The 60,948-nt window shown below is 42.1% G+C and overlaps 1 protein-coding gene across 3 annotated transcripts; it reads left to right on the top strand.

Moving 5' to 3' along the window:
* Positions 1-1,011: 1,011 nt before the first annotated feature.
* Tmem87b (transmembrane protein 87B) lies at positions 1,012-40,610 on the top strand. Of its 3 annotated transcripts, none has more exons than XM_027421844.2 (19): positions 1,012-1,207; positions 5,718-5,778; positions 7,381-7,475; positions 9,482-9,613; positions 10,504-10,554; positions 11,997-12,087; positions 12,526-12,587; positions 12,777-12,960; positions 15,737-15,836; positions 18,345-18,438; positions 21,840-21,911; positions 23,838-23,946; positions 24,028-24,086; positions 26,641-26,744; positions 30,144-30,217; positions 32,074-32,144; positions 35,440-35,492; positions 36,760-36,790; positions 37,469-40,610. In XM_027421844.2, exons 1-19 carry the CDS (start codon positions 1,043-1,045, stop codon positions 37,526-37,528), a joined length of 1,668 nt encoding a protein of 555 aa, XP_027277645.1. In that variant the 5' UTR covers positions 1,012-1,042; the 3' UTR covers positions 37,529-40,610. The 3 variants fall into 3 exon arrangements, 2 of the variants coding, with proteins under 2 accessions (XP_027277645.1, XP_027277643.1); XM_027421842.2 differs by lacking the exon at positions 21,840-21,911 and adding an exon at positions 20,175-20,246; XR_004770421.1 differs by lacking the exons at positions 21,840-21,911; positions 30,144-30,217; positions 36,760-36,790; positions 37,469-40,610 and adding an exon at positions 20,175-20,246 and having other exon boundaries at positions 35,440-35,498.
* The last annotated feature ends 20,338 nt before the right edge of the window (positions 40,611-60,948 follow it).

Here is a 60,948-nt window from a genome sequence, read left to right as displayed (position 1 = left end):
GAGGGGAGATTGCTGGGGGGACCAGGGTGATCTTAGAACTCTCTAGAGAGACATTTCTCTTTACTTCACTGTAAACTCAAATGTGCTTGAAAAATAATTACTTAACTAAAAGTAAGTAAATTAGAAATATGGACAACAAGTCCTACTGAAGATAACAACTGTTATCTAATGGGGACTAGAAAGACCACCAGGGAAGAGTAAGTTTATATAAAACATTATTAGTTTACCAGTGCCACCTACTGGTGAGATCTGACTATTGCTCCAGAAACGATTTTTTTTTTCCTTTAGAGCTCATCTGGATGGTTATTTAACAAACGATCTGTTGTTTTGTTTTGCTCTTAGACAAGGTCTCATGTAGCTCACGCTGGCCTCAAGCCTGCTATATAGCTTAGGCAGTCTTTGAACTCCCAAGATGCTCCAATGGGACCTTCATTTGTGCCAACTCCTCATTAGAGAGCCCCATTATCGTCCAGACCAGGTCTTTCCTTTCTAACCTCCTTGCAGGCCCTGCCTCTTTTTCCTCCTTTTCCTCTCCTCGCCCCTTGCCCCGCCTCCCCCTTCCCACACTCAAGCTTCCCTTCCAAACAGTTTATGGTTCCGCCCACCCGGCTCTTTAATCTGGTTGCAGTCCTGCCTTTCCCCAACTCCCCCGGAAGGCCCCGCCTCCTTACCACGCCCCGCGTCCATAAACCCTCCCTAATTAAACTCTTGGCCCCGCCTCATTCCTGGCCTCACCGCCTGAGCCCCGCCTCCTCCTCGGCCCCGCCCCCTTCCCGGGCCAGCCGGTCCTTCTTCCCACTCTGGTCCCTCCCCTCCACGCTTCCTCTGTTTCTCCCAGGCCTGAAGCCACCTCCAGGTCCCGCCCTGCTTCCCAGACTAACGGCGCCGCCTTGCCTCAGCCCAAGGCGCCCTCTGCACTCCCGCTCAAGCTTCCTTTCCCCGCCCGCCCGCAGCGGGCCCGCCCTTTAGGGGCGGAACTGCGCCAGGTGCGGCCCCGGGGCGTGGCCGGTTCCGGGAGCGCAGGTGCGGCTTCCGCGTCAAGATGGCTGCCGCCTGTCGCTCTTCAGCTTGGCTCCCTCCCGGCCTCCTGGGCCGCCTGCCTGCCCCGGCCCAGCTGCTGCGCGTTGCCCTGTGCCTCCTGTGCTGGGCCCCGGCGGCTGTCGACGCCGTCCCTGAGCTCGGGCTTTGGACGAGGACCGTCAATGACGTGAGTACTCTGGGGACTGAGGCGTGGCGCTTCTCAGGCTCCCAGGGCCCTGGCAGGGTAGCTCCGCCCGCGCACCGGTCTGGCCTTGGGCTTGTTCACCCACAGTGGTGGGTCCAGTGACAGGCTTCCTGAACCCATTGTCTGACTGAGCTCTAGGAAAGGAGCGTCCCCACCCCTCTGCCGGACGTGGGCTTCAGGGAAGAGCGATCCCAGTTGTCCTTAGGCCGGCTTCCCCTTCCAAATGCTCTTGCTGTTCGCGAGACTCTCCACCCGCTTGTCCTGAACTCTCACTGTGCCCTGACACGGTGTGTCTAGATCATGCCTTTATTTGTTCTGATCAGAGCCCCCAGTCTCTGCATTCCCAGCGGCATCGTTGAGACTGATCCTTCGGCTAGATTACTGCTTAAGACCCCAGAGAGGTTTGTCTACCCCTTCTGTTAGAGTGCACATTTAATGTGCTCTATAGTCATGCACACAGTCACCACCTCGCCTCTATTTTATTTACTTGGGCTTGTATGTGTTCTTTAGCGCTCCTATCACAGTTCAGGGACTTCTACGTGTGTAGGCGGGGCAAGGTGTGTGCTTAGGAGTATTTAAAAGGCAAGTCTGGAGGCTTGAGTGGATGAAAATTTCCTTAACTGGGCAGGCCGTTAGAGAGCTTGACGTTCTGTGTGGCTAAAAGATGTGGGGAAATGCAGGGGCCGAATTATGGAAAGTCTTGCAAAAGAGATAGGGATCTCAGGAAGTGGCATTGTCTCTAGAATTTCTCTGGAGTCAGATGACTCACCCAGATTTGCTTGGGGTGCATTGAGACGACGTCCAGCTTTTAAAGATGAAATTTCTATTTCTGCAACCTAAAGTAATATCAGAAGCTGCACACGCTTCCAAACACAAAGCTACAGAGGATCAAAGATAGGCTTGTTTCTGTATCCTGGCTCAGTAGCATTTCTTTGAAGATTGTTCTGAGTCGGTGCCCTGTGTTGCAGACATACCAATGACAGGGGCTGCCCATCTCAATTGCTGAACTTCTCATCAATAGAAAGCAACTTTTGTGGAAGCACACTTCACAGTTTCCCACTGCCTCTGTAGTGAATGTGATTAAGGCAGTGTTTGTAAACTCCAAGTAAAAACAATGCAAGTGAATTAACTACGTGAAAACTGTTACTCTACTTGAGCATGTCTGCAAAGATCTTTGCTGAGCATACTTTATAGTGAGAGTCCCACAGGGAAGAATGACAGGATCTTTTGACAAGCAGAGTTTCTTTCTTGACTGTCATGTGTGGTGGTCAGGCTGAGTTTATTTCCTATGTAGCTCAGGAGCATCAGCAAGCTTTTCTTTGCAAAAAGCAGGTTGATTGCTTTCTTCTTAAATTGTCAGAATTTGTCTTTTAGAACAGAGAGAATGAGGCTTTCATTTGTTTTGTGAATTCCTCAAAAGAAAAAATAAGTTCTTTTAGATATAAAAATCATTAAATAGCCGGGCATTGGTGGCATGCTTTTAATACCAGCACTCATGAGGCAGAGGCAGAGGCAGGCTGATCTCTTTGAGTTCAAGGCCAGCCTGGTTTACAGATCAAGTGCCAGGATGGGCTCCAAAGCTACACAGAGAAACCCTGTCTGGAAAAACCAAAAAAAAAAAAAAAAAATCATTGCATAACAAGCACCACCTTATACCATGTACTAGATTGGTTATTACTCTTGCAAAGATGACTTTCGATATGATGTTTTCTCATCTCAAGGAGCTAACACAATATTGGGAACAGCACATTTATGAGCAGATACTTAGTATACCATAGCATTCTTGGGATATTAGTATTCAAGTACTGATGGAGCCAGCTTACCCTGATTTGTGGAGATGTATAGCTAGTCTGAAAAGATGAAGAGGTATCTCCTTTTAAGAAAAGGAGTGGAGCATTAGCAGTGTGGGTAATTCTTGGTGTTTTTATTGAATGAAGTTCTGGAAGGTGGGGGACTAAGGTCACCATAGGCTTTCCTCACTAGACTTCAGTTTTAAAACTACAGGACCTGCAGGGCTGAGATAGATCGTGTCTGAAGTAAGCTGAGTTTGGATAGCATGTCTCTTGAAATTGGTAACTGTTATGTGACTTTCCCTCAGAGACTGTTTCTAATAGGACAGTGACAGGTGAAAGCAACAACTCTATGGAAGTCCATCTTAGTGAACGAACCAATGAGTACCTTGGGGTTACTCATAAGAACAAGGGTGCCCCTAGCATGGCTAAGATCTCAGAGCTATGTGACTAAAGATCCACCATACAACTTGTAGGCAGCTACAACATCCCAGCAACTGTTCCCTGCTGCTGTAATTTCAGGGAAGGCCCTTGTCTGCCTTGTAAGCTTCTTGAGCTTAGACTACCCTCTTCCCTCAGGAAGGAAAGCCAGCTATATAGAGTAACTGTCATTTGACTCCAGATGAGGAGATGCTATGGTTCAGAATTGCCAGAACTCCTTTAAGTGAAGCTTGAAACAGTATGTGTATTATGTCACCTAACTTGGAAGTTTTTTTGTTTGTTTTTGGTTTTTTTTTAATTGCTCATCATGGGCCAGATATACCCCCTCACCCCATTTGGGGGTTATGGGTGTGAAAATAAGGATGCTTGACCCAGTAAGATGAAGTGGAGTTTATCAGGAGAAAAGAACTTACACAGGAAGCAAATAGCTGTCGTGGTCTCCTGCTCCAAGGGTGCAGACCTTGCTACCCAGATGCTCTCCGAGACCAAAGGGGCCTCTGAGCCCCAATTCTATTCCTTTTAACTGGTCAAGTCCGCACCTGTGACCACCCAAAAGGGTGTGGTCAGTACTGCAGGTGTGTGGGGGGGGTGAATATATCACTACGGGGGTTGATTAAGCCCTGGGATCATCAGTCGCTAGTTTTGGATATGAATAACAGAGAGCCATTACAGGGATTTTGGCAAACTGCTAATTATTCTGGCTGCCACCTAATGATAAATGGTAGGCTCAGGTCTGGAGACAGAAGAGCCAGTTATACTGTTGAGGTCAAAGCAGAAATGTTGAGGGGCAGCATGGCACCATGTTGGTAGATGTGGAAGAACTAAACACGGGAAGCGAGTGCTGTAAATAGGCCTGTGCTGGGGGTTGGGGTGGAAGCGAGGGAGTGATGGCTTAGGTCACGGGAGGGCTTGATCTTCACAGCAGACAGTGTAAGACTTGGTGAGAACAGAGAGGAGTGTGCCTGGTCAATGCAGGTTAGTGTAATGTGCCTGATGTACATATCCATGACTGTATGTATCTTCGAGATCAGAGGAGGGATCTGGGCTGCTGATTTTATTATTGTGGGAACTGTTGGGGAGGGGAAATGGTTACCAAAAAGAGTGACCTGTCCTACCAGTGCTCTATAATTCCTTACTGTTCTTTCATTTAGCATGGTCCCTTCTTGCGGGATTTTTATTCTTGGGAAGAAGTGTTTGACTTTAATTGTGGTTATCGTTGTGAAGCAAGGTGGCTACTAGAGACCGCATAAAGGAGGTATGGGGTCACTGGGGAGCACACCCAGGGTTGGAAGCATGCTAAACAGACTCGCTAGCTACATACTCCCAGCCAGGAAAGAGATTTTGAGTTGGTTCTTGAGGTAAGAAGGAGCTAAGTAGCACGAGAGGGGTTTGCAGTTTTCAGGTTGACTGCTGAGGTCCCAGCAGCAGTTTTCCAGAAACGAAACATTGCTGGAGAGGCAAGCAGGCTTTGATTGTGTGGGGTCTGCAGGATTTTTGGCCTGCTGTAAGTACAGTGGTAAACAAAATCAATTTGCAGAGGAATGTAATTTATTGAAAATACTTTTAACTTTGATGCCAAGAGAACATCATGCAATGTGCAGTTTTGTATTATGCCCAAGCAACACTGACCATAATGGCCAGAGCCCTCTGTCTTGTGTATCACCAAGCTCCAGTTTCGACTTTTTGAGGTCTTTCGTTTTTTTTTGTTTTGTTTTGTTTTGTTTTTTTCCAGAGTTCACTGTGTGACCCAGGATGGCGTTGAACTCATGATCTTCGAAGGCAGGACCACTACTTCTGATCCTTACAACAACTAGGGAATAAACACAGCAATGAGATTTTAAGCCAGCAAGAGATACAGTCAATTTTACATTTTAAAGATTTATATATAATTTTTAATTATGTATATGGGATGGGGGAATGTGTACATGAATGCAGGTACCTGCAGAGGTCTGAAGAGGCACAGATCCCCTGGAGCTGGAGTTATAGGCAGTTGTGAGCCTTGTGATATGGGTGCTGGGAGCTTAACTCTAGTCCTCTACAAGAACAGTAGGCATTTTAAACTACCCAGCCGTCTCTCTAGACCCAGTTTTGCATTTTTAAAATGTCTTGACTTGAAGGCTAGGTGTGGAACCTTTAAAATATAATCACTCTGATTAGACGGTGTCACAAGGACTAGTGTTCTGTATTTAGAAGATAAAGCTACGTTTAAACAATAAAGAAAGCTTTAACTAAGATTTTTCTGTATTTGTTTTTCACTTTAGAAATCAGGACCTTTGATATTTAGGAAAACTATGTTTAACTCTACTGAGATCAAGTTTTCTGGTAAGTATATTAATATACAATTTTGATATATTATAAATATGTACATTAATATAAACTAATGTAAGATACATTAAGCTGAATTATACCTGGCCTTTTCTTTTAAGCCACCAGTCAGCTCCCAAATCATGACACAGAGACTTATCGCTTTGAATGCTTGGCCTAGCTTTAGCACATTTCTGGCTAGCTCTTTTAATTTAAATTAGACTGTTTCTCTTTATCTACCTTTTGCCTCAGGGTTTACTACCTTTCTTCTGTATGCCTTACTTTCACTACTTCTCTAAGTCTTGTCTGACTTCTTGCCCCAGGCATGACCCTTATTTTCTCTTCCTTCCTTGTTCTTTTTTCTCTCTCAAGCCTAGAGTTCTCCTACTTATTCTCTCTGCCTGCCAGCCCTGTCTATCCTTTCTCCTGCCTAGCTGTTGGTCATTCAGCTCTTTATTAGACCAATCAAGTGCCTTAGGCAGGCAAGGTGAAACAAATACAGCACATCTTTGTGTAATTAAACAAATGCAGCATAAACAAAAGTAACACACCTTTACACAGTTAAAGTAATATTCTGCAGCATACACAAATGTAACAGTCTTTGCCTAATTAAAATCATAGTCTACAATACTGAATGTTTTGTTTTGAACTAATCCTAATATTGTAGAATTTTGTTTATTCTAAGCTTAGTTATTTGCAAGAAATGATTTTTTTTTCCCTAAAATTCTATCGGCCTTATCTATGGGCTCTGTTTGGGCTACCATCTTTTAAGGTGATCCTCACCTTCTGGTACTCATCATCCACCACGTTCTACAAAGTTGCTCTTAAAATCCAAGGCTATGTTTTGAAAAGATATTCTGGCTTCTCTGCCCTTTCCTGATAGCTTGCTCTGGGGAAGCCAGCTGTAGTAGCATAGATACTCCCAACAAGAGCTTTCTCTGGCTTTAGACCTAGCCCTTTTCAGTCTTAATCACACCACCTAGGACTTTAAGCATTGGAGGTGCTTTATGGTATTCAAACTAAAGGTCATACTGCTTGGTCTGTTTGAACCGTATCTAGGCAGTCATGTTTGGTCTGGGCTCACACTTAGACTAGGCTTGAGTGCATCTCTTTACCCCCCTCTTCACTTGACTAATTCCTGCTTTTCTTCCTCCAGGTAACATGCCTTAGCCCTAGACCAGGTCAGGTGGCCAGTGCCCTTGACACCCTGTTCTCAGCCTCTTGGGCTTCTCACAGCACCCACTTGTTAATTCTCACAGCACTTTAGTTCATCAATTTCATTCTTGTTAGCTGCTGGCCTTTCCTGGTGTACAGCAAGGAATTCAATGTGGTTTGGATGAGTGAGTGAGAGAATACGTTAGACCTAGAAAAGCCATAGCTGGGCAAGCCTGGATGCTTAGTTGATTACAACATCGAACTTACATTTGAATAGTTGTAGCAAGTTCTGGCCAGCTGTTAAAATTTAATGAATTTATCCTTCTCATTTTGCAGTGATTTAGAGAGATTAGGTAATGTTTTGCTCATGTTACCATTAAAACAGCCAGTTTCAGACAGCATTCTTGAAGTCTGAAGTTCATACTAGACTGTTATTATGTGCAATAAAACTGTTTGTCTCAACAGTGAAATCATTCAGTTGTTCTGGACCTGTGAAGTTTACCATAGAGTGGCATTTGAAGTATCACACCTGTCACAATGAATACTCTGACCTGGAGGAGGTAAGTGAAAACAAGTCTTTAATTCGTACAAAACTGTGGAGGAAAAATTATAAATAAAAAGGTTTAATAGCACACCAGGTGAATAGACTAGAAGTGGAGCTCACAATTTTAGAAGTGCTCCAAATTGGTTTGGGGATTTAAGTATGTGCTTCTTAACAAAACTAAGTTTTATAATGTCCTTTTGAGGTATCTTATAAAAAATGTTTGAATCAGGCTTGTAGCAGCCATTGATAAAGGGCTATGATTAGTCAACTTAATTTGAGAAGGAAATTGAACTTTCACATCATTCAATTAATGAGTTGCTGGGAATCCAGAGCCTTAGGAGGGCAAGTAGATTTCGTGAATTCAAATCAGTGTCTGAGGAAGAACAGAGAGGAAGAAAGAGGCTGTGCTAAGGCTAGGCGTCTCCTCTCCTGGATAAGAGGGACTCCTTGTAACCCCTTGCAGGGTGCTCTTTGACGAGTCTCATGACCATTGTTTAGAAAGCCTCTCCATTATATGTTTGATTTCTGTCCTGAGTAATGTTGGGTTTCCATTTTATTAGTGCTGTCTTTTCATTTAGAGCAAAATAACCCTCAGTTTGACTAGCTCTGCTTCTTCACAATCCGATTCCAGGCATCCCACACAATATCGAGTTGTGTTTGGTGATGTTAATTCAGTTGCTAGAGGATGTATTTGTTGATCCCTCCACTGTACAGTTACTACTTTTTGTTGGTGTGTGAGACAGAATTTTTATAGCTATATAAATGTCCGTTTTTTTTTAAATCAAATATCTATCCATTCATTTAGCAGCCTAACAATGATTTTATTATTTCCATTTTTCTTTTATGTGTCTTAGCATTTTCCTTTGTGAATGAGCTACCTTGTTTCTTCTGTTTTTTTTTTTAATTGGTCCCAGGCAACAGTATGGACACATTCATTTTTTACTTTGATTATAGGACATGATCAGTTAATTTTTATTGTTTTTTTTTAATGTTTTTGTTTTTTTCAAGATAAGGTCTTTCTATGTAGCCCTGGGCTATCCTAGAACTGTCTTTGTAGACTAGGCTGGCCTCAAACTCCTACTCTACCTCCCAAGTGCTGGAATTAAATTTATGTCCCATTATTCCTAGCTATTGTTTTTTGTTGTTGTTGATGTTTGTTTTGTTTTGTTTTGTTTTTGAGATAGAGTCTCCCTGTGTGTCCCAAAGACAATGAATCTTTTTATTTGCTCTGCTCCAGTTGTCTTGTATTTGGTCTGTGAGAGGCAATTCTTCCAAGACTGGGTGCTTCTGTTAGTGGCTTAACTTATTCTTCTGTTGTTTGTCCAAAAGTGGTGGGTTAGGTTAGCTGCTTTTGCTTTATTTACCATTTGCTTTCTACTTTTTTATAATTAACTGCTCTTCTCTTTCTCTGTAACATTTCTTACATATAGGATTAAACTTAAGTAATCCTAGGGCATTCTTTATTTTTCTGGAAGCTATTTCTTTGTGGTAGCATATTGATTTTTGTTTTGTCTTGAAGCAGGATTACATTATGTACCCTTGTTTGGCTTGGAACTTAACTAAGCTGGTCTTGAACTTAGAGATCTACCTGCCTCTGTCTCCACAGTACTGATATTAAAGATGTGCACCACTACTCCTGGCTATTGTTTTGTTTTTTTGAAACAGTTTCTCTGTGTGTCCCAGGCTAGTATTGAATAGCCTTTTATCCTGCTTCAGTCTTCATGGTCTGGGGTTAACAGTCATGCACCCATGGCCCCCTATAATAGTATCTTAATCTCTTAAGTCCATGATTGTACTTGATAATGGGTACAAACACACTGGAATGGCTAAAATGGTATGATCACCTCAGTTATACTTCCAATCATAGTTAATTTTTTTTCTCTTTGGTATTTTGTTTTATTACATGGTTTTCAAATATTCCAAACTGAATTAATTCTTAGTATTCTTTAAATATGAAGTTTTATTTCTTCTAAGAAAAAAATTATACAAGTAAATTATAACCTAGAATTTTTCCTTGAATAGGAGCTGTCACAAAAACATGCACTTAATGCTGATACGGACTTCTGTGCTTATTTCAAGAACATTGACTGTTGGACAACAAAAAGTGAAAACTTAGATTGCAACAGTGATTTACAGGCATTTCCCTCATTAAATGTGAGTATCTGCCTTGCCATGTTAAAATCAACTTATTTTATTTGAAGTGAATACTACATCAGGCTTGAATAATGTTTTGTCAGTGTTTTCAGAAAGGAAGGTGCTTGTCTTTAAGTCTTGGTTTTAGTTTTTGCATGTGTAAGAAAGAAATTGGTATTCTCTTCCTTTTTATTCTTTTTTGGAGACAGTCTCAGTATGTAGTACTGACTGATCTGGAACTCTCTATGTAGACGAGGCTGTTTTTTTTTTTTTGTTGTTTTTTTCGAGACACAGTTTCTCTGTGTAGCTTTGGAGCCTATCCTGGCACTTGCTCTGGAGACCAGGCTGGCCTCAAACTCACAGAGATCCGCCTGCCTCTGCCTCCCGGATGCTGGGACTAAAAGCATGTGCCACTACTGCCCCGCCAAGGAAGCATTTTTTAAGCAGAAGAATTTTGTTATTTTAAATGTAGCATGTTTTAAAACTTTATTTTTATTTTATGTGCATTGATGTGTTGCCTGCATGTATGTGAGAGGATGCCAGATCCCCTAGAACTGGAGATACAAACAGTTGTGAGCTGCCATGTGGGTGCTAGGAATTGAACCCTGGTCCCCTGGAGGAGCATTCAGGCTCTTAACTGTCGAGCCATCTCTCAGCCCTGTAAAAGAACTTTGTTAATTCATGTTCAGAGTACAATGAGACTTGCTCTCTGGTATTTAACTTTTAAAGCTGTTTTCTTCTAACACTTTTGTCTTAATTATTGAAAACTACTTTTCTCCATAGAAATATAGTAATTTAGAATGGATTGTTTTTAGATAATTGTTATAATTAGATAATTTAAACATTAAATCCATTGTTTAGAATGAATTAATATCTGCAGTAATATAGAATGGTACTTTACTCTTTTCTAGAATAAAGAACTAACAGGCAGCAGAAATGTTTCAAGCCAAGAAGGATCAATGGTAAACTCTTTTGTCTTTAAATTCAGTATGTACAAATTATAGTAAGATTGAAAAATCAACCTGGTGACTACTTGCAGAATGATAATTATTAAAGTTGGAAAAGAAAAAAAACTTTAATATATTTTGGTTTTTTTCTATTTTGCATATACTATTTCTGCTTTTTAAAAAAAAAAAAACTCTTTGAAGACTAGCTCTGCAGCCAGTTTTTTTTTTTTTTTCTTTAAAAAAAAATTCCAGTTTTCAGTAGGCTGCTGTGTCATAGTACAATGAGCAACAGGAGTGTAGCACAGCAGGGGGGAAATTGTGGCATTTGGGGGAATTACTAAGAGGCAGAGGCTGAGTAAGAAATACAGAGGATCAGGAGGAATTATGTGTAGGTACTGAATTGGGCATAGGAGAGCTTAAATTTAGCTTTTATATACTGACTTCACGTTTCCTCAGCCATTCCAAAGAGAAATCTAATAGGAAGACATTCACTGTAGTAGTGGCTGGGACAGACTCTTGGCACAAACTATGTTATGTGGAGGAGTAGGAAATAAAAGGAAGAAAGTACTCACAGGTGTGGACTGTGCTGTGTTTGTTTTACAGGCATTTCAATCCACTATAAAAACTGTTTGCATAGCATTTACATTCTGTTAGGTATTAGAAATAACCTAGAGATGATTCTAAGTATACAGGAGGATGTGTGTGTAGACTATGCAAATCCCATGGCATTTTATATGAAGGACTTGAGCATTCAAGGACTTTGATACCTATTGGGGATGGTGATGGGACATTTCCTTTGTGGAGACAGGAATAATTAATTCTATGGTTTCATTTTGTTTTGTGGCATGGTCTTACTGCTGCCCGTACTGGCCTCAGACTCAAGCTCTCTGGCTAGTCTGACTTATTTTTGACATTATCTCACTTCAACTCAATTTTTCAAAATCAACATTTCCCTAAAATTGAATGCTTGGTGATATTAGAATGGAATGTGACAATTCTAATATTAGGTTTTGTTTTTTGTTTTTTCTTTTAAAACAGGGTTTCATTCTGTAGTCCTGGATAGTCTGAAACTTTATATAGACCAACCAGGCCTTAAACCCACAGAGATCCACTTGCCTCTGCCTCCTAAGTATTAAAGTCATGTGCCACCAAGACCAACCCAGAATAAATATTTGAGTGATAATATTAAAGAAAATATGGAATGAGGATTTAGGGGGACCTGTGGCAGTATAAGTAGTGGAAGATAGTGAGGATGAGAACCATTTGTTCCCCTCTCTTGGGTATGGGGGTGTAGGGTAAGAAAAAATTTTACAGTGGGGTTTTTCCTTCCACTGCCTGCCATTCCTTCCCTCTGTTTTATCTGTTGAGTTATTAAAATTGTTTAAGTGTTAACTGTTTAACTGTATCTCATATAATAATCTGTCTTAAAGAACAAAGACTTATTCTCTCTATTGCAGGATGTTGTAGCCAAGACCCAGAAAGATGGCTTCCACATCTTCATCATTTCTATTAAAACAGAAAAAACAGATGCAGTCTGGAATTTGAATGGTATGGTTAACCCCTATCCTATAGTTTTTGTCATTAATGTGAATCTGCATTGTCTGTTTAAAACATGTCTTTCAAACACAGATCTGTTAGTCATACATCTATTTTAAAGACTTAAAACTTGATGCTTAATACTAATATAGTTTTTTTAGTAAATAGGGAGAAATGAGCTTATGTTTAAAATGTTTTTAAAACCTTGATTATTTCCAGGCATGGTAGCACTCGCCTTTAATCCCAGTACTCAGGAGGCAGAGGCAGGTGGATTTCTGTGAGTTCAAGGTCAGCCTGGTCTACAGAGTGAGTTCCAGGATGGCCGGGCTACAGAGAGAAACCCTGTCTCAAGAAACCTAAAGAACAAAACAAAACAACAAAACCAAAACCCTGATTATTAGTTAACTCTTACATTTCTTCTTCTCCCTCCCTCCCTCCTGCTGTCGCTAGTTTCTCTTTCTATGGTTGGACCTCATGGATACATCTCTGCGTCAGACTGGCCTCTAATGATTGTGAGTATGTCTCATCCTTTTCTCCAAAGGAATTTGAGTTCAGTAGTATAACTTCTCTGTAGATATGCTCTGACAAGCCCTCTGTTTCTGCTTCCAGAGTGATGAGGAGATGAAGTGGGGGCTGAGTTTCCTGAGATGTCAGCTCTCAAGTTAGAGGGTCAGAGGCTAACACTGTTTCTCTCCCTGCAGTTTTACATGGTGATGTGTATTGTTTACATACTTTATGGTGTCCTCTGGCTGATGTGGTCTGCCTGTTACTGGAAAGATATATTAAGAATCCAGTTCTGGATTGCAGCTGTGATTTTCCTAGGAATGCTTGAAAAAGCAGTTTTTTATAGTGAATACCAAAACATCAACAGCACTGGACTGTCAAGTAAGTTTCGACTATTTCCATGAGTTATGTGTAGTGTATTTTAGCTAGTGTGAACAGAGCTGTAGAAGGGCCCCTTTTATACATAGATGTGAGGGTGGAACCCAACAAGAGAATGTCAGGAGGCTGGGGAGATGGCTCAGTTCATAAAGCTCTTACTAAGAAAGCATGAGGCGGCATTCCAGTGTTCACTGAAGAGCCAGACATGGCTGCACGTGCATGTCCAACTCCAGCACTGTTGCGGGAGCCATGAGCTTGCTTGCTAGCAGCCTAGCTGAGGTACAGTGGGGAATAGAGTGTTGAGTGGTAAATCAGGACACTGTGTTTTCACTTTTGTTTCTGGAAAAAGAAAATTCCCATTCTTTAATGGTATTAAAACAAGACAAGACATGGGTAAGGGTACCTTAGGTGTGGCCAATGCTTTTGAAATTTTTCCTTCTATGATTTTTTTTTCTCTTCCCTTGAAAAAGAAGAGAGTAAAATAGTAGCACCGAGTTGTGTGTATTGTAGTCTGTGCTCTCCTCTTCACCCTGCAAGAGCTTCCTCTATATGGCTAAAGGAGGCACTGCCATGGTTTGCACAGTGGGCTGTCTGACACTGGGAAGGATACCGGTACACATTTCAGATGTGTGCTTCAGGCTTGTAGAAGATAGATGCAAATAGGCCAGAAAAGTGAGGATTCATTCTTACACTGACACTTTGGAAAGGGAGAGGATTTCAAAGGGGTAAAATGACATTTTGAGTATAATCACAAATAGATCATTAACAGACAGTGATGCTGACCAACTCCAGGAAAAAAGAACTGAGTTGAAATACTCCTGAAACCACTTTGGACTCAAGTTGCTGTTTATTGAAGCTGAGTGACGGGTTCATATGAAGTTATTACACTAATTTCTGTTGAGGAGTGTTAGAAATTCATCAAAATAGAAAGGCTAAAAGTTTATCTGCAAAGAACTATCAACAAAGGTCCAACATGGAGTCTGCATAGTAGAGCTGTTCCTGCTGTATATTTGCTTGTGTATACATGCACACAGATGTTTGCATGTGTGTTCTAAGTCAGAAAGTGCTGGGGTATATCCCAGTGGTAGATAACTTGCCTAGCATACATGGGCCCTAGATTCCTTCCCAACCACTGTCAGGGGTAGGTTGGGGTAGTATTAGATGATAATGGTTGAAACCTGACTGAGTGTCAGAGAAGGCAGTTCATCCTCTTTCTCTTCTGGTAAGGATCTCTTACTTAGAGAGAGAGAACAAGGGTGGTATGAACTGAAGAAAACAGCAAAAACCAGAGATCCATGAAGAGATGAAGTACCATTTGCAACCATCAGGGAATCCAAGTCCTTTATCTAAGATGTCACCAGAGGGGTTGTCAAAGAAACTGAGTCACTGTCAGTATGTTTGAACAGTCTGTAAAAGCCAATATACTAGATATTTTTGATTTTTGCAAGCTCCATGGTCTCTGTTGTAATCACTCAGCTCTGCCATTGTGAAAAGCAGCCACAGACAGCAATAAACAAATAATCATGTCTGTGTTATGATAAAACTTGATTTACATAAATATGCAAGGCTAGATTTAGCTCCTGGGCTATAGTTTACCAATTCCTCTTCTGTATTTATTGTTGTTGACTTCCCACTGCTTTCAGCATTAAGTCTAGACTACATAACAGTCCCCAGAGCCATGAGTGGTCCTGGTCCTGGTCCTGGTCCTGGCCTCGGCCTCTGTCCCACCCACCTCTTCTCTTTTTGCTGTTGACTTCCCACTGCCTTCAGCATTAAGTCTAGACTCTATAACAGAGTTCCCAGAGCCATGAGTGGTCCTGGTCTCTATCCTGTGCTCTTTTCTTGGCATCTGATGTTGCACTCTGCTGCATACATACTATGCTTTTCCCTTCTTCATGCTTCCCTCCCCAATATAGGTCCACTTACTCTTCTAGTCCTAATTTATTCACCTTTTGTGAGTTTTCCAGACCAATTATGCCTCCCCCAAGTATGTATTATGTATTAGGTTGCTCCGTCTCCTAGTCCCAGGGTTACTGTGTCACATGTAGCACTCCCCATGCTGAGTTGTGTCTGCTTACATGGCCTAACCAGAGTTCAAAATCTATGCAGATAGGGATCAAGATGACTCTTTTATTATTACAGTCATAGAGTTGGGAATACAGTGAATACTTCCATTTCTTTTTGTGATGTTGAGATTTGAACCCAGGGCCTTGCACATTCTAGGCTAGCACTTTACTGCTATAAATATGTATTTTAAGTGAATAAATGATGAAGGCACATGGAGAAAAGAGAACTCCAGAGAGCATGATAACTTTCAGATGTTTGCTGGACTTGAAGAGGGATGTAGGTGGAGGGGAGCTCTGGTAGGCTTCAGGTTGACATAAGAAAACTGCCTACTCTGGGCAGTGGTAGCACATACCTTTAATCCCAACAGTCAGGGAGGCAGAGGCAGGTGGATTTCTGTGGGTTCAAGGCCAGTCTAGTCTACAGAGTGAGTACCTGGATAGCCGAGGCTACCCAGAGAAATTCTGTCTCGAAAAACCAAAAAAGAAGAGGAAGAAAACTGCCTAATAGAGCTAATCAGACTTGAGGTGAGTCTTCTGGAGGTAGTACTGCCTTCACTGAGGCCTGAAATATCAGTTGGATTAAATGGCTTGTAAGTCACATGTGGCTAATTACTCTAGGGTCAGAGTCATTGCATTGCACATAATAATTTTTAGAGTCTTATTTGGCCTCCAAGAGTGTAAATAATGAATTGTTTTCTTTCCTTGCCCCTCAGCCCAAGGTTTACTGATATTTGCAGAGTTGATATCTGCAGTGAAGAGGACATTGGCTCGCCTGCTTGTGATCATTGTGAGCTTGGGTTATGGCATTGTGAAGTAAGTATTGCTTCATTGAACAACTCCTGACTCTCTAGTCTAGTGTTTTAGTCCATGCACATGACCTCTGTGGAACTCAGGACTTCTCAATGTCCCAATCTGAATCCCCAAGAGGAAACTCTGTAAGAGCATGGGTTTAAAAAACTCTCTGTGAGTTCGAGGCCAACCTGGTCTACAAAGCTACACAGAGAAACCCTGTCTCAAAAAAAAAAACTTGCATGGACTAGCCATTTTATATTATCTCCAAATGAAGATCCTGAATTGAATCCCAGTAGCCCAAGGTGGCCTGAGCCTCCCAGAGTGTTGGGGTTGTAGGCATGTGCCACCATACCTTATCTCTTAAGCAGTCTGACATCAGCTAATAAAAAAACACTAGGAGGAATCTAGGAGCTCTGAAGTTTCCATAGCGAAGGCAGAAGTGGGAAAATGGTACTAAGAATGTGGCTTCAGGGATCTGCATTCTTTATGCTTTCTTGTCGATTCTCATTGTATTTGGGAGCACAGTTAGTGCCAAGATATTAGGCTCCCAGGCCCTTCCTGAAGAGTTGATGGGAGTGAAATTAAAACAAATGATGGAGTTGGGTTTGGTTGACTCTGGGATCCAGGCAGAGGTAACATTGCTGTGTCTGGTGTTTCATTCACAATATCAATAGAGACTCTGTTTAGAAACTGCTGTCTAGGGGCTGGAGAGGTAGTTAAGTAGTTAACTACTGAGTAGCTCAGTAGTTAAGAGCACTGGCTGCTCTTCCAGAGGACCCAATTCAGTTCCCAGCACCAATTATGGCAGCTCATAATTGCCTGTAACTCCAGTTTCAGGGGTTGTAACACCTTTACACAGACATACATTCAGGTAAAAACACAAATGCACATGAAATAAATAAGCCAACAAAACCAGGTTTAAATTATTTTTTAAAAAGAAGGAAAGAAACTGCCATCTAAGCCCAGATGCAAACATAGAAACCCAGCTATGTCTCGGAATTACAGACCTTCCTTCTTAACTGTCTTACTTCTGATCTTCCATTCCCTCTGGTGTAAGGGGTTCTGACCACCATAAGGACTAAGATAGTTTACTTCCATTTAAGCCCCAATTTCTCATGTATCATTGGCTAATTTAGCTCATAGATATCTTGGAGTTCTGGTCACTTTAGTAAATTTTTTTATCCCATATAACTTCCAACATGGCTAGTGTAGATAGACAACACTAGAGTAGGGATTAGCCAAATTGCTCAGCTTTTTATGGTGTCGAGAGCCAACCTGGTTTTGTTGGCTTTCTAGTAGGGGATCATTATCCACACACAGTTCTGCCCAGTTCTTTCCCTCCTAAAGGCAGGAAGGTAAGTAGGAATGGTGCTTCTCAGCAGCTTATGTTTTTATCTTAAAGGGGTACACGGTTTTTTTTTTCCATCAAGTGTGTTTCCTGAAGGGTTCTGTTATATATAACTTTCCCAGGATAATGAGGATGCTTTTCTCCCTATAGGTGTTGGGCTATTACTAGCTGGTAAAAATTTTCCTCCTAACTCTTGGCAATAATGGTAAAGCTGTCATGATCACTGGCACGAGCTTTTAGGTGTTCTTATTTTTTCTTGAATAAGTATCTTGGAGTAGATTTGTTAGTTCACAGCTAGGTCTGTGAACACCTGTAGTCCCAGCACTCAGGGCATGGAGTCCAAATGGTCTCCAGCTCAAGGTAAGGCTGGGCTGCATTCCAAGCCCTTGCTTGCCTATCACCTGAGGGGAGGCCACCACCCTGGTCCCCTTCTCTACACCTGACACTTAGCCCTTTCCCTTAAGTTTTGTTTTAACATGACTGTCTTAAATGTTTTCAAAGCCATTTTTCCCTTCTAATTACTTTGAGAAGAGGGTTTCAAAGTATCGAAAAATGTATGTGCAATCAATTCTGATTTGTAGATCCCATCAAGTTTATTCATATTATTAATTAGAAAATACATTTTACCCTGTTCATTTATGTTTTAAGAATAAAAAATATTTTAACTTTTAAGTTGAAAGATTAAAAACCAAATTATGTTATCACTCCTGCTCTGGGGTGAGAGGCGGAAAGAGAGGGAGGGCACTGGGGTTCCTTGTGCTCATATTCTGCTCTGTGTCCAGTCCCAAGATCAGCAGGCTCCGCCAAGATAGTGTTCCACATGGTTTGCAGTTAATGTTAATAGAAGTTACAATCGCTGTCAGCAGCCCCTAGAAACTGGCATAGCATCCCTGCCTAGGCGTACCAACCTGCTCCTCCATTCTAAGTAGTACTTGGTTATGTTCAGCCTGTTGCTTGAACTTGAATCCTTCTGCCACCTGCATAGCTTCAGGTCCTAAAGAGAAGACCTGGTGTTTCTGGACTCGTGACTGTGTCCTTGAAAGAGAATGCAGAGTTCCAAGCACATCCACATAACTAAGTAGTTCCCTTTATGTATTAACTCTGTGAATTCTGTGTTCAGATTTACTCTACTTAACAATGCTCTCTCTCTCTCTCTCCCCCAACCCTCTTGCTTACTCCAGGCCTCGGTTAGGAACAGTTATGCATCGGGTGATTGGACTGGGACTGCTTTACTTGATCTTTGCAGCCATTGAAGGCGTCATGAGAGTCATTGGGGTAAAAGCCACATTAACCCCTTTTTGTTGCCATGGAATGCAATCATATTTAGTCTCTTCATTTTTCTTTGTTTTTAAGATAAAAATGTATGAGAAAGTCCCAATTTGAGCCTTTTCCAGATGGAATAGTCTGCTTTTCTTAATACTTGGTGAAGAAAGAGCCCGCCCAGCAGAGTGGTTCCTAAAGTGGCAGACGGTGAAAGCACCACTGATGTCATCACCCTTGGAAGTAGCTCCATTCAGAAATGCCTGTGGTCATTATTAGGGGTGTCTATTTTTGCCCTTACATAGTTTAAACACAGACATATCATTCTTAATCCTGGGCTTAGAAATGGATCAAATGAGCAGAAAGAGAGTTATTCCCTTCACTTATGTAAGCACCCCTCTCTCGTTTGACTCTAACTTTGCTCTAACTGGACTTCTCTGGGGAGTCAGCAAGTCCCACAATTGGAAGAACCAGGAGGAGATCATCTTCAGGGATGACCTGGTCACGTGGGCAGCAGCACATTGTCCTCTGAGGAAGTGTTAGATTTTAATCTGTGAAAACCCCTAGCAAAAAAGCAAAACCAACCAAACAACTCCTGTGAAAGGAGCTTGGGTCCTTAGGAAGCCAAGTAATTGAGAAGTTTACTGTAGTTTACCTGATTCAATGACTTGCATTTTACTCAAAACATATTTGAATTCAATGTGTAGATCAGATCACTATGCACAGAGCAGTTAATCTGTTATGCTGTCACATATGTTTACCTCACATATTTTTGTTTGGCTCTTAAAGGAGGATATTTTTCAGTAGTATTATAAAGCTTCATTCCATTATGTTGATGCATCTACATTCCACGTTACAAACCCGTTCATTTATTTTTCGAGTATATTTGTTCCTTTGCGTAATCATGAAGAATCCCATACACACACACACACACACACACACACACACACACACACACAGAGAGAGAGAGAGAGAGAGAGAGAGAGAGAGAGAGAGAGAGAGAGAGAGAGAGAGAGAGAGAGATATGTGGTTTTTTGAGACAGGGTTTCTCTGTGTAACAGTCCTGGCTGTCCTGGAACTCTCTTTGTAGACCAGCCTGGCTTTGAACTCACAGAGCTCTGACTGCCTCTGCTTCCTGATGCTGGGATTAAAGGCCTGTACTACCACACCCAGCTAGCCTCATATATATTGAAATATATATGCATACATATAATTCATAGAAAATTAGTCTTTTCTAAAAAGACTAGAAAAAATAATACCGCATATATAAATACAATATTATACATTTTAAAATTTACATAGTCAGCAGTTTAGATTGTGGCTGTTTTAAATGTGACTGTTGAAGCAGGTGTCTAATTTATAGTTTGTTTCTTCCCTTCCACATACTTGCATGAGTGTGTCCCTTTGCCATCAGGGGAGGGTAGGAGTCTGTTCCTTTGATAGAATCAAGTCTGGGTTTCGTGTGATGAGAAAGAAGATGGAAATGGCAGGTCTGGGTGAGATTGGGGCATGGCAAGCATTTTGTTTATTTGTCAGTCTATTTATTTCTAGCATGAAATAAATTGGTAAATTACAATTGTTGTTCCCAAAACAGATGGTTTCTATATGCTAACACAATTCCATCAAGATATAAAATATTACATGGCACTGTAGGTGATAAAAAGAGAAATTGTTTTTCTTCAGATGATACTTATACACTACAATGAAATTTACTTGTGTAAATTTAGGCTTTCCCTACTTTTATTTTTCAGGGTTCTAAACATTTAGCTGTTGTTTTGAGTGACATTACTTTAGCAGTTATTGACTCCATTTTTGTGTGGTTCATATCCTTTATCATGTCCTTCCAAAATAGTTTGTGGTATTAAAATCAGATGTTTTTAATTCATAATAATGGTGGAATGAAATATAATTGTGCATTATTGTTTTCTCAATATAGGAGTTTAGCTAATGGCAAGAAAGTAATAACTTCCCAGATAGGAATTTCTTTATTTTCCTGTTAGCTCACTAAACATGTAAGTACTCAATGTACACTTTACACAGTGAGGAATAAATAGAGAATATTGTCTCTGTGTTTACAGAATTTACACCCAATAAAAGAGACAAATATATAACTTCACTGAAACAACATAGCAGGAGAAATGCCATTTTAGAGTGCTGGTGTGAGAATAGAGGCAAAAGGAAAACTCTGGCAGAAAAAATAAAGACTTCACAGAAATGGTTGAGTAAATAGGAAGAGAATTGAGGGGAAAGAATAGTTGCAAGTGTGAAGTTAAGGGGGGCAGTGGCAGAATATCCCAACTTAGCTTTCCTGCGTGTAAATATGCTGGGGAATCATGGCAGATGAGGCTGTGGGGAAAACTGTAATGACATGAGTGGGTCCTGTGCAACCTCTGCAGTGGCTTCTTAGAGATGCTTGCCTTTCTGTGGAGAATGGACAGGAAATAGACACGTCTGGCATTGGGATGACAGAGCTGCAGTAGAGATGGAGGCAACCATCTTCAGTAGTACAACTCTGTCCTGATGGCTTGTCCTCCAACATTGTGTATTCAGAAAGGAGCCTGAGCTGCCCCTTTGAAATTGCCTCTTTTCTAAAGTAGTTTGTGCTTGGAGCTTTGGACAAATCAGGGAATATGCCCTTGCATTAAGCAATCGAGCTTCAGACTTTCCACACAGAAGAAGCTTGTAGTTGGGTGTGGTGGTGTACACCTTTAATCCTGGTACTTGAGAGGCAGAGGTGATTTCTGATTTAGAGGCCAGCCTGACCTTCAAAGAGAGTTCAAAAACAGCCATGGCTCCATAAAGAGACCATGTCTCAAAACAAACAAAATGTGCTGTTTTGTCTTAGGATTTACAAATATATATTCATTGGGAAAACACTCAGGAAAGAGTTCTATATTTTCTGATCCCATCTCTGTGGAAATGTAGGCAGGCTATCTCCTTTGGACAGCACTGACTTTGTTGCCTTCCAGTACAGTCAGCCAGATTGGGACGGGCAGGTAGGGAACTCAAAATGAGAGGTTTAATTTACTCAGTGGTCATAAGAAATCCAGAAAATAAGATTATCCTGGACAGTATTGGGTGGTGACTGGAAGTAAGTTACTGTAATACCACTTTGCTTTGAACCTGAATTTGCCAAGTTTGCTGTCTCCTGCCATTTGGCCATTTTTACCACTATGAGGTGAGAAGTAGATTTCCTAGGTGGTTACAATGACAAGTAGATAGAAGCAGGGCTGCATATAAAACTGATGGTTTTGGGTGATGACTTTGCTCTCTTTGATTTCAATGAATCTAACACAAATTAATTCTTTAAGAATCTTAACTGACAGAAATTCAAAGTTGATAGCCTTTCTTGTGTTTCCCCATGCCCGCCTTTGCTGCTTGGTTATTTGTTTTGCTATTTTGCTGTTTTGCTGCAGGCGAATGACTCTGATCTTGTTCTTCTGGCCAGCCTGCCTCTCTCTCTTCTTGACTCAGGCTTGTGCTGGTGGATATCCTTTTCCTACTGCAGCAGCATGCTCGCCTGGCTCTCTCCACCTTATGGGGCCTGTACGCTTTCATTATTGCTTCCTCTTCTGCAGGGGGCGGTGGTGGGGTGAGTTAAACTTGAACCTAATTAAACAATGCCTTGGTAAGTAAAGGCTCATGCAGTTTCAAATTTGCTTTTGATATTTTTAACTCCTTGGTTTTTAAAGAACATCTTTGAATGATCAAACAAGAACAGATTTGTTTGTTTCATATGTTTGTCTGATATATTTAAGAAGTATAGTATGTTTGCATTTTTGTAGGTTCTCACAATAGTATCTAATTTGTTGGAGTGTGTTACCTCAGAAGCTGATCTTGCCAGGCAGGCATGGTGGCTCACATCTTAATCCCAGCACTTGAAGGCAGGCAGGAGGATCTCCGAGTTCCAGACCAGCTATGTCTATACAGTGAGACCCTTTCTCAAAGAACTTTTTTTTTTCAATTAAGTAACTAAAAGGAAGAGAGAGAGAAAGAGAGAGAGAGAGAGAGAGAGAGAGAGAGAGAGAGAGAGAGAGAGAGAAGCCTTCACTGTAAAATATATGGACATTTAAAATGGATGAAAAATCAGTTTTTACAAAGTAATTTTTTAATGAAGTATTTAGTCTTTTGTTTTTCAGTTTTTGTTGTTGTTTGAGTTAAGGTTTCTCTGTGTAACAGCCCTGGCTGTCCCTTTGTAGACCAGGCTTACCTTGAACTCACAGAGCTTCTTACACCTGCTTCTGCCTCCCAAGTACTGGGATTAAAGGTGTGTGCCACCACTGCCCAGATTTTTGAAGTGTTTAGTTTTTTAAATAGGTGTAAATTCAGAGCTTGTCCTGCTCTCTGTTGCTGTTGGTGTCTGGTTCATAAATAAAGGCTGCTGGTCTGCCCCTAAGGAGGGACCCACCTGCATGAGCAGAGACCTGCAGGCCTCTGCTGACCTGAGTGATCAGCAAGGAAGTCTCTGTGTCCACATTTAGAACAGTATTAACCTTAGTTGAGCCTGGTGCTCCTGGAAAGCAGCCAATGCTATAACTTCTCCACCATTTGTGTTCTGGGAAAGGGCTTCCCATAGTACCTGGTTCAGAGTCCAGGATGCCCTTGCTTTACCTGACTAAGCCAGACCAGACCCTCCAAATTCCCACTTTTTGCCTCATGAATAATTAGCTGAACCTTCTGTATCTGCTGTCCAATTAAGATCAAACTGCAAGACTTTTCCACGTCCTTGGACCCACTGTTAGCCTGAGCCAATACACAGCCTCTTTAAAGGTCCTCATGGGAACAGACTTCCAGGAAAGAGCTGAATGTTGTCACCGTGCTTGGCCAACTCCCCATGCTTGTGTCCTTCTGTCCACAGGCCTTTTCACCCTGGCCTTCTAAGTCGCTTAAGAGCTTACATTCCTAGTACGCCCCTGTCCTTCCAAAAGATACTTAAACTCAGGCTTGTTTTCTTGTCAGTCAGTTGTTTTTTTTTTTTAAATAAAGAGGAACTGATGGATGTCCTAACTACTCAGTTATGGCTATTTAGAGAATAACATGAGAGTCAGCTAGAAAAAGAAAACAAGAAAGCAACAGAAATGGTATCATAGGTAGCAAGAGGTATCTTAGCTGAGGGTTTCTGTTTTGACTTTGTACATGGCACTGTCCTATGTCACAGGAACACATTACAAGTCTTCTTGCCTTTTTTCCCTTAAAGCCTGTTCATTTGTTTAAGACAATGGAAATTTTATATAGAAAACTGTGTAATTAAGTGCAATTTTAGAATGATATAGATTAAAATACATTTTCTGTGTTTTGTTTTAAGAACTGTATTTAGCACTGCTGTGTTTGAGACTATACTACAAGATTCTTACTGTGTTTTCTTTTAACTATATGTTGCCATTTTTCATGTTTTTCCTTAACTAGTTTTTCACATTTTTATAAGTTTGGCACAGACTATGAAGACTCTAAGGCTAAGAAAGAACACTGTGAAATTTTCATTGTATAGGCATTTTACAAATACACTCATCTTTGCTGTGCTGGGTAAGCCATCTATGCCTCTTTCAAAAACTACCCATTTCAGTATTGTATGTTCTTTCAAAGGTGACTTTCTCTGTCTTTCAGCTTCTATAGTGTTTATGGTGTGGACAACAAAGACCTTCAGGATTGCAAAATGCCAATCAGTAAGTAAAATCTTAAGTATTTTAAAATTTAATTAAATTATTGGCTAGATAATAAAAATGGTTTGTTGTGGTATTTGTACACTGTGTAAAGGGGTATTGCTGTGATTAGTGTAATAAGAAGCTGAATGGCCAAAAGCTAGGCAGGAAGTATAGGCAGGATTTCTGGGGAGAGAAAGGAAGAGAAGGAGGAATCTCAGTGTGCAGGAGGTGCCAGGAGACTTGGAGAAGAAACAGGAGGTGCAAGATGGAAGAGAGGTAATACCATGTGATAGAATATAGATTAATATAAATGGGTTATGTAACAATAAATCTTTCCGCCAGGCCGCCCAAACCCTGCCGCCACGTGGGTGCCCAAAATAACACACAGAGTCTTATATTAATTACAATGTGGATGGCCAATGACCAGGATTTCTTATCTGCTATCTCTGTCTTAAGTATCAACTATAATTATTAATCTATATATTTTATAAAGACTTATCTGATCAAGGATGCTGGCGGCATGCGTCCTCTCTTATAGGGCTCACATGGCGGCTCCCTAGAAGAGAGGAGGAGGAAGAGAACGATTTCCTGCTTGTCCCTACTTATATTCTGAGTCTGCCTGCTATGTCACTTCCTGCCTAAATCACAAGACTTCTTTTTACTACATTTCCCAGAATCCTCCTCGATTACTAGTTATTCAATTTATTCAACAACCAATAAGATAAACATACATAGAAGAATATTCCCCATCAGGGTTAATCTAAGTTGTAAGAGCTAGTTAGGTTTAAATTAGGTGTCTATTGTTCTGTTTAGCAATAAGACTTAGGAGTCAAAGGCTTGGGTAAAAATGTGCTAATTTAAGAAAATGTGAAAGCCGGGCGTTCGTGGCGCATGCCTTTAATCCTAGCACTCGGGAGGCAGAGGCAGAGGCAGAGGCAGGTGGATCTCTTTGAGTTCGAGACCAGCCTGGTCTACAAGAGCTAGTTCCAGGACAGCCTCCAAAGCCACAGAGAAACCCTGTCTCGAAAAACCAAAAAAAGAAAGAAAGAAAGAAAGAAAGAAAGAAAGAAAGAAAGAAAGAAAGAAAGAAAGAAAGAAAGAAAATGTGATAACTTAGAGAGGCTGAGTAGCAACTAGCTGACCTTGTTTTTTGGCCAGAGCTACCACAAGAGACGTGTCTTTTTATTAGACAAAAAGGGAAAAATATTGTGGTATAGTTTGATGACACTCTGACATTCCTGAGACTGCCCGATAAAGTTATACCTTGAATTGGGGCAGAGCCAGCGACTGACTTATGAAATTGGCCATTGAGAGAAGCCAACAATTTGGACAGAAAAGACACACAGGAAGGAAAAGGTGGGGACTGGAATTTGAGCTTCCTCTTGTTTTTGGGATGAGGGAAGAGACATCTGTTATGGTGTCTCCTGCCAAAAAAACAAGGTCAGCTAGTTGCTACTCTGTCTCTCTGAGCTATCAGGTTTCTACCCCAGCCTTTGACTCCCGAGTCTTACGGATAGAGGATGATAGAGAGCTGTGGCTGCAGGACAGGAAGCCCCACCAGGGGCTGCAGATGATAATTAAAATATCAGTAGATTTATGTGCAGCCACTAAGCCCACAAAAAAAAATGTGACTGGTTAATTATTAAGGAATTAAAATGTTCAAATTAATTATTTAGACAGTTACTGTTTTTAATTATAGTGTTTTATTTTGTGGAATTTCAAAGAGTTTAGTTTGTAAAGATATAGTTTCATTGGGTATTTTACTTATTTTTTGTAGAGTTATGAAAACTTTTTTCTCTTCTAAATAATTCTGAAGCTGGGGGTGGATCTCAGTTGGTAGAATGCTTGTCTCATGTGCACAACCCTGGGTTTAATCCCAGTGCCATATAAACTGTCAGTAGTTGCACAATCCAGTAACCCAGCACTCAGGAGCCAGAGGAGGCCGGAGGACCAGCCTGGGCTGTATTTGACCCTGTATCATAACACCAAAAATAAATAAATATTTGAGCAAGTTCCTCTTACATTTATTACCCCTTTTTCTGAACTTCTTTTTACCTTTTGTGCTAGAGATGGCACCCAGGGCATTGCACATGCTCTGCTTCTCTGAGCTACACCCCAGCCTGGCATGGTACCTAAATTGAACGAAACACCTGAGGTGCAGTGCTGCCTTGATGTCACACGCAGCGTTGCTTGGGGAAATGTCCCATACTTCATCTCAGTTCTCACTTAGTGCCTGATTCTTGAGATCACAGGTACACCTACAAAGGGTCCAGCTGCCCTAATCTGCTGCAGTGGAAGAGACAGTTCAAGGAAAGAAGCCAACCCTTTTGCCATTTTCCCCCCTCTATAATATTTTCTGCTTGAAGTTCTGTCTATGTTTTGATTATTTTTCCTAACTCTTTATGTTCATGAAGGGAAATATATATGCTGTTTAGAAACAACACTGTTACTTGTTTATTTACTAGGAGGGCTTGCCAGCTGGAGAGGTCTCGGTACTGCTGTGTACTGTTTGAATGGAACATTTGCACATTTATCAGAAAATTGACAATTTGCGTTTGGATCATCCTTGTTCTAGGACTGGATGGAGCTCTGGGTTGATGATGCATTTTGGAGCTTTCTCTTTTCACTCATCCTTATTGTGATAATGTTCTTATGGAGGCCATCAGCGAATAATCAGAGGTAACAACTCGGGGAAATTATGACTTGCAGGCATTTGCTGGCTGGCTCCTGTGGTGTTGAGAACCTTAGGAGCACAGCTCACAGAAAGTATTTGACAATCCAGAGACTTTTGTTCTTCAAGAGAAGGAAATGATGCCTGTTCACCTGGAAGGCTGGAGAAGACTAGGGTGAATGTCATCTAACAACATGGTGATCTTTTGCTATTCTGTGGAGCCAGCCTTTACTTGAGTCCCCCAAACTCTGAGCAATGTTTAGGCCCTAATTCTGAGCTTTGTCTCTCAGTGAATAGAACCCTTCCTTATGAAAAGGTCCCATGTACTTTGCATCCTCCTTCAGTAGAATCTTTCCTTATGCGTATTACAAATCCTTACCCTGAGCACTTTTATCAGGCAGCAGAACTCATTCTTATTGCAAGGGTCACAGGTGCTTTGCTATAGAGGTGTGTTTTGCAAGGGAATTTTGATGTAGCCATCCCTGAAGGTGTGTTGTGATAATTGTCACATGAAGACTTTTTTTCCAAAGTTTTACTATGCTTAAATATGTAAGAAAAAAACAAAAAACCCTGAAGTCAGATTCTAGAAGTCTTGACCTAGCACCTGCTCAAGTGGTGCTGACCCAAATTTATCCTTCGCCTCACACAGATCATTTCTATGCTAGCTTTGATGCTTGCAGGGACCATGACAGAAAACACACAGAGACTGCTGGGAAGTACTTTGTTTTTAAGCAGTTGTATATTCAAGTGAGAAGACAGGCATAACAAATGGAAGACAGTAAAATAGATACATTAAGCAGTCTAGGAGGAAAATAAAGACTCCATGAAGAGCTGGAATTGTGGTATAGCTTTAAGATAGCAATAGCATAGTGAAAGATTGGGCTGGGAAAGATGTACATTTGGGGAGAATTGTGGAAGTCATGGTACATAGAAGTCAGCGTGGTGTGCAGTATAGTTAGGATAGCAGGTGCAGCATTTTTCCCCTGCTTTCTTTTTATTCACTGTGTCTTTCACATCATACATCTTTGTCCCATTCATTTTCCCGTCCCTTCACATCCACCCTCTGTCCCTGCAACTTCCCCAAAATAAAACAAGAGAAAAAAAGAAAAAAATGTAAAATCTTGTCTTGGAAGCTGCCATGTGACACAGTGAGTCACGCAGTAAACCCCTTTGTCCATATGTCTTTACTTGCAAGTGTTCATTGCAGAGAGTCATTGGTCTGGTTCAAGGCCTTTAGTTTCTGCTGCACCATTGATGCTGGGCCCTCATTAGGACTCTTCTTGAATATTCTGTTGCCCTGTGTTGTGGAGGGTGGTGATATATTATTTATGATTCATTAAAGCTTGTGTGAAGATTCAGAAAGCAAAGTCAGCCACAAGCCATAGAAACCAGGCACACATCTTTAATCCCAGCAGCCAGAAGCTAGTCGGTGGTGGTACACATGTTTAATCCTAGAATTCAGGATTAAGAGATAGATGGATCTTTGTGAGTTCAAGGCCACCCCAGATCTATACAAGATTAAATCAGTCTAAAAGAGAATTATAGCTCACACCTTTAATCCCAGGACTCATGAGAGGTATATAAGACAGGAGCAAAATCTCAGTAGGAAGATTCATTCTCCAGCCATGCTGAGGAGAGGTTACAGTCTGAGGCTTGGTGAGAGCTCATAAAGACAGGATCAGCCCATTCAGCCTGAGATAGAGGTAAAAAGCTAGTGGCCAGCTACTTTGCTCTTCTGATGTTCAGCTTGATGTTTGAACCCCAATATCAGTCTCTGGATTTTTTTAAATTCATATTACAGTGGAGATCCTGTAGCTTTGGGTATGTGGACCAGACCCCTTCACTTGTTCCAGCAGATCATAGATGGGGTGAATGTTGTGGTGGGCCAAGTCATAACCCTGGTTATAGGCCTAGGCAGCTGTAAGGTTGGTCAGTCCACCACTTCTCCCCTGTCCTCACCACTAGCATAGCTTTCCAGCATTGCCCAGGCTAATTCACCCTTGCAGCAGTGAGTGAGGGGTGGGGCCAGTTGTGCTTTCACATTCTCAGGGTCAGCTCTCCCCCACCTATACTATCAGGACCACCTCTACTGTGTTCAGGTGCAGCATTCTTATACCACATGCTTAGAAGTGCTTTGAGTTTAGACTATTTGCATGGAGTGTAAGCATCCTATTCTGAAATCCAGGATCCTCAGAGCCAGAAGCTTCTAGAGCAACTGACCTGATGCTCAGACAGGTATACAATTTGGGATTCAGGACAGCGAGAGAGGGAACAAATGGCACAAGGTTGAGTGCCAATTTAGAACTCTGTACTTTGAACTGTGGTGGCCAGTCCCACCTTCTTCTGCCTGCCACCTTCTCCAAGGAAAAAACTGTTGCATTTCTTACTAGGAAGTCTGTTTCCTTCCCTCTTCAACGATTAATAATCATACTGGGCCAGTGAGGTGGCTCAGCAGGTAAAAGCTCTTCTCATCAAACCTGCAGACATGAGTTCATTGCCTGGGACCCACATGTTGGAAGGAGGGAACCAGCTCCTGAAAGTTGTCCTATGACCTCCAGTTGTGTGAGCACATGCATGTACATGCACACACACAAATTAATAAAAATGCAAATAACTGGGCATGTTGGGTCACACCTTTAAACTCAGTACTCAGGAGGCAGAAGCAGATAAATACTGTTCTATACCTTTTAGAAATATTCTAAATATTTCTGTATCACCATGAATAGATACATCACAGTAACCAAAGGCTGTGCAGTATTTTGTAATGTGAGTGGCACTGTGTGTGTGTGTGTGTGTGTGTGTGTGTGTGTGTGTGTGTGTATATATATATATATATGCATTCCAAAAATACTGGGCATTTGACATTGTGGTTATCAGCAATGTTTCCTGAAAGCTTTTGGAGACACTTTTCTGGTGTGCTATAAGGCAAAGGAACCTTTACAGATATGGCCCAAAAGACCTTAAGAAAGATTATTTCCATCAACAGTATTTAATAATTAAAGTAAAAAAACTTAGAGAATTATAAATGTAAACATTGTTTAAGAGGACCTAGGTTTAGCTTTCACTACCCACATAGCAGCTCATAACCACCTATAACTCCAGCTTCAGGGCATCTGAAGGCATGCAGGCAACACACGTAAAATAATTCTTAAATTTTTTTTTCCTCCTTGCTATACTTGGCAATTTATAGAAGCAAATTTTTTATAAAGAGTATTTTTGAGAAGTTATTTGATCTTATCTTTAATGTCCCTAATCAGATTAGCACCTTCCTTTCATTAGAAAAATGCTAAAATGGGGTGGGCAGGGGTTAGTTATTATCTTAATGCCTAAGAAACTTGGATAGTACAGCTTTTTATATGCAATGACTGACAATGATCAGGGTTAAAGTCTCCTTTGTTTTTATCTAGGTATGCCTTCATGCCCTTGATAGATGATTCTGATGATGAAGTTGAGGAATTCATGGTAACATCTGAAAATTTAAGTGCGTCATTTGTTTTCTTTTCAAGTGACTATTGTACATATTTTAAGAGAATGAAGTCTTTACTTGAGATGCAAGGTCACATGTATTGTTTAAAATTTTTCCTATTAGGACTGGGGAGATGTCTTAGCCTGTAAAGTGTTTGCCTTGGAAGCATGAGGACATGAATTCAGTCCCCAGAACCAATGTTAAAAACAAGAAGGCAAGCCTGGTAGCTGGGTAGCATGAATGTATAACTCCAGTGCTGGGGAGGCAGGTTATTGCTCACTGGCCAGCCAACTTGGCCTTTTTGGCTGATTCCAGGCTAGTGTACACCCAAGGAACAACACCAGAGGTTGCCCTCTGGCCTCCACCACCCACACACACAGGTGCGAATGCACCTACACACACTGGGGAGGTGGCTCAGGAGTGTTTGCTAAGTACATAACGAGAACTTGAGTTTGGATCCTAGCACCTATGTAAGAGCCAGGTGTAACACCAGTGCTGGAGGTGGGAGGGAGAGGAGAGGCAGTATAAACTTGCTGGCCAGCCAGTCTTCCTGAAACAGTGAACTCTAGACTAAATGAGACACCACCCACCCCTCTAACCCCCCCCCCAAAGAAAGAAGGTAGAGAATGATAGGAAGACATCCATTGAAAAGTTACCCACATGGTAACAGTGAATAGAAGACTTGGACTTACAGTGCACATTGGAAGTGCTCAGTGTTCTCAATAATCAGGGAAACATAAAACAGCAGTGAGCTACTACAAACCCCACAGTGGTTACAGTCAGCGTGACTGATAGCCAGTTAAAGAGGATGCCTCACACACTACTTACTACAAGTCACAGACAGTGTAAAGTCTCTTTAAGAGGAGTGGGACTTACCCATACATACAAACATGCATAATTTAAAAAAAATCTAAAAAACAGTTTTCATCAAATATGAAGAAAATAATTTTCGTATCATATTTTATATCATAAGCATACTCTGCTTTTTATATGGCAAGCAAGTAAAAATTTCTAAGATGTGTGTGTGTGTGTGTGTGTGTGTGTTGGGATGCTAGTGATAAAACCTCGGGCTTCACACAGTCTGGGCAAATGTTCTATTACTGAGATATGTCCCAAGCTCCCAAAGATGTCTTATTTTGAAATATTGTAACTCTTACACATTTATCCTTACACTTTAAATTGAATTGGGGGAAGTATATATGCTTGAACTTCTCCACAGGTGCATTGCAGACCAGCAAGTTGGAAACCTGCTTGCTGTGAAGTAGTTGCTAGAACTTGAACCTTGAGGATACTGCTCAGTGAAGTAGGCCAGGGACAGAAAGGTAGACACTGCATGTTCTTACTGATGTAAAAGCCGAACAGTTGATTTCAGGAGCAGGGGGTGACAGAGGTTGAAGTGAGGAGAAAAAGCAGGAACAGTAATAGACAACAGTTGCTTAAAAGGGACAGAATTCGAGTTAGACTGAAGGACAAGTCCTAGTGGATAGTACAATAGGGTGGTTACAGTTAGTAATTTAAATAGCTAGAGAGGACTCCGTTCTCAGTGCAGAGAAAAGATTATTTGGAAGTGACATTTGGCCAATTGCCTTGATGTATCCCTGACACACTGTGTGTGTGGGGAGGAAGTGAAATAGCACTATAAAGTGTTCAATTATTGCATATCAATTCAAAAGCCTGTTGGCGTTCCCTGTGCCTCTTTCCTAATCCCGAAGTGGCATATTAAAGCTACTGCCTTGGCCAAAGTGGCCATTCCTAACTCTTCAAAAACTAATCTTTTTTCTTTTGGGGTGGGGGGGCGTATTAAGTGTGAAGTTATTAAGGAAAGTATAATTTTATAATCATCTATATGTCTCTGATGTTTCTCATTGTAGCTGAAGGAATAAAACTAAGAGCTTCAAAAACAGTTTCAAACGGAACAGCTAAACCTACTTGTGATAATTTTGTGAGTATCTATCTGTGTGTTTAGTGGAATCTCTGTCTAATATTTTAGAGTCTGTCCATGTCAGAGTTGCTGATCATCAAAGGGGCTTTTGCTAAGGTTTGTTGTTGTTAAATTAGCTGTTTCCAGGCACCGGTGCAAGTTCAGGCCCACAGCTTCGATGTTGCTGCTGTCTATTCTCATTTGTCAGGTGCTGTGCTTGGGCCAGCAGCCTGAGGCCAGGCACTTGCTGGAGGTGCAGCACCTCAGGCTTCCCTAGCCCTGTTGTGTCTGAGTCCATGTCTGGCCAGGGCTCTGCCAGGCTCATCCCAGATGGATAGGCTTTGTCTTGGTAAAAGTCAGTGGTGGCTTTTCAGCACATCCAAGCAGTTTCTTTTGAAACTGTATTAGGTACAGGTTGTCACCTGTTGTGAAAAGGGTTTCTTATGTCCCATTCCCTTTCCAAAACAACAGACTTTTAAAACTATGAATGCATGAATAAAATGTAGAATATTAGTCTATCTGGGGGGTGGGGGCCAGCCTCTAGTCAGCACCCAAGGTGTGCAAAAAAAAAAAAAAAAAATCCTGGAATGGGGCTAAGAGCTTAGGAAAAAATTCTTATCTATTTGAGGGTTAGACTTTTTCTCTGTGAGGGGAAAAGTAAGAATACACACATTCTTTCTGATAACAACTTTCTCTTTACTTCATCTTGAAAAACTCCTCTCCACAGCTTCCTAATTAGCTCATTCATCTAATCAGGAGCTTCTCTCTAATTTTTCTCCATAGCCTCTCCCCCCCCCCAACCCTTCCTCTGCTCTCTTCACTGCCCCTGTTCCCACAGCCAAACTCTGAATAATTATATATTACATTTCCAGAACCTGACCCATTCTCATAACACAAGATAAGTCACATAGTTTCTCTTAGGCAGAGATATCACGTTGACCCGCCAGTGAGTAACACTTGGCCATGCATGTAGCTTAAATGGTTAATGTTCCCAGACAGAAAATGACATTGTAATTCAAGACTTAACAATTAATTACCTGAACCTTGAGTGGTAAGAGAGTAGTGCAGAAAGTTCATTGCTGCAGGGAGCTATGTCTACTAAAGTTGCTTCAACCTCTGACCTTGAATCAGCAAAACACCTGGGGAAATGACCTCATGTATTTGTCTCTAGGGGCAACCAGATAGTTGTCTCCAGGAGCAGTCAGCCTGCTTTGAATTTGTTCTGGAGTCTAAAATTAGCTGTCTGTGTAAAAAGCTATCTTTGTGACTGAGAATCCTATGTCAGTCTGAGTATATAAAATATCCTAGTGTTATTTTTAATCATCAAAATTATATAGCTTAAGCAGAAATCATCTTCCTGACCATCCACAGTTATATGTGTGCTCAATAAGTATAAAGCACACCACCAAAGGGCTATGCAAAGAATCCCACAGCTGTTCTTATTAGGGAGGCATAGTAGTGGCACCCAAGAAAGGTGTGGACAGAAACAACCAGTCATTTACAGTCAGTAACCCCATGGCTTTGTAATATAAGGCAGGGATGAGTTTATAGACTATTTTATAGTTTTATGTATATGAGTATTGCTCACATGTATGTGTGTGCATGTGTGTACCTGGTGCCCTCGGTTCAGAGGAGAGAGTCAAAACCTCTGGGACTGCAGTTATGGCTGGTTGTGAGCCATCAAGGGGGTGCAATGAACCAAATCCAGAGATCACTGTGTAGACCAGGCTGGCCTCAAACTCACAGATCTGCCTATCTCTGCCTTCCGAGTGCTGGGATAAAAGGCCTGCACTACCACACTTGGCTCAAAGATGAGTCTTAAAATACCTTACACGTTGCGGTAAATGAAAGTGATGATGATGGCAGTGAAGCAGAATGAAGCCTTACATACACTACTTACAAACTACTGTGGAACTTTGTTTCATATACTAAATTCTTACAAATACTATTTAAAATTGCCTTCAGCTTCTGCATGTAAAGTGCACTCTGCTGCCATGGAATGATACTATATATAAAATTATATATGTGGGAGTTTCACAGGACAAGTGCTGTATGACAACACTGTTCTCTGGTAGATTTGATGAATTCTCTTATTTTTACTTTTGGCAGCCTGTAAAATGTATTCTTGGAGTAGTTTCATGGGAATTTTTGCTTTTAAAAGCCTCTAGTTTTACTTAGCCGTATTAGAGCTGCAGCTAGAGCACTCTAATCTGAAAATTCAAAGCCTCCAAGTTTCTGAGCATCAACATGACACAAGTAGAAAAACTACTGAGGAACTTTGTTTCATATACTAAATTCTTACAAATACTACTTAAAATTGCCTTCAGCTTGTGCATGTAAAGTGTATGAATCATAAATGAATTTCATGTTTCAGTGTGGGTGCTTTTTGCATATGTGTATATGCAAATACTTGGAAATATAAAATGTGTAATCTAAAACACTTCTGGCCCCAATAATTTTTAGATGAGGAATACTTAAGCTGTGTTAACGTTTCCAACTTGTTATTTTCCTTCTGGTGAAAATATCACTCTATTTAAAACTCAGTGGTCACATGTCAAAGGATTTTTATTCATTCTTCTAAGCTAAGTGTTGTTGGCTTTTGATTAGAAATTAGAGGTCTTATTTTTCATTACTAATTTCTACCTGGAACCCACACACAGAAATGGGGCTCTGTTGCCTTGTTTCAGTCAGCAAGGCGCTTACTGCTGCAAGTAGAGTGACCCAGGTTGCCAGGTACATAGGAAAGAAAAACTTGATTTATTTTATACTGTCATTTCTCTTTTCTAAGTGTAATTACTAGAAGCAAATTTCTATTAGAAGGGAAAACACCTACCCCAGCTGATTGGCCTTCCTTGCCTCGTGTAGGACTATGAACACAGGTATATGCACACCATTTCAGTGCTTTACTGAGGTTGGAGCATTGTCCATTATTGTTTTCAATTGAAAAAATATAAACTCGAGAATTTGTACAAATTGGGCATAATGAGGAATAGAAGCAAAAATCAAAGTGAACCTTGCTATTTGCTGTCTTACAAACCAATTCTGCATTTTCATTTCGATTTCTTGAGACAAAAAGAAAAAGAACAGTAATATTCTTAACTAAAACCAAGAAACAGAAAGATCAGCAATTTTCTGTCTGTTATGAAACACTGTCACTTGGTGTGTGACATCCTGAGCCAGCTTCTTAGAGCACATGTGACAACTAACAGATTCCATGCATCTGATTCAGGTTTGTAAACTTACAAACATGCCCCCCCCCATGTATGTTTTCAGGTGATATTTAGCAAATACTAAATATAAGTATTTATTTCTACAGGATGAAGATTTGAAGTGGGTGGAAGAAAATATTCCCTCTTCATTCACAGACGTGTAAATATCCTATGTTTAAGTTTGAACCTGAGGCTATAGTTTAAGGGATTTCATTGGATGTTTGTCAGTGTGTGTGTGTGTGTGTGTGTGTGTGTGTGTCCTGTCACTACTTCTTACAGAGCTAAACACAGCCTCAACCCCTTTCCCTGCCCTTCTACTGTACATCCATTTCAATATTAATAGCCTGCAACTAACTCCCTCTCTTCCTGGTTACAGTTTTCAGAATCATTTAATTTTGTTTTACAGAAAAGTTCAGACATATGTAAAACAATTTTTATATCCACCTGTGTGTGTGCACACACATGCTCATAAACATTATGACAAAGGTCAGGAAACAACTTGTAGAAGTTGGTTCCCTCCTTCCTTATGGGCCCAGGGATCTAATTCGAGTCACCATGTTGGTGGCATACTTATTCACTGAGCCATCTCACCAGCCCAAGCTCTCAAGGCTTCAGAAGGAGGCTGTTTTAGTTTTCATCCCTGTGTGTTGTGTGAACTTAATTTTCTGTGGTGGTTTTATTTTTTCTGTATTTGCTCCCCCACCCCCACCCCACCAGTTTCAAGGTCCTTTACATTTCATCCTTAAATACTGGGAATTTTAGGTCTGTTTGTGTCTGGCACAGCAGGCAAAGGCCAAGAGTTTAGTTCCCAGGCCAAGAGTTTAGTTCCCAGGCCTCAGCAGTAGAAGGCAAGAGCAAGCTCCTGAGTAGCCCCTGACGTCCACACTTGTGCTCCAAGCACACACACCTGCTAACACAATAATTAAATACATCTCCAAACAAACGTTTTCCATAAAAGAGAAATATTACCTTTGGTAATGTGCTTATCTTTCCTAGTTTTTTACAAAAGCACAAGTTTTCTAGTTAAGTGGTGAATACCAAGACAATTGTTACAAGTAAAAAAAAAAAAAAAAAAAAGAAATAGCCAAGGATTGAAAAGTAAATAGGGGGTGGGGTGTTTCAATTCTCATGTGAGTTTTCAACCAACTGCTCCACATGTAGTAGGATTCCCTTGTACTAGCTTGTTTCTATTTGAAGTTCAATTTTTTTAAATATTTCTGTTAACTTTAGGCTGAACATTTTCAAAGGAACACACATTCTGGAAATTGTCCACATCCTAGGTAGATGCCAATGCAGTTTTTAAATGAGTTCCTTTCTATAATCTGAAGGCAGAACATTGCCAGTACCTTAAGCCCTGGTTCCTCCTGGATGCCCTACTGCCCCTACAGCTTTTGTGGAGTTCATTGTTTTTGTCTCTTTTGTTTCAGAGCTCTCCCCGTCTTAGTGGACTCAGATGAGGTAAAGCTGCTTTTGCTTATTTCCTTTAGCTGTTTCCATATTCTGAAAATAACCTTTTGAAGCAATTACCACCTGAACAGGCAGAAGGATGCGGTGCTGGCTTGAAGTGTGAAGGATTGTGGGCTAAGTCTCACTGCAGGGAGAAGCAGGATAAAGGATTCTTGGTGTAAATGAAGGGAAGAAGCCTTGTGTGTCTTTTGTTTAACTTCTGACATATGTAAATAATTTATTGGAATAGTTTCTTTCCAGCTTTCCTTACTAAGCATGCAATTTAAATAAAGGCTTTTTGGGGGTTAGTTATTGGTCAACTAGACAATGCAGGGTAGCCCAAGGCAGGGTACATCTTCAGTATATGGATTAAAGGATAAATGACAAAGCCCTGGCTCATACAGAGGAGGGGTGGCTATTAGCAGTTGGTACACACTGTGTTGGTGGTAGAGCATGAGAAGAGCTGGAAGGGAGATGGCTCTGAAGTAGTGCTGTGGCAGGATGGCAGGGTGGAGAAGGCCTTGCCACATGACAGACTGCTAAATTAGAAAATGTGGGGGCTGTGGTTCTTACCTGATATTTTCCCAAAGTTAGGGCTATTAAAAAGATTAAATATAGTGACTTGTAAGATAAAGTTTTAGTAGGTTCTGGGTGTAACCCCAACATTTGACACCTATTTTTCCCCCCTAGGAAATTATGACCAGATCTGAAATAGCTGAAAAGATGTTCTCTTCAGAAAAGATAATGTGACTGGGACCTGTAGTCGACGGCTTCACTCTGTTTCATTGTGTTGTCTTGGAGATTTGTGTACGAAAATGAAGGATTCAGGAGTGGGAGGGTCTGCCGCCCTCATAAAGCCATCTTTAAAACTGACTCATAAAGTCAGTTTAATTGCCATTAAGTTGCCTGAATTTGGAAATAATCTGATAGTCTTAGCAATGTCTACACAGATGTGAGTTAGGTGACAGCTACTGGCATTCAAATTTGTGGTCTCAGTTTTCTCCAGAACAAAGAATCTGTAGCTGGGTGTGGTTATACATGCCTGGCAGTTGAAATCTCTGAATTCAAGGCCAGCCTGGTCTACGAAGTTCCAGGACAACCAGAGAGAGCTACGTAGTGAGACCCTGTCTCAAAAAAATCACACAAACAACAAAAGTAAAAAAAGAAAAGGGAAAGAATCTATGAACACACCTTCCTTCTCCTCTTAAGATAACATGATGCTCCTGAATGCTCCACAGCAGTGTTCATCTTTGTAGTGGTAATTTTATTGGAGTTTTTATACTGAAGTGACTTAATATTGGAACATGAGCATGTTCATATGTTTAGTCCTGTCCCCTCTGTTGGTGTACACAAAGCTCTTATTTGTAAATACCACCATGCACTGCACATCATGGAATCTGAGCTCAGGGGAATACAAGTGCACAACGAGAAACGTATGTCCAAAGACATGCAGGCCACATGTACACATGCTGCTGCTAATTCTGCTGTGACACTGGCCCTGTGGCTCCCCTAAAGCACTTTCTTCCCAGCCCCTCCGTGCACCATTCCTTTTGTGGGGACTGTGCACAGTATCAGGTTGGTTACACATTCTTGGTGTTTGCCATTCCATGATGGCAACTAACTATTACCATGCATCAACATGTAATTTACCAACCCTCAACCATATTTCTCACCTTGCTTTGTTAAATTATGTTTATAATGTATGATTGAGAGTTTGTATTCTAATATTTTAAATATAGAATGTTGTAGACTTGAAAGGCACTTGAATATAGTGTGATGAAAATGTGAATGCTTTACTACTTTTGTGACCAAAGATACCAGGCTGACAACATTTAGTAATGAAAGGCAGGGTCTTAGGGCTTTCCTCTGTAGGACTCTTGGCCTTGTGAATTGCAGTAACTTGGAATAATTGAGAAAATGTGAAAATCTGACCAGGAACATTTAACTATAACCTGCAGTGATTTTCACTGTGATGCCACAAAACAAACCCTTCATTCAAAAGCCTACTTTTTGAGTTAATTTCCTGTGTACTTATTTCAAAGGGGTTGATAGAGATATATTTCTATAGCTGTATGTCTGGAAAATGTGTTTTCCATAGTGAACACTGGGAAACTGTGCAGTGTTGGCAGACCTGATGGAGAAAGGCTGGCTCGAATACCCACTGGTTCCTGGCGCTTCCCAGGGGGAGAGTGGCCAGTTCAACCGTGGTGGCTCCACTCCTGTCAGTTTCCACCACAGCAGTGGCTTCTGTCCACCATGCTTTCCTGTGTGCTTGTCCATTTTGGCTTTGGCATAGTCTACTTTCTAACTAGTTATTTGAGAACAGGAGATGCCTCTTAAGGGGTGGGGGTTGCAGGGTGTCGCTGTAGCCCAGGCTGACTGATGTTGGACTTGAGAACCTTTTGCTAAGATTGCAGGCATGCACCACCAAGGCCCACTTTGAATCTGCATTTAATGCCCTGTCCTCCCCGGTGAGGCAGTTCACCCACACCCCCATTGCCTGCAGTTGAATGTTTCTGTGCACAGCCAGCAGGAGCCCACACTGGTAAGTGTATTGGGTAGCTGATGGCCAGGGAAATGCTTTTGATACCACCTCAGTAGTGTTTCAAAAAGAAAAAACAGGAAAGATAAGTGATGTTGCCTCTGTCATAGCTCCAGGCTGAAATGAACACTTTTGTTTCCATCCAGAGCTAGTAGAGTTCCATCTTAATCCCTAGAAGTGTTTTGGAAGGGTGTGTGTGGTGTCTGTTGCCTTTAGTGATAATTGTGCCATGTGTAATAATGTTCAGTGACCTGAGTATTTCTTGGGGGGCCTTCTTAGCCCTAGCGTATGTCCCTACACAGTAGGTGTAGTTCATAAGCACTGGGAGGGCTGCCGTGTAGCCCCTCAATCTCCTTCCCCATCTGCCCCAAATCTCCAGACAACACTGGGACATTCCAGGTGCCCACCTCTGTTTGTTCAGGATGCTGTTGGCAGGACCTCCCAGTTAGTTGAGAGGTCTGAGGATAAGGTTCCAGTTTAGTGCTCAGACTTCTTGTTATTTAGTTCATGCTAAATTTTGATGATTTATGAAGTTTGCTTGAGACATTTTTTCATAATTTGAATTAGGTTAATATTTAAATGTGTGCCTTCTGGGGTAGTTATTATATTTCAGTAAGAAACAAGAGTTGGAAATTGTCAACTTGGGAGTTGGTAGGATGCCCCCATGCTTTTCCTAGATTTTTTGTTTGTTTTTTGTATTTTTTTTTAACTGTTTTCCTATCCTGTGGAAAGTGCGAACTTTCTGTCTGGATTATGGTACATCATGCTTAGACTACTATAATGTCAAGATTAGGCTTAACGTGTGCACATAGAGTTGATCTGCATACCCTTTTGAAGGAGGTTTGGGGCTATTGACCTGGCTGTCTATAACTGAAGCTGAGAGAGACCATGCTAGGTTTTGTCTCCTGTTGTGATACTCATGTCTGTGATTGACAGCATGCAGTAAGCAATACAAAACACCAAGCCTTACATCTATCAGAGGAAGTTTAATATTCAAATTGTGAACACTCAGATATATATAAGTGACAAGACTAGATTTCTAAGGAAGTGTACACTATAGGACAGGAACTTGATACTGTATGAAGCTTCTTTAGAACTAGGAAAACATTCATTCTTTGGGGAGAAAGTTTAGAGGTTAAAATATATTCTCTATTTAAAAAGATTAAATTATTATTTGGGAGAAATTTCTTTGAGTATAGAACACAGCAATTTAAAGGACTTTTTGTTTGAAAAAATTGTATTTTTGTGCCTTAATATTTTTTTTAAATAAATTTCTTTCTGACATTTGGAGATTGTTTTCTGAGATTATCTGTTAGTGCTACCTCATGAAAATCTGTAGGAAATGCAGACTCCAGGAGACGGCAAGGCATGGGATTCTTTAAAAGAGAGGTACAGCTAGAAGTCAGAAAATCATTGTGATAGAGCAGAACAAAACAAGGAAATATTTAAATAAAGTTAACCTAAGTTTGTACACCCGTGTGTGCATTTATATCGATTTGTACGTGTGTTTGTGAGAGAGAAACCAGTCATCTCTCAGTCTAATGAAATGAGAGTATTCGTGCATGATGATATTGACTCAGTCTTGGTGAAAAACCCGGCAAAGTTTAAGACCTTTGAATAATGCCTATTCATTTGATGTTTCCAAAGATGTTTCAAAATACAGAGTAAGGTTTCTGCACATACACAAAAACTAGAGACAAGCTAAATGTCAGCACCAGACAAGAATAATGAGTGAACTGTGGCCTGTCCACCTCTTACAGAATGGTGTCAGCTTTTGCATAAAATGAAGTTTGTGATAATAGTACAGTACATATATGAAGCATGAATTAGAGCACATCTGCAGAGGGATGAGTGTCAAGGGCTTAAATGACCCCACAGCTTGTGCTACCGTTGAGTTCAGGTACTTGCTGACCACAACTGGCTTTCAGCCCTTAAGAAAATTTTAGTCAAAGTTGTCTGAGGGCTGGAGAGATGGCTCAGTGGTTAAGAACACTTGTTTTTGCAGAGAACCTGGATTTTCCCAGCACCCAAATGACAGCTCACAACTGTCTATAACTATTCCCAAAGGATCAGATACCTTTCTCTGGCCTTAGAGCATCACACAACATGTACATGCACAGGTACATGTAAGCAAGAAACTCATACACTTGCAGGTTGGTGTAAACTGGTATGATGGTGCATGTCTTTAATCCCAGTACTCCAGAGGCAGAGGCAGAGGCAGGTGGATCTCAGTGAGTTCAGGGACAACTTGTTCTATATAAAGAATTCTAGGCCAGCCAGAGTGACATAGTGAGACCCTGTCCCAAAAGAAGAAAAGAAAAAGCACTTGACAAAAGGAAAAAAAGGAGAAGCCAGTGTGGCCTTAGGGCACAGGAATAAAGCACACCCCGCTGTAAGCAGGTGTGGAGGGGACACTTCACAGACATCCTCCCAGCATTGAGCTGTAGTGAGGGGACAACACAGAAGTCTCAGAGGAAACACCTGAGCTGTTTTATAACAATTTGGGAGAGTCAGGAGTGTTTGCAGGACCCAAACTTTGTTCACTGCTGTCCTACCCAAGTTTCAAGGAGGTCCATTTCTATAACTCCCCTGTTGGTTTAAAGATGAGAAGAAAGTGGAGGGTCAGAGATAAACCACTTGCCAAGGATCATCCTCTTGGCAAAGTGAATAGGCAAGCATCATGTCGGCAGGAATTGTCTGTGAAAGACTGTCTCACGGTCCTGGGGATGGGGGAAGTTTTGTTTACTTGCTAGTCAGATGTGAAGGTAATACAAAAAGGGCCTGCAGCCTGGTGTGCAGCCTGCCTAGGCAGCTGAGTAGATGGGGAAGCTGCAGTTGAGTCTAGGCTGTGGGAGGCAACAGAGACTTGGCTAAGAAACCCCACCTGAAACATCCAAAGGTTGACATATTCATATTGAAAGGAAGTTTCCCAGGACAAGTCCCACCTTAAGTGACCATGGATTCACAACCAAATTTCCTCTACCACAGGCTGTCCTGAAGCTGAATTCAGATGAAAATAACCTTGACAGTAGTTCCTCAAACTCAGTTCATACATTGACAAACATACCCAAACTATTCAGCAGGTGGTGCCAAATACCATCCCTGGAAAATTGTTTTCCTTTAACCAACCAATAAAAGCATTTTTACTAAATTACTAAATGTCAGTCTGTGAATTTGAAGATGAACGAAAAGACCTTAAAGACATTAAGCATGCTACATCTTAATTTTTATATTTAATTGACCTACTTTAACAGACTGGTTCTCTCTATATAGCCCTGGCTACAATGGAACTTACTCTGTAGACCAGGCTGGCCTCAAACTCAGAGATCCACCTGCCTCTGCCTCCTGGGTGCTGGAATTAAAGGTGTGTGCCACCATGGCCAGCTCATGCTACGTATTTAAATGCTAGACTTTTAAAATCTGTTTAAGAATAGGCACGAGTCCCTTGGTTCAATTCCCAGTACCACACACAAAATAATGGAAGAGCTCTAAAGAGCAGGGTAGCTGGACACTGGTGCTGGAAGGGAGAAATGGGAAAAGAGTGTGGTAGTTTGAATGCAATTGGCTCCCATAAGCTCAAAAAAGTGGCGTTATTAGGAGGTGTGGCTTTGTTGGAGTAGATGCCTTATTGGAAGAAGTGTTGAGGTCTCATATGCTCAAGATACTGCCCAGTGTCTCAGTCTACTTCCGGTTGCCTACAAGATATAGAACTCTTAGCTACCTCTACAGCACCATGTCTGCTTGCATGCCACCTGTCTCACCATGACGATAATGGACTGAACCTCTGAAACTAAACCACCACTTCAGTTAAATGTTTTCCTTTATAAGAATTGCCTATTGACTATTATGGTCATAGTGTCTCTTCACAGCAATAGAAACCCTAACTAAGACAGGGGGCAAGAAGAATTTAGCTGGAAACTGGTGAGGGAGGCCAGTACAAAGGGAAAGAGGGAGGAGGGTTCAATAACATTAAGGGTGTTTGAAAAAGCCTTAGGGAAGCATTGTTTTATGTGAACTTAAAAATACATATGTGTTTACACATATTAGATAATAAACTGGATGGATGGATGGATGGATGGATGGATGGATGGATGGATGGATGGATGGATGGATGAAGAGAGAGAGAAAGAGGAAATTTGGATGTAGTTATACCACTTAGGGTAACAATTTTTTCCCCAAGAACCATAGACTATCTAACACAAACCTTAGTGCAAATTCTCCCTTCAAATTGTTGGTTAAGGGAGATCTAGAACAATCCCAAAACAATATAGGCTATTGCCATTGCCCTTTGTTATTATCCAGACTTGAAGGTGAGACCACATTGCTGAAGACACCACACATTTTGCAAACAGTACTTGGATGAATCTCCAACTGGAACCAACTCAGAAGCCTCTTCCCTGAGGACTAGTTCTCAAGAATATGCAAAGTTGCTGTGCAATCTTTTCTCCCTATGCTATGCAAGGAAGAAAAGTAACCAATATTCCTATCCAGCTGTGATACCTACAAACCACAACAATGACCATCATGACAAGATATCCCCACAAAGCCAGGCAGTGGTGGCACACACCTTTAAACCCAACACTCAGGAGGCAAAGACAGGTGGATCTCTGAGTTTGAGGCCAGCCTGGTCTACAGAGCTAGGACAGCCTCCAAACTACACAGAGAAACCCGGTCTTGAAAAAACAAAATGAAGAAAAAAAAACCAAAACAACAACAACAAAAAGCCCCAAGATATCCCCACAAGATATAAACCACACACTTGGACATTAGGACTACTCAATAGAGGGGAATTCACACCTGATAGTGTAAACCCAGTCAACATCATTGTGAAGTCATTGACCCTAGATGAGGAGAACCTACTATTACCACTTTCTTAAACCAGTATAATTTCTTTTTTAAAAAGCATTTTTATTTTATGTGAATGGTATTTTGCTTGCATATATGTCTGTGTACACAGGCACACCTGGTGTCTTCTACAGAGGCAGAAGAGGGTACCAGACCCTCTGGAACTAGAGTTACAGATGGTTGTTAGCTGACAGTTGGGTGCTGGGAATTGAACCAGTGTCCTTTGGAAGAATAATCAATGTTTTTAACCATTGAGCCATCTCTCTAGCCCATGGTATAATTTCTAGCTGCATTCTAAGTACTTATCTTTGAACAACAGGTAATGTAGTTCTTTATGCAGTAGGTAGAGACTATTACAGAAGTCTACAGCTGACCATATGGTGTCCAGCCCTAACTGGTACAGCTACACACAACCCCTACATCTAAAACTTGGGGAATATTGTCAAAGAGGGTTTAGGAAGATTCTAAGAGCCAGAGGACCAGGGCATTTGCTATAGCATCTTCTATATGTGACAAGGAAACTATACCCATGAGATCTCAACAATATGATCAACAAGACCTGCACTACAACAATGTCAGTTGATGTGCTGATGTGGATGGGGAAATCTCACAAGGCTCCACTATTAGGTAAAGAACTACAGGCAATTACTGGCCGATGAGAGAAGTATATATAATTAGTCTTCTCCAAAGTTGAGCGTCCCAGATGGTCAGCCTTAAGCACATGTACATGCAAGTAACACTAAATGGACCCTGCAGACAGTAATAATTAAAGAAGAGATTATAAACTTGAAAAGGAGTTGGGGCACAGAAGGCATTGGAAGGGGAGAGGGTGGGATAGAAATGATATAAATATGGTATCATCTATGCAATTATCAAAAAAATGGCTAATAATGTTAAATGGTCTACTCGACAAGATAAAGAACTGTGGGGTGACATTAGGAAAAAAAAGGAAAGGCAAAAATGTCTGAAAGTGACACTGTTTGGGAAGGATTAGATGTGGCCTTGTTGGAGGAAGTCCCATGGGGGCAGTGAAGTTTCAAAAGACTTAGACCACTCTCAGCGCCCTCTATCTAGCTTGTGGTTGATAGGTTGCCTTGATCATGCTGTTTTACTACAGCAATAGAAAAGTATCTAAACCTGTCAGGATGGCCAAGGTCAAAAATTCTGATGACAGCTTATGCCGGAGAGGATGTGGAGTAAGGGGAATACTTCCTCCATTGCTGGTGGGAGTGCAAAATTGTACAGCCACTTTGGAAATCAGTATGGCTGTTTCTCAGAAAATTGGGAATCAATCTACTTCAGGACCCAACAATACCACTTTTGGGCATATACCTAAAGGATACACACTCACACCACAAGGATACTTGCTCAACTATGTTCATAGCAGCATTAGCCAGAACCTGGAAACAACCTAGATGCCCCTCAATCAAAGAACGGATAAAGGAAATGTGGTACATTTACATAATGGAGTACTGCTCAGCTGTAAAAAAAAAAAAAAATAGCATCAGGAAATTTGCAGGCAAATGGACAGAACTAGAAAAAGCCATCCTGAGTGAGGTAACCTAGACCTAGAAAGACAAATATAATATATAGTCACTCATAAGTGGATATTAGACATAAAGCAAAGGATAACCAGCCTACAGGCCACAATCCCAGAGAAGCTAGGTAACAAAGAGTACCCTAAGAGAGACATATTTGGACCTGCAAATTTCCTGATGCATCAAATATGTTCCTTAGATCCACCCCTTCCTGACAGGCCTTTCATGGATTGCATCCATTTGAGGATTAAACCTTGATTTGGTCAGAGACTCCATCGTCTAATGGCCTCTGAATACACCCTCAAAGTTTTATAATCACCTAGCTGTCTCTCAATCCAATCATGACAGTTAAGACGCAGCATCTCAAGATCTGACTGTTAAGGGGACAACCCGATAATCCTGTCCAAATTCATGGTTCTGTTCCAGTGAGAAACTGCACTTCTGCCATTTTGGATTTCTTTTTTCGTGGTCTTCCTAGATGCTGATTTCTGTGGGGCCATCATCAGGGACAGGTGGTTGGAGGTCTCAGCAGTTGGTTCCGGATTGTTCCTGCTGCTCAGTTGCCCCATGTTCACTCCTGAAGACCCTGCAGGTCTGCACCTCTGGCTGCCACTGGAGCAGTCCTGGTGTCTGCCCAGGCACACCTGTCCTGCACAGTGGGAGGCTGTACATCCAGAAGAGGGTGTCTCCTGGTCTGGTGGGCTTCTTCCATGTCTTCCTCCTTCACCTATCAGGCCCAAGTATGGCCTTAAGGGACTGGGGTTGACATCTTGGGGAATCAGAAAGGCAAAAGCAGATCCAAACATATGAGGCATGTGTAGTCAGTCTTTCTCAGTACCACCAGCCCCCAAATCATGACCTGGAAACTTATTAGTTATGAAAGCCCGGCCTTCGATTAGGCTTGTTTCTTTTCTTTTCTTTCTTTTTTTTTTTTAAACAATCTTATTTTACATACTAATCCCATTCTCTCTCCCTCTCGTACTCTCACTCCCCCCACCATCTCCCCACCCCACCCCCACCCATTCCTCGGAGGGGGTGAGGCCCTACCATGGAAATCATTAAAGTCTGTCACATCATTCCTTAGGCTTGTTCCTAACTAGCTCTTATAACTTTAATCCATTTCTACTAATCTGTGTGCTGCCATGTGGCTTGTGGCCTTTACCTCTCCCCCTGCACGTCCTGCTCCCTCTGCATCTCCTCTGGCATCTCTCTTATACTGAGATTCATCTCCTCGTCTTTGCTCTCTGCCCGGAAGTCCTGCCTAACCTCTTCCCGCCTATTGGCCATTCAGTTCCTCCCAAAACCAATCAGAAGGCGTCTTGGCAAAGACAGGTCTTCACAGTGTGCAATAAGATTATTCCACAACATGCTTCCACCTCCCTCATCCCCATCCTACCTGGAATCCAATTCCTCTGAGACAAACACTTGAGCGATTTGAGATATAGTGAACAAACTGGAAGAAACTGTGTGCTAAAACTAAAGTGTGAAGATAATATCTAAACAGCAAGTATTAGTAAAAAGATGGCAATTATAAAAACAAGCCAAATGGAAATGCTAGTTCTGGAGACAGCAGCGACTGAAGTGAATTCATTTACACTCAAGCAGATTTACCTGGACAGAGGAAATCAGTGGTTCGAATATTGGCCAGTTTTGGTTACTCTGTCTGAGAAACAAAGAGAAAATAGTAGAATGAAGAAAAACACAGGGTCTTGGAGACCGGTAAGGCAACAACACGTTTACAAACATACACAACATGAGCATGCCAGAAGACAGAACAGGGCAAAGGCAGAAAAATATTTGAAGAAACAATGGCTTAAAAAACAATAACAATCTTCCCAGCTCAGATGACTAATAACATTCTGTAAAATAAACTGGGCAATTCATACGAAAAAAGCATCATCAAATGGTAAAGACAATTTTTACAATGTTTTACATTTTGTTCACTTTTTGTTTGTTGTGTGTTCAGGGTGTGTGTGTGTGTGTGTGTGTGTGTGTGTGTGTGTGTGTGTGTGTGTGTGTGTGTAGATCAGAGGACAACTTGCAGGAGTCAGTTCTCTCTTTTCTTTTCTTTTCTTTTTTTTTTTTTTTTTTTTTTTTTTTTTTTTTTTTTTTTTTTTTTTTTTTTTGAGACAGGGTTTCTCTGTGTAACTTTGGAGCCTTTCCTGGCACTTGCTCTGGAGACCAGGCTGGCCTCAAACTCACAGAGATCCGCCTGCCTCTGCCTCCCGAGTGCTGGGATTAAAGGTGTGCCCCACCAACACCCGGCTTCAGTTCTCTCTTTTTACCATGTAGTTCCCGAGATCAAATTCATGTTGTCAGACTTGGCACCCAACAAATACCTTTACCTTCTGACCAATCTCTCCAACTCCAAAGATAGAATTGGGGTTTTAGAACATATATATATATATATATATATATATAATATATATTATATATCTTTATTAACTGGTTGAGAATTTCATATGTATCATCCCCCACTCTTCCCCAACTCCTCCCATATTCATCCCTTGTCCCTGTTTCCACCACCCCTTCCCTACTCCTCTAATACTTCCTGTCTCTTTTCTTTTTCGAAGAGACTATCTCAAAGCAGATGTCCTGATCCTGTGATTCTTAGTCTTTTAACCTCCTCTTCTATGATATCCCCTGAGCCTTAGGAGCTGTGTTGTAAAGTCTTGACTGGGGACAAAGGCCCCACAGTCAGGTGATCTTTGCATTCTGACAATGTGTAGCTTTCCGTAATGGTCTCCCCTTGCTGCAAAAAGAAGCTTTTGGATGAGGGGTTAGAGCTACGCTTATCCGTGAGTATACGGATTAGTATATAGAATGCAGTTAGGAGTTTTACTGGTTTAGGAAGTTGGCAGTAGTATGTTCTCCTCGGATCCCATGACCTCTGTAGACACGGTAGTCACCTAGTTTACAGTGTCAGGCATGGATTCCTCCCTACTGAACCAGCCTTAAGTCCAATTAGACAGCTCTTTGATCACCCCCAGGACGTAAGTGCCACTATTGCCCCTTTCAGAATATCTCACCATGCTGATGATCATTGTTGTGGTTTGTAGGTGCTTATAGGTAGAGAGAACTACTGACTACTTTTCTCCCTTGGTGGTTTGATGGCTCCATCCAATGCCATGAGAGCTAGTCCCCAGGGAGGAGGTTTCCAGGCCAGTTTCAGCTCTATTAAAGCTCTATGTCCACAGTGTGTGGTAGCATCCGCAGTAGGGTCTTTTACTAGAAGGCACCAAGGACAACAGCAACATCCTCTATTGCTGAGAGTCTCTCAGACTCTCATGACCAACAGCTTCATGGGAAGCATCCCATGCCTGGCACTGGGGGTTTTGTTAGATGTTTTCTGACTTTTAGGGGAGGGAGCATTATTGCCCCAAGTGGTGTAACTTCAATTAAATGATAGACAGAGAGAGAGAGAAGACAGAGGTGTTACATAACTTTAAGTAAATGTAAAATAATTTCCTGGCAGGGCAGTGGTGGTGCACACCTTTAATCCCAGCACTCGAGACACAGAGGCAGGCAGATCTTGGTGAGTTGGAAGCCAGCTTGGTCTACAGAGCTAGTTCCGGGACAGCTAGGGCTGTTACACAGAGAAACCCTGTCTCAAAAAGAAAAAAAAAACCAACATAATAATAATAATAATAATAATAATAATAATAATAATAATAATAATTTTCTATGGCTTCTTCAACATCTATAGTGTTATTTATCCCAACTCCATCATGTCTGACTCTTTATTATTTAGGATGGCTTATTGACTCTGATAAATGTTTTTATTCTCATATAAATGAAGAAAGAGATTCCTGCAAAGAAATGGAGAGTTCCAAGTCCCCCTTGGTACCTGCAGCTGATAAGGTTTGGCTCAGGCATGTCCGACTCCATGAACTATATCACCCACCAACTGAGACCACTACTCTGCCCCTTCCACAGACATTTGGACTTCATTGTGGAATGGCATTTGTGGATTTTCAAAGCCTCTCTCGCCTTGGCAGACATTGAATGATGCTTGGTCTATAATTATAACACAATGAAGTCTGGCTTTAAAAAAAAAAAAAAAAACAGGCATTCATCTTGTAAGATTGGAAATGGTCTTCGGGGCATGGCCAGCAGCTTCTACTGTCTGTCCTGATGTTGTACACAGGCAGACAATGTCTTCAATGTCCTACATGTGACTGCATGGCTTGCTGGCCAAATCTGGATATAATGTGTGAGCATAATGTAGTGCCTGGCTCAGAGCCAGGCCTGGAGTTGGCACTTGATAAATATTTGTATAATGAAGGAATTGGATGAAGTCATGGCTCTCCTGCTGAGTGATTCCCCTCCCTCCTCTGGCCCTCTTATCCTTGGTCAGACTAACATGCCAGCCTTTGTTCCTTGACCATTCGGAGAAGCTTCTTAGAGGCTTGATGACACTTAGAGCCACAGACAGATGCAGAGCTGTGACTGTGCTGACAGCAAGATTGGGACATGGATGGATCAGGAGGGAAGCAACATGATGTTGGCACCCTAAGAGACCATGAGGGCCTCACAGGACAGCCCTGGAATCACTGTTTTCCATTGGATGCTGCCAGTGACCAGGTCTTCAACATAGATACCTACAACAAATCTTTCTCTTTCAGGCAGGAATAGTAAGAGCCTAACAGATATCAATGAATGAGTGACTAAATAAATAAATAGAATTTTAAATGCTGAGATGGCTCATGCTGTAAAATGCCTACCTTGTAAGCACGAGGACCTGAGTTTGAGCCCCAGAAATCACTTGTATAAAGCCAGGGGATGGTGGGGCACACTTTAATCCCAGTATTGAGGAGGCAAAGACAGGGGAATCCTGGAGCCTGCCAACCTAGCCTATTTGGCAAATTCCAGACCAATGAGAGATTCTGTCTAAAGAAAAGGGTATACAGTGCCTGAAGAATGACACAGGAGATTGTCTTTGATCTAGAAAAAAGAGAAGATATTAATAAAAAATTATAATCCAGTTAAAATCCATATCATACTGGGAACTGGGGACATTACAGCAGCTCTCATGTAGCCCAGGCTGGCCTCATACTCACTAAGTAGCCTAGGATGACCTTGAACTTTGGATCTTCTTGCTTTCACCTCCTAAGTGCTGGTTTTATAAGTGTGTGCTTTCATGCCTGGCTTGTGCAGTGCTGGGGATTCAACCCAAGTCTTCACCAATGACAGTCAAGTGTCCAACCAACTGTGCTACATCCTCAGCTCCTACAGCTTTTCCCATTAAAAAATCATATTCATTTTATTTATTTATTATATGCACATGATGTCATTCACGTAGAGGATGGGGAACGGCCTGTGGAATTTGGTTCTGTCCTACTGTGTAGATCCAAAGGATCAAACTCAGGTCATCAGCCTCAGGTGACAAGAACACTTTATAAGCCAAGCCATCTTCACTGCCCAACAGTGCCCCCAGATATTCTCCTGAAAACAACAGAGGGGAAATAGAGGGAGCAAACTAGCTGATAGGCCCATTTTGTTAGGCCAGAGGGAATCCCTAACTGTAGAGGCTGTCTTCAGAGTCATCTCCTTTTTAGATTTATTTTATTTTATGTGTATGAGTGTTTTGCCTGAATGCACGGATGTGCACCACATGCATGCCAGGCGCCCACAAAGGCCAGATGAGGATGTTGAATCCCCTGGGACTGGAAGGAGGGATGGTTGTGAGCTACCACAGAGGTAGTGGGAACTGAACCCTGGTCCTCTGCAAGAGTAACCAGTGCTCTAAACCACTAAGCATCGCTCCAGCCACTAGCCTCTTTTGAGATAGCCTTGGCAGGTTCTGCTTGTGGGGCATCTGCTTTGGTTTCTGCAGATCAGGGCAGAACTCAGAAAACTAATTCAGATGAACCCTGAGCGAGTACTAAAGAGTGTCAGCCATAGGACAAAGTTCACAAATGGAAGTTAGCAAATAGGCACAACACAAAAGCAAAAATGTCTGTTGACTTTTAGAAACAGTAGAAAAGCAAAGCAACAACAAACCCAAGAGGCATCTGTGGCACTTTAAGTAAAATTGCCAAAGTTCCGAGAGTCCTAAAAGTTAAGAGAGGATTAGGTCAAGACAGGATGCCCTGAAAGCACCTTTCTGAAAGGTGCTCAATTAGAATTGAGCCTTCATACCCCAGGCTGCTCACCAACCATGCTGTGTTAGCTATTTAACTGGTTACTGTGACTAAATTCCTGACAGGAGGCAACCGAAAGAGGAAGGGTTTCTTTGAGCTCCCTAGTTGAGTAGAGCATGGTGGAGAAGGATGCAGTCCTCTGGCTTCCACTCTCCCTCAGTCCAGGCCACCAACCCAGGGGTGGTGCCACCCCCACATTCAGAGTGGGTCTTCTCTCCTAATTTAACCTCTTTGACATGCCTGGAGGTGTGTCTCCTAGGTGATTTCGAACCCGGCCAAGCAGACAATGAAGATTAATCACCACATACTTTGTTTCATTCTCTTCCTCTGTGAGATCTGCTCTGCTTTACAACTCTGAGGAGAATGTAAAAGGCGAGAAAAGGGGGCTGGCTCACATCTGCCCAGCCTCTAGTGTTCAGTCTGCAACCAGAACCAAGAGTGCTTGGAGGTTGCCGTGTAAATACAGGGTAGGATAAAACTCAAAATAAATAGGCCCTCCAGGCGGAATGAACCCTTTCATTCACAGGAGGTAAGCGCAGCCAGGAAACGGGTGGCCCTCTCATAGACAGCAGACACATTGGAGACTGACACAGAAGCCCATCATCTCTACCAGCCGCCCTGGTTTGGCAGCTGCCCTTTCCTCTCTACCTGGACAGTAACAAGCAGTGTTCTGACTAGGTCTCCCTGCAAGACTCTCAAAGCACAAGGACATGGACCTTACTCCACTTCAGGGAGCCAGAGGAAACAGCTCAGTGGGATTTGTTGGGTAGCCAAAGCTTAGGTGGTCCTCAGGCCCCAGGCCCCATGCCCAGTGCTCCATGTTCCATGCTTTCCAGGGAACTGGCTATGGTCATAGTTTGAACTCGATCCTCAGTGTGGTAGTATTAGGAGATGTGACCTTAGGATATTTCTGAATTAAATCCCTATAGCATTGTTACAAAAGAGGCCTTATGCAGGGTAGAGGTGACACATGTCTTTAATCCCAGCACTCAGGAGGCAGAGGCAGGTGGATCTCTGAGTTCCAGGCCAGCCTGGTCTACAGAACAAGATCCGGGACAGCCATGGTTACGCAGAGAAACTCTGTTTTGAAAACCCACCCACCAGCCATCCCCCAAAAAAAGAGGCCTCAAAGAACTCCCCTGCCTATTCCCACTAGTGAGAATGACTTAAGCCCTCATTAACACCAAATCTGCCAATAAATACCTTGATCTTGACTTTCTAGCTCGCAGAGTCTGAGGCACACGTTTGTATTGTTATACACTACTTAGTCTGTGGTACTTTGTTAAAGCAGCCCTCATAGGCCGAGAGAGAACACCCAGCTTACGTTTCTGATTTCCACTGAAAACAGCTCCAGGTCAAGGGCTGTGGGTTTCAGAACCATTCCATACAATCAGAATGAGCTATACAAGATCTTCTTCCAGGGAGAACTAAGTTATGTTGTCCAGGGGCAGAGGTCTGAAGCATCTGGTTCGCCCACAGCCTGGATGCAGGGATTTAACTTCTTGCCTGTCCATCCCAGGCCTGTTACTTAACCAGTCCTTAGTGAGGTTCTATAGCTGGGCCCCTACTTGAAGCTCTTGGGAAACAGACTGCAAACTAGAAGGATGGCTGTAGATTCTTAGTCACTGGGTATGCGTGCTCCCAAAACCCTGGGAGTTTTTTAAACTTTTATTTTAAAGTAATTCTTTGCTATAAATACAATTTTACCATTTATTAAAGATAAAAGGAAATTTGGTGTGCTTGCTTAGTTTTTTACATGAAGAACTAAATCTTGTCTGAATATTTGATATTGAAGAACAAGAAGCATTTTTGACATTTTTTCCCCAAATTGATTGATAGTTTGATAATTGTCACACCAAGCACACCACTTCACGTAAGTACAAAGTGGCAGGAAACTTTGTATGTACAGTAAAAGCACTTCATTTCATAACATAAATATTCTGGGATCTGAGCCAAGTGTCCTAGGTGTCTCATTCTCATGGTACCCAGGGACACCTGACCAGCACCAGTCACGGAGACCAAGGACAGTTTGGATTCATTATATTTGATTCTGAATCAATTGTTGTTCTTGTGCTTTTGCCATTTGCTACATTCAGCCAACTCAACTCCCATTTTTCGGTCCACAGTTTTTTAAGAAGACGTGGTCTAACCTAGGCCAAGTTTATGAAGCCCCTCTTTCCTCCACACTAGCCTTGTCCTCTGCTATCCTGGAGGACGGTGTCCTTGTGTGGGCTTGGAGGTAGGGCAGACCTAAGTTTGCCTCATCAATCAGTCACATGTGGCTGATGGAAGCCTGGGTCGCTCCCGGCGGGAAGTGGGACAGTGGGCAGTAGGGCAATCCAGGGTGGGCATCGGCCACCCTTGGTCGCGCCCAGCCTCCTCCCCGGAGTCGTGGCTTGGGCGTGCTCCCAGTCGCATTCCAGGCTCTGCAGCCCCTCCTCTCTCGGCCTCCGCCACGGGGCTGGCGCCTCCCCGCGTTGCCCGGACAGTCTCGTGCAGGCGGCTACGGACGCTGGTGGCCGCGGGAGCTGCAAGGGACTCGCGCATTGCGGGGACTCAATATCGGCCAGGAAACAGCGACCTGCCTTCCCCAGCATCCAGGCTGTGCCGGGCAAGATGTGGCCCGGCTCTCCGCGCGCGCTCGTCCTTCTCCTGCTGCTCCTCGCCCGCCCCGGAGCGCGGGCTTCCCAGGTCAGTGTCCCCGCCGCCCTTCCCAGGGTCCCGCTTCCCGAGGAGGTAACGCCGAGCCTGGGACATGCCATGTTCCACTCCTGTGCTGGAGTTGAGACCTTGGAGCGGAATCTCGGGCTGGGGTTCAGTTGTTGGAGAGAGGAGTGGGGTCCCCCATCTGTCATCGCAGATGCACGGCGAGCCAGGCGACCTGGGAGGACCTGGGCTGCTGCAGCCCAGCAGGGGAAGGCGGCTCCGCGTGGGAATCGCCGGTAGAGGCAAAGTTGCCCGGGACTTCTGAGACTTTGGTGTTTTGTGGGACTCGGTGAGAACACCTGGCTGCCCAATTCTGTCAGAGAACGTTCTCGCCCTCCAAACGCAGCATTTACATTTCTAATTGAAATATTCTTGCCGTCACCACACCTTAACCATCCTTAGAACTACTTAGCATTGGCCTGGAGGACCCTCAGGTGGCCCTATTCCGAGCACCTCATTTGCAATTATATTTTCTTACCCGTATGGGCAGCGGCGGTTTTTCGTTTCTTTTCTTTCTTTCTTTCTTTCTTTTTTTTTTTTTTAATCATGAATGTGTCCGAATCCCACTGGATTTGTTTATTTGACCAGATTCTTTTCTTTTCTTTTCATGTTAACCATTGAAAGTTGATTTTTAAAATAAAAATGTAAATAAAAGTTCATTTTAGGGACTTGGTATTGTCAGGTTACTGGTTCCAGCAGCCAGAGAAAGCCCCTTTACCCCTGTGAGAGTCCTGGCAGAGGAGCAGCCCGCCAGCTTCTCCAACCAGCTGCAGAATGCAGAGGGACACTGGGTGCCTGCTGAATGTCAAGAGCCTTGCTGGTATCCTAAGCCTTCTATAAGGCCACCAGGTCGGGAAGGAGCGGTATAAATTCCATCTGTGGGGGGACTCTGACCTCCTGATCCTTCTCCATACTGTATGTCCTGGAGCTAATCGCTGGTCACGGGCAATCTTGCTCCGGGGTCACTGAGCAGCCCCTTGGGGTGCAGCAAGAGTTTCCAGGCCTGGAGAATTTGGTTTAGATCAGACCTGCTCATGTTCATGCAGAAGGTAATGAGTGGGCGTCACAGGAAATAGCTGAACGGCCAAATGGCAGAGGCCCAGCCTGGGGCTAAAGTGAACCCACCCACAAGAGCAATGGGATCACCCCAGTTTGGCAGATTACAAAACCAAACTAAACCTTCATCCCATGCCCAATGCCAGAAGCACAGAAGATACATCTCCAATGGGCTCCTCCATCCCAGGCTGCAAAGGGACGACATGAGATGTTCCAGAGCTCAAGCATCTCCCGGTCTCAGCAGGATTATGTAATTGGGTGGGCATCGTCTGTCACATGGGGGTGCGTGGGAAATAGATATGGCTATGGGTGAATGTGATAGAGATAGCACTGAGCTTGCCTCAGCTTGATCATGTTCCTGCGTTACTGAGATCTAATCCCTGCTCTGCCTTGGCCAGCTTTTCTCATCCCCTTATGGCTCAGTATTGCCTTCTTTATCTGCAAAACACCTGTTGCAGGTGAAGCCAAAAGAAGTGAAAAGGATCAGCCATAGATGTTTGTTTCAAAGTTCTAGTGAAATTAAGATGGGTGGTGGTGGCGCACACCTTTAATCCCAGCACTCTGGAGGCAGAAGCAGGCAAATCTCTGTGAGTTCAAGGGCAGCCTGGTCTCCAGAGTCAGTTCCAGGACAGCCAGAGCCATTACACAGAGAAACCCTATTAGGGGGAGGGGAAAGTTCTAGTGAAATTGACTTCACCCAAAGAGAGTGGTTGGAGCTCCCCTGTCCTCCCAGCTTCAGGCTGGGTAAACCTGAGGAACGAACCACAGGAATCTCCATGTTACTTGGTTTCTTCTCTGCTCTGATAAGCACATCTTCACACAGGCTTCCTGGCCCCCTGCTCTACATAGATTCCTCCCTGCATCTGTTTTCTTCCTGATGTGGTCTCCTGAAGGGTAGATCAACATTGACCAGTGCCAGGCAGTCTCTGGGCAGATCTTGGCTGTGCATAACATGACCCAAGGGACTTCTAGGAGCCCTGGTGCCAACCATACCTCTGAAGGAGGCTCCAAAGTTTATATGGTCTAGGTTGCATCTCAAGTAGGACTGTTTTTAAAGACAGCCTTAGAGATTCTTATGGAGAAGATGCCTAAGACCCAGAGCAATCAAAAGCTCTCAGAGTCACAACGTGGAGTCAGTTACAACTCAGGAGAGGATTGAGGTCAGGAGAATTTACAGTGGACTCAATATGGGACTCATGAGGAATCAAGAGACGTGCCTGGAGTCTACATGACAGTGGATTCTACTTGACAGTACAAACCCCAGTGCTCTCAGATCCAGCGATGAGACCTGCAGGCAAGTGGAAAGAATGGTACCTACCCACAGGTCACCTCTTTTCATGGGGGAGCTTGGCTAGGACAGGCAAGGGACTTCACCAGGAGAAGCCAGAGGGCCACCAAGTGGAGTCAATGGGAGCTCCTGTGGAGGAGTCCTGTCTGGGGTTCCTCTTTGCCGACTTTTGTGACATCTAAGATTGACATAGGTGTATATCTGTGTAAGTGTATGAGTGCATGCATGTGCCTGTTAATTCACAGTTGCCTTCTATGTGAGAAGGCGAATGCGTGTTTGCATATGTCAGAGTATGTGAGGGAGTGTGTGTTAGTATGTGTGTGTGTGTGTGTGTGTGTGTGTATTAGCAAGTGTGTGTTATTCTGTGTGTATACAAATGCATGGTTGTGTTATGGTGGTGGGTATGTGTGTGTGTGTGTATGTATTGAGGTATTTGAGTGTTACAGTGTGTGTATGAATGTGTGTCCATATGCCAAAGTACAGAACTGCATGTTATCACGTGTTCATGTGGTGAAAGCATGGCTGTATGAAATGGTGGTATTCTAGTTTGCCATCTATTGCTGTGATAAAACACTGACCAAACCAGTTTGATGTCATTGTATTGGCAAATACTGTCCAGTCTAGGGATGAAGACACTTTATCAGTTCAACTATAGAACAGCATCCATGGTGTCTTTTCTAGATTTTGGCTATCATGAACAGAGGATCATGGGTCAGGGAGGGGAGTTGGCTCAACAAGTAAAAGCAGCTGCTATTTAAGGTTGAATGATCAGCCCTGTGTGGTGGCACACTCCTTTAATCCAGCACTCGGGAAGATCTCTGTCAGTTCAAAGCCAGCCTGATCTACAAAGCACATTCCAGGACAGCCAGGGCTGTTACAGAGAACCCCTGTCTCAAAAACAAACCAACAAACAAAACCCATCCAGCCAAACAGCCAAAAAGGCTGGGCGATCTCCACACACACAAATAATTAAAAAAAATTTTTTAAAGCTTCACACAGAATTTTGTATAATATAAATTCTCTTTTCTCTAGTATGAATATGTAAGAGTGAGACTGCTGAATCAAATGGAAAATGAATTCTTAACATTTCAAGAAATTTTCAAACTCTGTTTCATAGCTGATGTGTTCCACCAGCTGCCTGTGAAAGACCCAGCCACTCTGCTCCCTTGCCAGTACTAACATTTACTAGGGTTTTCACCCCAAATCATTTCAATAGGTGTCTAGTGGGACCCCCTGCGTGGTTTCTGTTTCTGTTTTCCTAATGACTAACAAATGGTGTAGGATGTTTTCTTGGATGCTAGTTGCCTTGTGAATGGCTGAGACAAGTGACATTCAAGCTACCTTCCTTTTGGTTCTGTTTGTGAGATGGAAGTCATCACATGTCCACTTTGTGGGCTCAAGTGACCCTCTCATCCCAGACTTCCCAGTAGCCTGGCCTATAGTCATGAGTTGCCATGCCACCCTGCCCGATTTTGAGATGGATCATTTGCATTCTTGTTCAGTTTGGAGCTTTCTTTTATAGATTCTAAATACAAGAGAACTAAAAATATTTCTGCCACTTGTAGCTTCTTTAAACTGCTTTTTTTCTTTTCCTTTCAAACATGAGGTCTATGTAGCCCAAGCTGGCTTTGAGATAACCTATGCAGCTAAGGCTGGACTTGAACTCCTAATCTATCTCCACCTCCCAAGTGCTGAGATCACAGGTGTGCACAGCCACACCCAGCTCAAATGTCTTCTGTAGAACAGAATAATAAAGATTATTATTTTATATGTATAATATTTATTATAAAAAGAAAGTTTAATAAAGCCTATTTATTGGCCAGAATTTTAATAATCAAATTTAAGAACTTTTGTCCTAATTCCAAAGCCAAAATATTTATCTTCTGTTTTCCTCTGAAATGTTCATACCTTTGCACTATTTTTTTTACTATGATCCATTTTGAGTTTCTTTTAATAGTGTGGGATTTATGTGGAAATCACATTTTTGCATATAGATAATCAATTATTCTAATAGCATTTATGGAAATACTACTAAATTATCATTGAGTTGCATGGGAATAGTCAGAAGCCACACCTGTTATGAATATGGGATTATTTCTACATCAATAGTGTACTATCTTTTTTCTTTCCTCTTTTGTTTTTGGATATAGGGTTTCTCTGTGTAGCCCTGACTGTAGACCAAGCTGGTCTCGAACTCACAGAGATCTGCCTCCCACTGCCTCCAGAGAGCTGGGACTAAAAACGTGTACCACCACACCCAGCTTACTGTCTTTTTTCAGAAAATTATTTATTCACTTCTTGTGTGCATTGCTCAGGCGTGTGTTACCAGAAATTTGTTAGTGGGGAAAGTGAGTCCTTCATCTTTATTATTTCTTTCCAACATTGTTTTGACTATTCTAGTTTCTTTTTATTTCTAGGGCTGATAGGATGGCTTGGCAGGAAGAGGCACTGAGTGCCAAGCCTGACAATGTGAGTTGATTCCTGGTACACATATGGGGGAAAGAGAGAACAGACTCCTAAAAATTGGCCTTTGGTCTCAGCTACACATACATACATGGCTTCGAATTCACAGAGATCTGCCAGCCTCCGCCTCCCAAGTGCTGGGATTGCATCTAGTTATTTTAATTTTTGAGTCATTTAAAATGCTTTTAATTAGTTTGGAGAGATGGGTCTGTGTGTAAAGTGCTTGCTTTGCAGGTGTGGTGACAGAAATTCAGATCCCTGAGCCCATGTAATGCTGGGCAGATGTGGTGGCTTTCTATGTCCCCAACATGTGGGAAGTAGAGATAGGAATCTTCAGGGCAAGGTGATGGCCAAATGAGCCAAAATGCAAGCTCCAGGTTCACCGAGAAATCCTGTCTTAATATATAGGATGGGGAGCTTCTACACGCAGAGGATGCAGAGTTGCAGAAAGAATGCCTTCAGAACAGCGGGACTTAGAAACATTTTCTTCTCTATCTGCAGGCTAGACTTTTCTGTCTGAGGGTAAATAAGGACACACACACACAATTTCTGATGGTAACCTTCTCTTTTACTTCATCTTTAAATTTTTCTTTTCTAGAAATCTCTGCATCTCCACACAGCTACACCCCTTTCATACAGATGCTAACATTTCTCTCCCCATCTCTCATACTTCTCCTACTACAGCCAAGCCTCGGGAAAAGCGTGAATCACATTCTCAGGCTCACACAGCATTTCTGGAGTAAACAACAAGAGCTGTACTGATCACACAGTTTCTCTCAGGCTAGGGATGTCACACTGACCAGCCAGCGAGTAACACTTGGCTGTGCACATAGCTCTTAAGGGGTCAGGGTTCCCAGACAGAAAGTGACATTGAAATTCAGGACTTAAGCAATTAACAGTTCATTGGTTGAACCTTGAGGCTAGGAGTAAATGCAGAAAGTCCATTACTGCAGGGGGTTATGCCTACCAAAGTTGCTTCCTGCCTTACCTTTGAATCAGCAATAAACACCTGGGAATTTGTCCTTGTGTATTCATCTCCAGGGGCAACCAGTTTGCTTTGAATTTGTTCTGAAGTTTAAAATTAGCTGTCTGAGAATACTATTACTTTCCTATGTCAGTCTGAGTAATAAAAAATATCCTAGTATTATGTCTATTCATCAGGTTACACAGTTTAAGCAGAAATCATCTTCCTGACTATCCACGGCTGTGTGTGTGTGTGTGTGTGTGTGTGTGTGTGTGTGTGTATCCACTAGATGAAATATTTATAAAAGATAAACACATCTTTTTATGTGGGGAAAATACCCATAGCTGTTTTTAGGGAAGGAATGTATGCACATGAGAAAAATTAAATTACATTAAAAAACTGTAATTTATAGTCAGTGACCCCCATTATCTTTGCCCATCAGAGAGTTATTCTTCTGGTAGGTTGACCTTCTAAGTACTAGTTGTCACCTGCTGTCCAGCAGAGAGCAACTAAAGAAGATACCTGTCCCGCGCGATCGTCTTGCTGGCAAGAACAACACAGGATACTCGGATCCTTCTGTAGTAAAGCTTTTATGTGTCTTGAGAGAGAGAGCATAAGCTTACAA

Source organism: Cricetulus griseus, chromosome 6 (assembly GCF_003668045.3).
Source record: "Cricetulus griseus strain 17A/GY chromosome 6, alternate assembly CriGri-PICRH-1.0, whole genome shotgun sequence".
In the NCBI taxonomy this organism is placed as follows: domain Eukaryota; kingdom Metazoa; phylum Chordata; class Mammalia; order Rodentia; family Cricetidae; genus Cricetulus; species Cricetulus griseus.
Note: the sequence above shows the minus strand (reverse complement) of the source record. Positions and strands in the feature narration are given on the sequence as shown.

Excerpts from the sequence above, each read along its gene's own strand:
- Tmem87b (XM_027421844.2), top strand. The coding sequence starts at position 1,043 with ATGGCTGCCGCCTGTCGCTCTTCAGCTTGGCTCCCTCCCGGCCTCCTG. Across the intron at positions 18,439-21,839 it reads GCGTCATGAGAGTCATTGGG|GCGAATGACTCTGATCTTGT; the intron begins GTAAAAGCCACA and ends GTTTTGCTGCAG. Across the intron at positions 32,145-35,439 it reads AACCTACTTGTGATAATTTT|GATGAAGATTTGAAGTGGGT; the intron begins GTGAGTATCTAT and ends TTATTTCTACAG.